General features: G+C 31.9%; 3 protein-coding genes and 1 pseudogene across 11 annotated transcripts; 3 read left to right on the plus strand and 1 right to left on the minus strand.

Annotated features, from left to right (window-relative positions):
• Nucleotides 1–1,490: 1,490 nt before the first annotated feature.
• Nucleotides 1,491–20,076, plus strand: LOC112016926 (ABC transporter G family member 29-like). Of its 9 annotated transcripts, none has more exons than XM_065781096.1 (22): nt 1,491–1,879; nt 2,171–2,380; nt 3,296–3,380; nt 3,562–3,721; nt 3,904–3,980; nt 4,111–4,164; nt 5,211–5,301; nt 6,493–6,794; nt 14,194–14,792; nt 16,032–16,192; nt 16,312–16,421; nt 16,542–16,695; nt 16,798–16,941; nt 17,048–17,086; nt 17,129–17,223; nt 17,375–17,709; nt 17,807–18,176; nt 18,261–18,394; nt 18,475–18,702; nt 18,827–18,998; nt 19,451–19,705; nt 19,804–20,076. In XM_065781096.1, exons 1-22 carry the CDS (start codon nt 1,491–1,493, stop codon nt 20,074–20,076), a joined length of 4,437 nt encoding a protein of 1,478 aa, XP_065637168.1. The 9 variants fall into 9 exon arrangements, with proteins under 9 accessions (XP_065637168.1, XP_065637171.1, XP_065637167.1 ...); XM_065781099.1 differs by lacking the exon at nt 17,048–17,086 and having other exon boundaries at nt 16,798–16,835; nt 16,893–16,945; nt 17,088–17,223; XM_065781095.1 differs by having other exon boundaries at nt 17,048–17,223; nt 17,375–17,707; nt 17,805–18,176.
• Nucleotides 20,077–21,281: 1,205 nt separating this feature from the next.
• Nucleotides 21,282–36,592, plus strand: LOC136070752 (ABC transporter G family member 36-like). Its single transcript, XM_065781138.1, is given in 15 exon segments — nt 21,282–21,343; nt 30,792–30,975; nt 32,037–32,191; nt 32,317–32,526; nt 32,747–32,831; nt 32,985–33,144; nt 33,227–33,270; nt 33,273–33,359; nt 33,592–33,682; nt 34,012–34,313; nt 34,709–35,304; nt 35,416–35,576; nt 35,805–35,914; nt 36,141–36,294; nt 36,411–36,592. Coding segments are annotated over 15 exon segments (2,583 nt in total).
• Nucleotides 36,593–36,606: 14 nt separating this feature from the next.
• On the plus strand, nt 36,607–38,955 carry LOC136070754 (ABC transporter G family member 42-like; annotated as a pseudogene).
• Nucleotides 38,541–45,902, minus strand: LOC112016919 (pentatricopeptide repeat-containing protein At1g28690, mitochondrial). Its single transcript, XM_065781118.1, has 3 exons — nt 45,666–45,902; nt 42,102–43,781; nt 38,541–39,236 (listed from the first exon to the last, which is right to left on the minus strand). Exons 2-3 carry the CDS (start codon nt 43,691–43,693, stop codon nt 39,020–39,022), a joined length of 1,809 nt encoding a protein of 602 aa, XP_065637190.1. The 5' UTR covers nt 43,694–43,781; nt 45,666–45,902; the 3' UTR covers nt 38,541–39,019.
• Between the last annotated feature and the right edge of the window lie 22,933 nt (nt 45,903–68,835).

A 68,835-nucleotide genomic window follows, 5' to 3' on the forward strand; every position in this document is an offset into this window, starting at 1 on the left:
TTCTAATTGATTATTTATGAAGTTAATTATTTTTTTTATTTTGTGTTATAACTCATAATTTGTAGGTTTCTTTGTAGAGTTTTTTTTTTTTTTTTTTTTTTTTTGTGTGGTATGAGCCATAGTAATAAAAATAAAAATTGATGATGATTTCAAAGTATTTTCCACTTTTTTTAAAGGATAGTCCAACTAAAAACAATTAAATTTTGATAAATTGATGTGTTTTTAGCCAATTTCTCTTTATTTAATTATGTTTTCTTTATGTTGATACTTAAAAATGATTTCCTTAATTTCATTGAGATAATGAATTGGGTGTTTGCGATTGAGGTCTCCATATTTGGTTGTAAGAATAGAGTGGTTGAGAAAGTGTTTGGTAGGTTGCTTAAATTTATGTAATTTTAGAATATATAAATATTTTATGCTTTAAACTCTTATTTATATATTTCAAAATCATTTAGTTAGTTTAAAAAATAAAATCTACTTAATTTTAACAGTAAATATTATAATATGTTTTAGTCTTATAGTGTTATACAAATTTTTTAATAAAATATGAATAAAGAAAATCAAGTTTCAAAGTATTCAATAATATTATAGGCAAACATAAATATTATATGACAAAATAAGTACTATATGTAGGTCTTAATATATATATATATATATAAATGATTTCAAAAAAAATTGTAAAATAACCCGTACAAAGCATGAACATGAACTGCTGAATATATCTTAGTAATCAAAAGTATAAAAAGTTAGTGAAGTAAATCTAATATAAAACATTAAAAAAAAAAAAAAAAATTATGCAAAACAGATCAAGGCTTGTGCACTACAATATCTTGCACAACTAACAAAACTTTGGTTCTTTGTCTCTTTTGATTTTATGCAACTCTGTGCACAAAATATATATATAAATATCACCACAAATTTCTCTTACAAATGGACATGCCTAGCTCTCTCTTTCTGCACAAGGAAGAAAAGAACCAAAAAGTGAGAGACACAGGAATTTCAAATCCCCACCATCCTGTTCTTTCCCCTCTCTGTCTCTGACAATAGAAAGCGTTCATATTTCTCTTGTAATTCAAGAAAACCCAACAAAGTAAGCATTTTCTTTCACTTCCTTACCCTCTTTTTTTTTGGTTACTTCAAGAAATCTATGAATGAACAAAAGCTTTTATGTTTTATGTAGCTTTGCTCTTGAAATGGTGTGAAAACTCAAAACTTCCCTCAACTTAATTAAGTAATTCTGTTAGGTTCAGTTGAGGTGTCATGGCCCCTTGACTTTTCTAACGCTTAACATTGAGCTCAAGCTACTGAATTTAACGGACATAAATTTCATTTCATTTCCTATTCTTTCTCATCTTTTCAGCAACCAAACATAATTTTATTTTTCTTCTTTTTACACTTTTCTATATGTCCTCTCCAACTTTTAGCTTCCATTCTATAATTTACAATCTGGGCATGTTCTTGTTTCTGTAAAATTTCATTAGATGGAGAAGATGGATGGAATAGACAGAGCAAGAGGCTTTGAAAGGCCAAGGCGTAGCTTTAGCAGAAGCATAAGCAGGAGCATGAACAAGAAAAGTTGGGGCATGGAAGATGTATTTTCAGGTGCTAGCCACTCTCCCCGAAACAGTCATGTTGATGAAGATGAAGAAGCTCTAAAATGGGCTGCCATAGAGAGATTACCCACCTATGATCGCCTCAGAGCAAGTATTATAAATTCTTTTATGGATAATGAGGTTCAAGCTGGCAAAATGAAGCACAAAAAAGTGGATGTAAGAAAGCTAGATTTGGATGACAGACAAAAATTCATCAACAGGATTTTTAAGGTTGCTGAGGAAGATAATGAGAAGTTCTTGAAGAAGTTTAGAAATAGAATTGATAGGTAAGTTCTTTGTTACTCTCTCTCTCTCTCTCTCTCTCATGGGCTTCCTTCAACCATTCTGTATGTAATTATTATCTCAAAGGTGACAAGGGACGTTCTTCATGTTCCCTTTCTATATAGTTGAAGCAACATTTGACAGGACAAGTAACATATTTCCTTCTCTAGACAAAGTTGAAGTTTGTTGGTGTGAACCTAACTAAGTCAACTCAGTTGAGTCAACACTCAACAATATCTAGGTTCAATTTTGTTCTAAATTGTAGTCTAATCTATTTGCTTTTGTTTTAATTTTAGGGTTGGTATCCAACTTCCTACTGTTGAAGTTAGGTTTAATTATTTAACGATTGAAGCCGATTGCTATGTTGGCACAAGAGCTCTTCCCACTCTTCCAAATGTTGTCCGTAATATTGCAGAATCGGCACTTGGTTTGCTTGGGATTAGACTGGCTAAGAGAAGAAAATTAACAATTGTCAAGGATGCCTCAGGAATTATTAAGCCATCCAGGTATATATAAATTAAGGTTCTAATTTAGGATGTGCTTATTATCAAATTCAAGGAAGAATGACATCATTTGAGTTAAAAATCAACTTCAAGTTGTATTAGATTTCTAAAATGAAAAATGGAATATACAATGACAATATATGTCATAATGTGCTATTTATATAATCTAGTAAATTGCGGACTTTCCATTGAATATGCATAATTTTCTACAAAATATACTGACTTTCTCCCAAATCATACTATCTCCCAAAATGTACAGACTTTACCACAAAATATACAAATTTTCCCCAAAAAATGAATAAACTATACCACAGAATATGTAGATTTTCTTCCTCAAAAAAAGAATATGTAGATTTTCCCACACAATTGACAACATTTCCCACAAAATGAACAAAATTTCCCACCGAATATATAGATTTTCCTACAAAATGTACAAATTTTCATGCAGAATATATAGAATTTCTTGTGAGATGTTTAAACTTTCTAGCAAAATATTTAAATTTTCCTTGGAATATACAGACTTTTCTATAGAATAAACAAACTTTCCCGCGAAATATGCAGGCTTTCTCATAGAATATTCAGACTGTCCCACGAAATGTATAAACTTTCCCTAAAGAATATATAAATTTTCCCACAAAATGTACAAACTTCCCAATTAAATAAATAGACTTTTTCACAAAATGTATAAACTTTCCTATAAAATATTAATACATTTTCGTGAAATGTAAAAAACTTTCCTACAAAATACATAGACTTTCCTATAGAATATACATTCATTCTTGGATGTAAACTCCCTGTAATATTTAAATGATCGTACCCCTCCCCAACTTTCAAATTAAAAAAATGGATTAAACATTCGTACTGTTTCTAATTTTACTAATAGATTTGAAGTAACCATTAGAATTTGTTTTGTTATAGGATGACCCTTTTGTTAGGGCCCCCATCTTCTGGGAAAACAACCCTTTTGCTGGCATTGGCCGGAAAGTTGGACTCAAGCCTGAAGGTTAGCTCCTGTCAACAATGACTAATTATTTTTTTTTAAACAAAAGATAAAGGGTTGCCTTTTTTTCTTTATAAAAAAATTTTTTTTTTTTTTTTTTTTTTTTTTTTTTTTTTAAAAAAAAAAGAGAGAGAGAGAGAGAGAGAGACAAGGGTATCTAGCTAACAATAATTTCATGGAACAGGTTAGAGGAAAAATCACTTACAATGGCCACAGGCTGAATGAATTTGAGCCTAAGAAGACATCTGCATACATTAGCCAAAAAGATGTCCATGTTGGAGAAATGACAGTGAAAGAAATTCTAGATTTCTCTGCAAGGTGCCAAGGGGTTGGAACCCGATATGGTAATTTGTAAAAATAAAAATTATATTACTTTTTTTACTTATTAATAATCATTCATTATATCAGTAATTTGTAAAAAATTTGAAAAATAATTTGTACCCTTAGTATTTTCCTATGTTAATTAATCCCTTTGTTTTTGTTCTAAAAAAATGATAACAATTTGATCAATTTTATTTTGGTATAGAACTCTTAACTGAACTTGCTAAAAGAGAAAAGGATGCGGGGATATTTCCGGAGGCAGAAGTTGATCTTTTTATGAAGGTACATACTACATATGCATCTAGGACATATATTTAAATTTAGTATATAATATTAATTTGTTCACACTTAATTTTTTATATTTTAGTTATCTTCCAAGTTAATAATTGTTGTTGGTATTTCTTCAATTTAGGCAACAGCAATGGAAGGAGTTGAGAGCAGTCTCATTACTGACTATACCCTCAGAGTAAGTTACAATACAACCACAAAATATGGTCTTCTATTTGAGGAACTTTGTTTCACTATCAAAATTTTATTTCTTAAATCCTTATTACTGATAGCTTCGTCCTTCATGTCATTTAAAATTTTTTTTATTGCTACCAAGTTCCAACCAAGCCACTTCTTTTATATATATATATATATATATTAATGGAAAAGTTAACATAGGCTCACATTGGTTTAGGAAATATTTTTAAAAACTTTTGTTTTGGGAAAAAAAGACTAAAATAAAAATTGTAGCATCTGGGTTTGATTGAAAATTTATTTTAATCCTCTAACTTTACTTTTATTCAATTGAATCCTCTAGGTTTCAAATTTATTCAATTTAAATCTTTCATCCAATTCTGTTAAAAAATTTCCATTAATTATGAAAATTCCTAATAAAAAAAAAGATTTTTTTGGAAAAAAAAAAACACAAAAAATCTATAAATTATTTTTATTAATTTTATAGATTTTAACATGTGAGAAAAATATTTTGTAATGGCATTTTTTTAACAAAGCTTGATAAAAGATTTGCATTGAATAAATTTGAAATTTAGATAACTCAATTGAACTAAGTAAAGTTAGTGAACTAAAATGAATTTCAGTCAAACTTAAAGATGGAAATTTGCATTTTAGCCAAAAAGTAACTATTTTTTTTATAGCTTTTAATATTTCATATGAAATTTGAATCAAAACTTTTTTAAAATGGTTTTATTAGTAAATACGATAAGTGCAAGTCTATAGCGGATACTTTTACTGCTTTCAGTTTCTCACATATTAGTAGACAAGGTAATTCTGCTATTCATAATATTGCTAGACTTGTTAGCAATTTTTCGATGTGAATGGAAAATGTTCCTCCACATCTCAATACTATAATCTTTGCCGATGTAGCTAATATTTCTTAATAAAGTTACAGACTTCTTCTTCTTCTTCTTCTTCTTCTTCTTCTCTCTCTCTCTCTCTCTCTCTCTCTCTCTAAAAATCCATTCATGACCTTTTAGCAACTCAAATTCCAACTTTTGAGTTGAACAGATTTTAGGGCTTGATATATGCAAAGACACCATTGTTGGAGATGAAATGCGACGAGGGATATCAGGTGGACAGAAAAAACGAGTAACAACAGGTTAATTAACTATTTAAGATTCTTATTTATCTTACAATTAGCTAACTACAAGAATTCAAATTCATTTTTTTCTACCTAATTGCATTCTTTATATGAAAAGTGGAGATAGGCTTAGAAGAAGAATTGTAATATTACATATAGTAACATATGTTTAAAAAATAATAATAATGCTAGTATCATATACTTTCACGCGCTTTTTGTCCAACTAACTTATATAACATACCGCAATTGACTATCCGTTACTATCATATGTACTTACTATTTTTTTTTCTTCGTAACCCATAATGTATCACGTAAGATAATTGTGGCAAAATGTATAATACCAGCATTATGGCATTATTGTTAAAAATATCATATTAACTCATCACCCCCACCCTCAGCATAAAAATAAATAAATTAATTAATTAAATAAATCATTTTAAAGTCAACCTTGACCCTTTCTTTGAGGAAATGTCAACCTTGACCTTGGATACAATACCACATTTTTTTAAGAATAAAAATGTCTCATGCGCATCCATTTTTTAAGAATAAAATTCCAAATTAGTGGTCCATGGAACCGGAGGAAATTACACTATTAAAATAACAAAGTCTACCTTAAGCAACATTCTTAAGTGGTAATGGGATTAGTTTATCTTAATAAGCCATATAACTATAACAACCTTGGATATGTATCTTAGATATGTATCATCAATTTATCACAAATTTTAATTAATTCAATTAATAAAATATTTTGTCATTCAAATAATGAATGTGACATTGAATCTTGCTTATACAAGAAAATAATCCTATAACCATAGTTATTACTACTTATTACTGTGCACTCTTAGTATGATAGTCACTTTATATATACAAAGTTCTTATAAAGTGGGAGATAAGGGCCAGAATTCAATTCTCTAGAAAAAAGCTACACACACATATACACTTAGATTATACTAAAGTAGAATTACTATATTGTATTAAAAAATATTACTACCCAAATTATGATTGCATGGATATGTAGGGATAGGTTTCAACTCGAGTGGATTCATTATGAAAATAATAAATAATAAACCCAAGTTTTGGAACAATGTCAGCTCAATTAAGTATCAACTGGGCCTAGTATATGTTACTAATAGTAGTATTTTAAAGAGTAGCTTATGTAGCTTATCTATAATTGGTTGTTTTCATGGCAAAAAATTGGTCAATACACAGGAGAGATGATTGTTGGGCCCACAAAAACACTATTCATGGATGAGATATCAACTGGTCTAGATAGCTCCACAACATACCAAATAGTGAAATGCTTGCAACAGATTGTACACCTCACTGAGGCCACCATATTGATGTCCCTACTCCAGCCTGCTCCTGAGACGTTCGATCTGTTTGATGATATCATTCTCCTATCAGAGGGTCAGATTGTCTACCAAGGCCCACGAGAATACATACTCCAATTCTTTGAAACATGTGGCTTCAAGTGTCCAGAGAGAAAGGGCGCCGCTGATTTCTTACAGGAGGTAAACTTATCAACAAATACATCCGTTTCATAATAATTTTCTTTATCAGGCCAAACTATTAGTTTATTTTTGGAGTAAGCAGGTTTAAATTTCAGATCTCTTATTCGAAAATAAAACACTTACTAATTAAGTTAACTAAAATCCACTGTGATAAACCTAGTTTCATATGGTAGCATGAAACATACCTTGTGAATAAAGATGGAGCTATGTTGAAGGGTGGGGGGCCCTCCCCCCGGGCCTGCACAAAAAAATTGAAAAAATTTTAATATATATAATTATTTTAATGTTTTCAAAATTTAATCTATAAAAATAAGAGTTTCCCCCTCCCAAAATATTTGAATTAGTCTAATGATGCTCTTAAAAAGAATAATTGGTCTAATAGTTATAGAAATATAACTTTATTTTTTGCAATTCTATTTTTTATTGTAAAATGTGCTCTTATATCTATTAAAAATTTGATAAAGTTTGACATCAAACATGTTTGAATCTATCTTTTTTAACCCGTTATATGACGATTGACAAGTCATTAACTCATTAAAAAAATCTTGTCACTAAAACTACACATGAAATGTGTCTTTAATTGCCACATAATATGTTAGAACAAAATAGCTTCAAATATGTTTGAAGCCTAACTTATTCCTCAAAGTTTTTAATCATTCATGTTTTTGAAAATTTCATTAGTTCAATTGAAAGATTTTTTACTTACTTTAGTATAAACTTTGATAATTTGTATTTAAAATGAAACTTTTTAAGAATTTCACTATGAAAATGGAAAAAATGAATTTTACCTTATGAAAGACTATAACATAATTTTAATTGAAAATACTAAGCTCTCTTTTATTTTTGTTAAGTGTGTGTGTGTGTGTGTGTGTGTGTGTGTGTGTGTGTGTGAATGTGGGGGTTGTCTTAGAGACCTTTTTGTGAGAGAAAACTATGCAAAGAATGGAAAAGAGTGACAAATTTATAATAAGAGAGAAGGATAAGAAGAGACAAATAAAAGAAGATGAAGGAAAATATGAATAGCAATATTAAAGTAGAGGTAGTGGAGAGATGAAAAGGTAAGGGAAGAAGAAAGTGTAAATATTTAAAAAGTAAGTGAATGTAAAAAATTATAGGAAAATTGAAATTAAAAAAGAAATATATATATATATATATATATATAAATGTTGAAACCAACAAAGATGAATATGTTAAGTAAATAAAGTATTTATATATATATTTTTTGGGTAAAAAAAGGAATAAATAATAAATAATAATTATATAGCGAATGATGTGATGATGAGGTGGTGGAACAGGAGCTTAGTAGCTTTTAGTAAATAATAAATAATAAATAATAAATGCTACGTTTTAACTTTTAGTAATATATAGATAGATTATGTAGATTAGCTAAATTTTGTATTACCCCCCTAGGACTATTCATTGTAGAGTCGCCCCTAGCACAGTTTATTACTAAAAGGAAAAACATTTCTCTCTAAATTAGTTTGAATTTTGGAGAGAAACCCTTCAAACTCCTCATATATATTTATTTTATATGAATTTTGAAAATCTAACTATTGGATTGCATTTTTTTATATTCTTAACACAGATGTCAAATTTTGTTCAAATTGGATGTTATTTACAATTCTATCAATAAACTTATTTTTTATGCATAATTTTATACCGTAAGAACTTGAAATTTAAACATTTTGCAAGCATATAGGATATAATAAAAACATGCAATCTAACGGTCAGATTTTCAAAATTTACATCTAACAAAAATATACAAGAGGAGTTTGAAGAGTTTTTCTCTGAATTAGTTTAGAGAGAAACATTTTCCTTACTAAAAATGGTGAGTTGCCAAAAGCCAATTAGAACTCACGCAAGTTTGTTCACAAATGGGAAAATTTTTATTTTCAAACTAGTTTAGACAGAAAACCATCAAACTCATCCTATATCTTTTATAGGATGTGGAATTCAAAAATCTAATCGTTGGATTGCATGTTTTTATTATATCTTCCATGCTTGCAAAATTTTAAAAAGATAAAAATTAATAGATATGTTACCAATTAAATGTTTAAATTATAAATTATTATGGTCTAAAATTATGCATAAAAGTAAGTTTATCGTTTGAATAATAAATAATATCCGATTTCAACGAAATTTGACATGCGTGTTAAGATATAAAGAACATGCAATCGAACGATTATATTTTCAAAACTTACATCTAATAAAAAGATATAGTAGGAATTTGAAGGGTTTCTCTCCAAACTAAATTGGAGAGAAACCTTGTCCTCACAAATGGGATCAAGCTAATAACTAAACTATTAGATTAATGGGCCCGAATTAGCCATGAGGCTTAAGGCTTATATTTGGTCCTCCACAAGTAGGGGTAGAGTTAGGAATTTTTGTTTAAGGGGCTAAGTTGCGGCATTAATATATTTATCAAGACAACCCCCACATTNGACGCTTCTTACCATTATCATATATTTACTAATTGATGATTTGCATAGCAAAGATGATAAATGAGAGACAGCATTGTTCATTATATTTTCGAAAGTAATAGTGTATGAAAATTATATATATATATATATAAGGTTAAATGAAATGTCAAAAAATGAATTTTTAAATTTTCTAACTTTATTTCTTATGTAATTTCTACTACTATCAGAGAACATCTATTTTTTAGTTATGATTAATATGGTTTCCATAGTTAGAGTTTGATTAGTTTTATATTTAAATTTAGTATTATGATTGTATTTAATTGTTGATTGTTGATTTAATTTTTTAAGTGAATTTAATGGTTTATGTTGCTATACTGTAAAGTTTTTAATGTTCTCCACACGGTAATCTCTATTTTTTTTTTTTTTTACTTCTCCTTACAACCTTTCGGTTTTCCAATAATTTTTTCCCTTTATCTACTATTTATTACTTTGTATTGGTTTTTTTCTATACCATCTCTCCCTCTCCATTGGCAACCTATCGTTTTCCAAAATTTGATGATGATTCAACGACATTAAATATGCATTATTAGTTTTTTTTTTAATTTTTTAATTTAGTGTTTCTAACTTGATTTGTTTTGTATTTCATTCTTCATTTGATGCATTGGGTGTGAGAATGAGTGTTTTCCTAGCATTACTCCACTTAATGTGGACAACTTTATTTATTTAATTTAGGCAAAATATTATATTTTAAAATTTTTAAAATAAAAAAAGGCGTGGAAATATAAATAATTTAATGATATATATGGGGGATGTGGCTGAATTGAAATGTTAAATAAAATAATATGAGGAAAAAAAACATAACAATAAACACTAACTTATCCAAATAATTCTATGTAATATAATAATAGTACATTCTTATATACTATTTTAATTATTTATAACGCAATATGATAATATTTAACAATCAAAGTCATAAAAAAATTAAAAAAAAAAAACCTTAAAACACAAAACTAAATCCCATCAACCAAAATAGAGTTCTAAAGAATACAAAACTTTATCAAGCTAAAATAGAGATGCAAGAAAAATAAAAATAAAAATCCAACAAAAAATTGAGGGAGAAGGAGTGGGAAATAACTACTTTTTTGTGAGAGAAAATTATATAAAGAATGGAAGAGTGAATGACAAATTTATACTAAGATGATGATGATAAAAAAGAAACAAAATAAAGGAAGATAAAAGGAAAGAGGAAGAATGATATCAAGGTAGAATGTTTGGGAGATGAAAAGGTAAAGAGATGGAGAAAGGTTGGAGAAAGTATAAGTGTTAAAAAAATGAGTACAATTTGATGAGCACAATTTTCTTTTATTTGAATTTAAGTAAAATATTAATTTTTTAAAAAAAAAATAAAAAGAGAGAGAAAATATAAATAATTTAATGATAAGGAGGATGTGGTTGAATTTCAATATTGAGTAAAATAGAAGAGAAGAAAAAAAAAAAATTTAAAAGATATAACAATAAACACTAAATTATCCAAATTATGCTATGTAATGAAATACTATTTTATTTTTATCTACTATTTTTAATTTTTAATAATGTAATCGGATAAAATTTAACAATCAAAGAGCAAAATAATAATAATAATAATAACTTAAAACACAAAACTAAATCGTACCAACCTAAATTAGAGTACTTAAAAACACAAAAATTTATCAACCTAAAGCGGAGTTGCAATAAAAAATAAATATCCACCAAAACATTAAAGAGAGAGAGAGAGAGAGAGAGAGAGAGAGAGAGAGAGAGAGAGAGAGAGAGAGAGAGAGAGAGAACCTTTTTGTGAGAGAAAACTATGCAAAGAATGGAAAAGAGTGACAAATTTATAATAAGAGAGAAGGATAAGAAGAGACAAATAAAAGAAGATGAAGGAAAATATGAATAGCAATATTAAAGTAGAGGTAGTGGAGAGATGAAAAGGTAAGGGAAGAAGAAAGTGTAAATATTTAAAAAGTAAGTGAATGTAAAAAATTATAGGAAAATTGAAATTAAAAAAGAAATATATATATATATATATATATATAAATGTTGAAACCAACAAAGATGAATATGTTAAGTAAATAAAGTATTTATATATATATTTTTTGGGTAAAAAAAGGAATAAATAATAAATAATAATTATATAGCGAATGATGTGATGATGAGGTGGTGGAACAGGAGCTTAGTAGCTTTTAGTAAATAATAAATAATAAATAATAAATGCTACGTTTTAACTTTTAGTAATATATAGATAGATTATGTAAGAAGCGTCACAAATGAGATCACTAAAAAAAAATATATATATATATATATAATTAATTAGTCACTATCATTATGGAGTAGTAGTCTATAATTTATTAATTTTACGCATCCAAAAAAAGTGGAATATATAGAGTTTTCTTAAAGGTAAGTATAAAGATTCACTCTGTGTGTGTGTGTGTGTGTGTGTGTGTGTGTGTGTGTGTGTGTGTGTGTGTAAAGGTAAAAAAAAGGTATATTTAAGGTTTTTATTAACTTAAAAACTAATGAAAAACCAATGATTAATAACTAAAATTATAGTATTAATAAAATATTTAATGAGACCATCCTAAAAAAATTATCACGTGCAACGCGCAAGTATGCGACCAGTAATATCTAAAAGTTGAACGGTATCATTTAATGTTATCTCACTCCTGTTAAGCCACATCATTAGCCACACCACCTATTTTTATTAATTTGTTTCTCTAATTTTTTATAATAATTAAATATATTAAATCATCTATGATATTATTATAAGAATAAATAAATAAATTGTCCCGGATGAAGTGTAAAGTTAATCAGTTAATATATTTAATATTATAAAAAAAATTAAAAGAATAAATCAATAAAAAATAAAAATAAAAGGTGATATGGCTGATGATTCGGTCCATTTTTGCCCATTTCAGCTCACTTATGTCCATTTTGGTCTACATTGGTACATTCAGTCTAGTTTTGGTCCACTAGATCTATTTCGATACACTTTAGTCCATTCAGTCAATTTTGGTTTATTTTGGTCCAGTTTGATCCTTTCAATCCACTTCGAGTCATCTCGGTCCATTTCAGTGCACTTACTTAAAAATAGGAAAAGACATATATGGGTTGAGATTACTTATTCTAAATCCAACTTTATTAAAAAATATAGATGACAAAAAGTAATATTATTTTTAATTATCAATATATATATATATATATATAAAAGTAGAGACCTCATGTGGCAAAGCATAAAGTTCTACCAAGTGGGGCATTCTATACAAAGAAAATTGAAATATTCTCAAGTGCCACATCAGAGATAAGAACAAATTAAATATTGACTTTTTGTTTCATTTTGTTCAATGTTTCAAGACTTTTCTAATTAAAAAATAAATATTCTTTGTATCATTTAGTTTAATATTTCTAGACTTTTCATCATTCACACATAAATACAAAACTCTTTGTATTTTAATTCACAATTTCACCTCTTGCACTTCTACCCCTTTATGTATACCTATCCATAGCCATTCATGTCATCTCATATCAAATACACATAGACCAAAAACGATGTCATTCACTTTCAATCTTTCGACAACACCTACCTAGCTCTAACATTGTTATTTCATCTAATCCTAACCCGTATGAGTTAGTTACAATGGAGGAATAAGGGCTTACATTTTATTTTTATTTTTATTTTTTTTTTGAGAAAGCTTACATTTTATATTGAGTAACAACAATAGTTACAATTTTGATGTTAAGGTGATTTATGGGTTTTGTAAATGATGTAATTGACTGTGGGTATTTGAGATGTGTATTTTATTTTAGAATTAAGGAAAAAGAGAAAGACACATTATATATCAACTTTTATTTTATAATATTCATTCAAAGTTATTTTTGTATATTATTTCTCATTACTTCAATTGAATAATTATAGTGGATATGTATGCATAATTTATAATTGTTATTTTTTATGATGAACTCATTACTAATGGAGTTTTATAACAATTATGTTATAATACATATACAACATTTTCCAAAATCATCTTACATAAAACATTATAACATTATCCGTGCATCGCAAGGGTAACTTACTAGTTTAATTTAATGATTCGTGGTTATTATCTTTTTTATACTCTTTTTTCCCCCTTAGGTAATATTTGTATTTTAGTTTTTTAGTGAATTACTCAATTCTAGTGTTTTTAGATGATATAATTTTAATTTGAAGACTAATTTCCAAATCAAATAGAAAATAGGAGATTGTTATAACTATGGTTCTCTAAAGCTTTTAAATGATTCACCATGACAAAAATTCGTTTACAAATTAATTAATTGTCCCTTTCATTCACTTACAAGAATGATGATATATATTTTCATACAAGTACTCAAAATAATTAATATGACAAAACAAGGTTGCACAAAGCAAGTTGCTTATGTTGATGAATTTATTGTGTTGTTCGAAGAAGCACTAAACTTTTTACTGAACAAAAATTAAAATAAAAAATATCGACACAAAAAATTGTAACAGTCCCTATGCATTATGTGGGCCTATGACTAGTTATATATTTTATGAGAGTAAGATTGGATAATATGTGTGATATATAACAATCATTTATCTTATTGACATTTTTTACTCTCACTTAGAAGAAGAATTTGGTTCCAAATTAACCTTCTTTCTTATTATTGTAACTATCAAATTATCAAGAATAAAAATAAAAAATCATCTCTAATTGACTATAAATAGCATTATTTGTGTAAATAATTGTAATGCCTATAACAATTTTGGTGCTTTTTTAAAAATCTTTTTTGAAAACAATGTTTGAAGAAATTATACCAAGGGGGCAGAGAGAGAGAGAGAGAGAGGGATTTTGAAAAGGCCAATTTTTTTAGGGAAAAAGTAATTACTTAATCAATTTATCAGTGCATAATAATTAATCACAAGTTATTCGATATAATTCTTATAGGTTACATCAAGGAAGGACCAAGAGCAATATTGGACAGATAGAAGAAGACCATACCACTACACATCAGTGTCTGAATTCGCTAGCCAGTTCAAGCGATTCCATGTGGGCATGCAGCTTGAAAATGAGTTGTCAATACCTTATAACAAGGCCAATTGCCATAGGGCAGCTCTAGTCTTCAAGAAATATTCAGTCCCAAAAATGGAACTCTTAAAGGCATGCTTTGACAAAGAATGGCTATTGATTAAGAGGAACTCTTTTATCTATGTGTTCAAGACAATACAAATTATTATAGTGGCAATCATACTGGCCACACTTTTTTTGAGGACAACAATGAACACTAGGAATGAAGAAGATGGGGCAGTATATATTGGAGCACTACTATTTTCCATGATGATTAACATGTTCAATGGCTTTGCTGAGGCATCACTGACCATTGCAAGGCTTCCAGTATTTTACAAGCAGAGAGACATCCTCTTTCACCCAGTTTGGACTTTCACACTACCAAACATGGTTCTCCGGATCCCCATATCTGTTCTCGAGTCCGTTGTTTGGACAGTCATTACATACTACTCCATAGGATTTGCCCCTGAAGCTAGCAGGTAATTAAACCAATATTTCAATATCTATCTCACATCAGCTAATATGGTTTGGTGCATAATAAAAGTGATGTTAATGGTGGATCTATGTGAAATGATATTGGTTCAATTACAACTGACCATGTTAACCATTGTGAAAAAATGTTAAGAAATGTGTCACTAGTTCACTTTAACATAATATCTTCTTAATAGACCAAGAATGTATTGACCTCTTTGGTAACTTAATCAAATTAATTAGCCAAGTGAAATTAATTAGATTCAATTATACGCAATAAATGTGGTAGTACAAACAAATCATCAACTAAATTAAATGCAACGGAAAATAAATTTGACACAGGTAATTTGTTTACGAATGGGAAAAACCACCAAGGCAAAAACTTCACTGGGTGAATTAGGTCACCACTCCCTAAAATCCATTATTATCAAAACAAACGGTTATAAGTAAAAGGAATCTCAGTACCTAGTATCAACCTATAGTTGAACCCTTACCTCAATACCCAATTGGACTTATGATGTAGCGGCAATCTCTTCGTTCAATGCACGAATCCCAGTATGTGACTAACCAATGATGCATAGATGCTAATACGTGACTAACACACCAACTTGAGGAAGATGTAGGTTGCAAAGTTCTTTAGTTCATCTAACAATGAAGATCAGAAAACTCCTTGGTCTCAAAACTCTTGGCACAAAGACGCAGTAGCTTCTAGAGAGAATATGATGAACTATGACAAATTCTGTATTTGGTCACAATTTGCATGCACAATGACTTTTCATCAAGTTGCATCACCTTGTATCCCTTTGACAGCCCTTAAAATAATACTTATATATGTCTAGGGTTGTGAGAAAAAAAAACCTCACACAAATATACATAGATATGCGTGAAATCAAATCTGAAAATCTAAATTTCGTAATTCTCGATAGATACAGCTTCTATCGAGCTGCTGTCGAGCATCAGCATTAAACCTCGATAGATATGATCTATCGAGCTGTAATGAATAGCACTTCTTCACTTATTTCTTAGATAGATTTGCATGGGTTCAATACTAAATTTGGACTCGTGCTCCTTGAAGTAGTAAAACCATCCTAGATCTATCCAATTATAAGTAAAGTACGTTTTGTCAAATGATTAGCTAATTTACATATCATATGTCTCTAACAAGTTCCACATATGTCCTAACACTTAATTTTGAGGCACTAAAAAATTCCAGACAATTGAACATTCTATCCCAACCCCATGGACAGGTTCTTCAAGCAACTACTATTGGTATTTCTGTTCCAACAAATGGCTGCTGGGCTCTTTAGGCTCATCTCTGCAGTTTGCAGGACTATGATCATTGCCAACACTTGTGGAACTCTCACTCTTCTATTTGTGTTCCTACTTGGAGGTTTCATCCTTCCTAGAGGTTAGTAAAAAATCAAAATTTTTAACATGGATTTCAAAGCAGCGAAAACCTTTCTTAAAAACAAAAAATTTACATTACAGTTTGTTGAACTAATTCAAAATTTGGTTTGAATATAACAGGTGAAATTCTAAAATGGTGGGTTTGGGGCTACTGGGTCTCACCTATGTCATACGGTTTCAATGCCATTGCTGTAAATGAAATGTTTGCTCCGAGGTGGATGAACAAATTGGTATATTTTTACATTATACAGCCTATGCATATTTTTAGTAATATATTGAAACAAACTTCAAAAGATAAGAACAAATTAAGAGAATTATGCTTTTGGTTCGCTAAAAGAATACCACTACAGGCTTCAGACAATGCAACCAGGTTGGGTGTCGCAGTCCTTGAGAGCTTCGATGTTTTCTCTGACAAAAACTGGTACTGGATTGGCGCAGGAGGACTGCTCGGGTTCACAATTCTATTTAACGTCCTATTCACCTTAGCACTTATGTACCTTAACCGTAAGGACAACATTTTTTTTAAGGGTGCATGTGAATTTGCGATTTCAATCTGTTTTCTTCAAAGTGACAATTTTTTATCTTTTCTCTTGTTCAATACACTAGCAATGGGAAAGCCACAAGCAATAATATCTGAAGAAGCTGTAGGAGAGATGGCAGCCAACTATAAAGAACCAAGTCTGAGAAGACCCGTGTCAAAGAGAGATTCTACTTCGCAATTATTGTCTTCTTCTGATGGAAACAATACAAGTATGCAACAAAACATTACTGGCAATTTTAGTCTTTTGCACAGTCAATCATCAATGTGAATATCATTATGTTATTTGTTACCTTACATGGACTCGGATTCACTCAGGAGAAATGGAAATCAGGACTATGAGCAGCCGATCTAATAGTAATGGAATAAGTAGAAATGCTGATTCGACTCTTGAGATAGCCAATGATGTCGCTCCCAAGAGAGGAATGGTTCTCCCATTCACTCCTTTGGCAATGTCTTTCGACAGTGTGAATTACTATGTGGACATGCCCGCTGTAATTGTCTACTGCCCATCTTCCATTCTCTTTCTACCAAAAAAAGATTATATGTAATCATATATTATTTAAACATAAAATGGCGTCTCTAAATTAAGAGTTATTAAGTCTAGCTAAAATACCTCTATCACTAACTTTGTGGTTTGACCAGGAAATGACGGACCAAGGAGTAACAGATGATAGGCTCCAATTACTTCGAGGAGTAATGGGGGCATTTAGGCCTGGGGTCTTAACAGCACTTATGGGAGTCAGTGGAGCCGGAAAGACAACATTGATGGATGTTTTAGCAGGAAGAAAAACAGGTGGTTACATCGAAGGTGATATTAGAATCTCTGGATTCCCTAAGATACAAGAAACATTTGCAAGAATTTCTGGTTACTGTGAACAAACTGACATTCACTCGCCTCAAGTCACTGTACAAGAATCCTTGATTTATTCAGCTTTCCTTCGTCTCCCTAAAGAAGTCAGGATTGAAGAAAAGATGGTGTGAACTTAATATAACTCTTATAAACTGTTCTAAACCTCGTATGTAGCAACCTATAGGGGTTAAAACAATTTCTTCTTGGGTTTATTCTTTTCAGAGTTTTGTTGATGAAGTAATGGAATTGGTGGAGCTAGACAATCTGAAGGATGCTATAGTGGGGCTTCCAGGAATTACAGGGTTGTCAACAGAACAGCGGAAGAGGCTGACAATTGCAGTTGAGCTTGTTGCCAATCCTTCAATCATTTTCATGGATGAACCAACTTCGGGTCTTGATGCAAGGGCAGCAGCCATTGTCATGAGGACTGTGAGAAATACTGTAGATACTGGAAGAACAGTCGTGTGCACCATTCACCAGCCTAGCATTGATATTTTTGAAGCCTTTGATGATCTACTATTGATGAATAGAGGACAAGTCATCTACTCTGGACCTTTGGGCGAAAATTCTCACAAAATCATAGAATATTTTGAGGTATTTTTTTTCTACTTGTTATTTTTCTTCATCCATAAGTTATACAAGCATAATGCACTATCTGATTCAATACTCATTTTACAGGCAATTCCTGGAGTCCCAAAAATCAAAGAGAAGTGCAACCCCGCAACATGGATGCTCGATGTGAGCTCAATGGCCGCAGAAGTTAGGCTTGAAATTGACTTTGTTGAACACTTCAAGTCATCATCCTTGCATCAGTAAGTTAAGATATTCGTCATAGAAATACAAAAGCAAGAGTGATTACCAGTCTTGATCAAACATATGCATTTATGTGCAGGAGAAATAAGGCCTTGGTAAAAGAGTTAAGCACTCCACCACCCAGAGCAAAGGACCTATATTTTGCCACACAGTTCTCTCAATCCACATGGGGGCAGTTCAAATCTTGCTTGTGGAAGACATGGTGGACATATTGGAGAAGTCCCGATTATAACCTTGTTAGATTCTCTTTCACCTTGGCTGCTGCCCTAATGGTTGGGACAATTTTCTGGAAAGTCGGAAATAAAAGGTCTTTTGTTTCCTTCAAATAATATAATTTGAATTATCTCATTGATTTTATGGGCAAAATAACTCAAACCTTCATCATTCTATTGACTAATTTTTTTCAATGTCTAAAATATTGTATGGTATAGGGAGGCTGCAAGTGATCTTACTGCGATACTTGGAGCAATGTATGCAGCTGTAGTGTTTTTAGGAATTAATAATTGCTCAACAGTACAACCGATAGTAGCCATTGAAAGAACAGTGTTTTATCGAGAAAGAGCTGCTGGGATGTACTCTGCGTTGCCTTATGCCCTTGCACAGGTTTGAATGCATTAATATTATCATTTTACTCTCAATGACTTCATGTCTTAAACAAGGAATATTAGGCATTCTAACATAATTTATAGAGACGACTTTTATCAGATTGTTGAAGAAACCTAACTATTTTGAGTTCATGAATTATGCTCATCTGTAAAACGTCCACTTGGCTGTTCACATAGTAGGCTACTTAAGCTCTCATTTTGTATGGTACTTCACTATCAAAAGAGTGTTAATTTCAATAGGATCATTGCAAATTACATTGGATTTTCTTTGATCTTTAAAGATCTACATTTTCTAGGATACCTCATTTGTTTTACAAGAGTACTCAAATTTTTACAACCATATATTGAATTTATAGGCCCGATTTTCACAAAGAGAACTTTCAAGTAGAATGTTACCACTCAGTTCAATCGTTTCTAAATAAGAAAATAACTTTAATGTTTGATATGCAGGTGATTACTGAAATACCATATGTGCTTGTTCAAACTTCATATTATACACTTATTGTGTATGCCATGGTGGGATTTCAATGGGTAGCCACAAAATTCTTCTGGTTCTTCTTTGTCTCCTTCTTCTCCTTCCTATACTTCACATATTATGGCATGATGACCGCTTCCATGACACCAAACCACCAAGTAGCATCCATTTTTGCAGCAGCATTCTATTCTATCTTCAATCTTTTCTCAGGCTTCTTTATCCCAGCACCTGTAAGCACTAAGTACTATTTCTCCTTTCAAAAATAACTTTTTAGGAATAAGCTAAATTATTCATTTTGACATTATTTCATTGATTTTTGAACTTTCAGAAAATTCCAAAGTGGTGGGTTTGGTATTATTGGATTTGCCCAGTAGCATGGACGTTGTATGGATTGATTGTGTCGCAATATGGTGATATGGAGGCCACCATTAAAGTGCCTGGGATGGTAACTGACCCCACTATCAGTTGGTATATTGAAAACCATTTTGGGTATGATCCCAATTTCATGGGGCCTATTGCTGGAGTTTTGGTTGGCTTCGCAGCCTTCTTTGCATTCATGTTTGCCTATTGCATAAAGACTCTAAACTTCCAGATCAGATAGAAGAAAATTATGAAAGAAATTCTTGTTATAGCAGTTTCTACTAATCAAAATGATTCCTATATATATTTGTTAAGGATTTGTATTTGGTGGTCTACAAATGTTGTTTGTGAGGCTTGATGGAATTCAAGCCAAGGTGGAGATTTGTAGAATATGGCTTGAATTAGGAGTTCTGACTCCTTGTTGGATTTGGATAAGAAAGGAATTTTATTCCTTTTGAGTTACTATTGTTTGAAGTTATTAAGCTCTATTAGAAGTCTTGTCTACTACTTGATTTGAAATTCCATTTGGAATAGGAGTGATTCTCCTTTTGTATGTGGAAAAGAAGTCTAGTCCTTCTCGGTTTTGAATATACTAGCCAACTCAAATCTCCTATATAAGCATAGTGCTGCTATGGAAAATTAGAGAGAAAGAGTAGAGAGTGTGTGTGAGAAAAAGGTTCTCTCTTCTTTTGGTTATTTGATATTTGTGGGTTGCAATTTGGAATAGTGAGAGAAGTTTGTTACCGCTTGGTTTTGGTTCTGCGGTATAGTGATTTGCTCTCTCTTGGTGCGTTGTAACTTTTGGATTTGCTTTGTGGCTCTCTCTTTGATTTGTGCACAATTGGTATTCGGTATTTAGTATTCATATTTAGTATTTGTGAACTTTTGGTTCTGAAAACTCACTTAGTGTGTAAAACAATTGTGAATGTTTAGACCCCCAAAAACAAATTTTCCAATACAAACTTATATTCAAACAATATATATGCAAAATATTAAATATACACAATAGCCAAATTAGCAAACTACTCTAAGCCATTAATTAACTACAACCAACAGAAATTAAAAACTAAGAGTAAGGGAAAAAGATATGCAAATACAAGATAACATCGGCACATGTTATCGAAAAGGAAACTAAAGAACTCGGCGAAAAACCTCACTATCGCCCTCCAAGCGACAAATAATCTACTAAAAAATCAGTTGGGATACATGAATAGCAATAGACCCTCTAAGCATAATCTACCCAATGCACCTAAGCCCTTTAAATTTCTTGCTCCAACAAGGTTACGCCAAACCATATCTTCTCTAACTTTCCAAATCCCGTAGTTAGCCCATTGCATCAACCAATATGTATTGGTTCTCTCTTGAACTGCTTCCCAAACATCAAGAACCTTCTCACTACTCTGAATTTGGTGAGGTAAGGATTTGATTTATAATCCTCTCATGGGTATGACAATAGAGAACTGCTTCCCAAACATCAAGAACCTTCTCACTACTCTGAATTTGGTGAGGTAAGGATTTGATTTATAATCCTCTCATAGGTATGACAATAGAGAGGGTGAGAGTAGAGGAATTTAGAGAATCAAGTGTGTAAGATTGGGAATAAATCGATCTTATTTTTCTCTAGGATTTCTCTCTCAAAATTCTCTCTAGAAGATCTCTCTCTCACTCATATATTTCGTGGGTATAAGGGTATTTATAGTAGGTTATGAGATGGAATGTGAAAAGTCATTTTTCAGCAAAATAGGGTGTACTGGCGAGTCACTTCGCGACTGGGATGAGTAACAAGTTTCAATCACTAGTTATCAGACCAAGCCAGACTGTACTTTTTGTCCTATAGTGATCCAGCTCTCCTGACTCTTCAACTTCTTGCATGCCTCCCATTTGTGCTTCATTTTGGCAAGGCACCACTTGCGAGTCACCTTCTTGTTGCACACTCTTTATCAAATCTTTACACTCTCTCATGCACAACTCTTACATTATTCCCACCTAAATATAGGGTTTCTAAATGCTAAATTACGAGCAAATTTGGTACGGAATAAACCCAACACATTGTTGAATAAATTCAACTTTGTAGGTTCTTTGGTTTGTATTTGGTTCTTTGGTTTTGTATTTGTGAGAGAGAGCTATATGGGTGTATTTGAGATTTGGATTTTTGAAAGTGTCTCTACACCAATTTGTATTATTCTAAATTTGATATAGTGAAATTTGTTCGTCATCGCCCTTGGATGTAGACAATTGCTGAACCACGTAAATTCTTGGTGTTTTGTGTTTATTTTCTTTTGGATTAATTTTCTTTGTTTCTATTGTTAGTTTGGAGATATTTCACAAGTGTAAAATATTTTCCCAATCAATCTTGGTAATTTGAGCTTTCGCTATTTTACAACAATATATATATGTAATAGAAGCCATCCTTGACTGAAAATTATGATAGTTGTATAAGGCTTCAATTTATTTTTGTAGGAAACTTGAGACGTCTTTTTTAATAATAAGTTCAGTTTAGTTAGAGAAATCTGAATGCAGGATGCCTTTTTTAGTAAGTTCATTACTATTCCTCTTCAAAAAAAAAAGTTCATTACTATTCAGTTAGTGTTATTTTATCAATTCTTACCCCACCCCCCCCCCCCACCCCACCCCAAAAAAAATTTTTTTTGTTCTGTTTCAACCTTGTATTAGTCAATAATTATGCTATAACAACTCTACATATTTCCAATAGACTTACACCTAAAGATCTCAAGAATTTAAGACTGAAAGTATTACCACAATATCACTAATATAAAATGGCAACAATGATTCAGTTCCATAATCCTCAATCCATTGGTGCCAGCTACACAGGTTTTTTACTTTTCCACATTTACTTACACAACTCAAAGTTCCTGAAAATGCCAAAAAAATAAATAAATAAAAACCCATTTTCACACTGTTGAGACTTCAAAAAATATCTCCTTCATTGTGCCAAAATTTTTGGCTTGGTAACTTCCATGTGCTGTAACAAATTTATACAATCAATATCTATTCTAATACTTCTAATACTAGCAGTAGGTGAGGGAAAATGAGGTCCTATAGTTAAGCCTATTTTGATACGTAGGAAACGTACCCACATAAACTTTTGCCACGAAGACAATTTTAAGTCACAAAAGCTCGATTGTTACACCATTTGAGAATTTTTTTTAAATCAAACATGTTAAAAAACCAACCTAAAACGTCACACTCCAAAGAAAATTATAAAATCATTCATTGTAACCATACAGTCAAAACAGAACAAAAACCTTAAAACTCTTTCTCATATATGCACTTAACTGTAATCTTCAGTTTCCAAATTTTCTTCAGTCTGTAACATTCCTTTGCTGCAACAACATATACCCAATCAATCTCAAAGGTTGTGATTTCCTTTCTTCTTCAAATCAAGGTATTTTTTGTATTTTTAATTCCTTTCATTCCTGTCCTTTTCTACAATAAACCTTCTCACAAAATGTTTGCCTCCTACAACAAACCTTCTCAATTTTATACATTTGCTTTTTTAAAATTTTTATCCATTATAGAAATAACAAAAAGATTGATTTTAGTCTTGGTTTTTCATGGTATAGAACCGGACTCTAAAGGAAATCTCTCTCAAATTTAATAAATAGATTGTTTCACTCCAATATTTATCGTTTGATTCAATGGGAGAACAACTCCAGGACTCTACCATTGACTGATTGGTTAATTATATTTATCGTTTGATGAATTTATAATTTGCTTTTGTTTGTTCTGGGGTTAGAAACAATTAAATAGGAAAGTTGATTGAAATCACTAGCAAATACTTACCTTGCGCACAATATGACTTAGTTTTGGTTGATTTGTAGTTTAGATTTGTTTTGATTAATGTGTTTGGAATCCATTAATATATAAGCTATTAACTATATATTAATGGTTACAACCTTACTCAATATCTTTTTATCGGAAGTAAATTTTGACAAATCTATCATTGGATTACATCTTCTTCTTATATCTTTCGTGCTTGCAAAAATTTTAGAAAATTAAAGATCAATAACTATGTCATCAATAAGTTGTTTAAATTGCAATTTTTTGTAATTTAAAATTATACATAAAATATAATATTAAAGATCATATAGTAAATAATATCCGTTGTCACAAAATTTGACATATGTATTAAAAGTGTAAAGAACATGCAATTCAATAGTTACATTTTTAAAATATGTAGTAATGTTAAAGATATTGAGTAAGGTTTTTTTTGAAAAAAAGATATTGAGTAAGGTTGTAAACTTAAATTACAACTAATTTCATAGTTAAACTTTGCCTTTTTTTTAATAGTTCATGGGTATATATATTAATATGGGCATGTTGTTCCTTTGGGAAAGGTTACCATGTAAATTTTTGAGGAATTCTCTTTTTTTTTAGCATTGATAAGTATGCATCAAGGAACAAAGTGATAAGCAAATTAGAGGCATGCACAAGCACTAACTACCTACGTGATTAGCTGTTTTCGGTTGTCAAAATCTCCATATGAAGAGCTGGAAGGAATTACATGAAGTTCTAGTGGGGTCACCGAGGAGAAAGGGACAGCAAGGCTTGTGTAGAAAATAATGTTAGAGATCAGGAATTTACAAGCTTTCGTTATGGAAATACTAGCATATAACTAATGCAAACGCATGCATGCATTTAAAATTAAACATAATTTTTATTATAAAAATATAAATAATTAGTCAGATTATTTTTAAAAAAAAAATAGCACACATACATATGTATAGATACATTTAAAAGTAAACACAATTTTTATCATAAAAATATAAATAATTAGTCAAATTATTTTTTTAAAAGTAGATGTAATTAATCACATATTAAATTTTTTACCTAAATTTAATACTATTTATAATCATTTTTTTTCTAATTTTTAATAAGATAGAACGTGTGATGATATTTGTTGTGTGGTGATTTTTATTGAGTATATGTGATTGGTTTTTTTTTTTTATTTATAGTTCATTAATATTAAATTCTTAGTATTTTGCATGCACTCATTAACTTACTTTGAACAAAGATTAAAAAACTTAAGTAGATAATTATAGTATGGTCCCACATAAATTTAGACACAACACAAAATTGGATTCTAATTTTACTTTTTAATTTCAAATTCTAATTGAACTTTTTCTAAGTTTTACCTATTAATATATATATATATATATATAGATGGGCAAAACAAGGTCGATGCATGCAGTGCGCCTATCTTAATTATAATATATACCTCGTCCATTGTCTCTAAGGTTTATAAAGCTAAATATTTCCCAAATTGTGAACTCTATTGTAAGTGAAGTTAGGATATATATATATAGCCCCTTATTATCTTATATAATATAGCTCAACAATTCCTAAGCAAAGACCAATGGAGTTCGATCATCACCTCGCACCAATATGGAGAAGGCTAGCTATGGCAACTTGAACATACCAAGAAATTCCAAATTTTCATGTACGTGAAAGGTGTGCAGAGATATATACTATCCCAACCATGAAAAACTTGCTTTGTAGCTGTAGGGGTCCATATGTGAAGGCCACGACAAGTACGAAGCAAATAACAATTAAACCATATATGATTAGTCTAACATATAGAGTTGGCAAGGGATATATATATATATATATATATTGAATTGAAATGAAGCATACAGAGTACTAGGTATATATATATATACAAGAGCAAAACCAACGTGATCTAATATAAATGATTATTTACGTCATTACGTGCATGATATAAAATGCATTAGTAGTGCATGCATGGAATAATGCAAGTTTATAAAGAAAAAAGTCGGAAGCTAAGCTACAGTCGTTTACCCTCACTAGGACTTAAGCTACCTGTCGTTCTTATATTTCTATCATTAACATTAGCTATAACACGTGTTGTGAACGTGATTAACTAATACACCTATCTTTCTGTGATTTGGAACTAATTCTAGAACCGTTAGTTAGTTTTTCTGTTTTGATTTCCCGCCAAATCGTATAACGGTATAGAACTGAAAAGGCCTATGTTCTCATTATATTAATAACTATTAATTAATTCAATGAATTAGAGAGTTTCAATCCCAATTTTCTCTCTATTTTGTTAGATGCTTAATGCCTTTAAGCCTCTATCGAATGACATGCATACTGGTAGCACGAGAGAACAAAGCCATATGGAAGCTAGCCACCCCTTCAAGACACATTTAAGATCAATGTTGTATGAGTAGTCTTTAGTCTTTACACGTGCAGAGTCGATAGAGGTTACTGCACACTCATTATTGCATATTTTGTATGCATTTCTTTTTGAAATCATGTTTTGAAAATACAATTTCAATTCATGCAGTATAGTATGCATACAATGAGTGTGTAATAATCATTACACATTTCAAAATGTGGTAGTATAGAGAGGCTAAAGCTATTATACAATGGAATTATGTATGCATTCTTTTTTAAAATCATGTTTTGAAAATACGATTCTAGTTCATGTGATAATATGTGTACAATGTGTGTAATAAAGAGTGTATAATAATTATTACACATTTCAAAATGTGATGGTATAAAGAGGCCAAAGCTGGCTTCAAAAAAAAAAAAAGGCCAAAGCTATTATACAATGGATTGGAGGGTGATGCCAAAGCTATATCATACAAGCGATAGCCTTTGACCATGAATAATTACAACACCATGTAATCTAAATTATACCATTTAATAGCAAATTCTTGCTATAAAAAATTCATCATATTTGTCATGATTATTGAGAAAGGATTTTGGTGCGATTACGTTGCATACTTTACAATAAATGAAAAGAAAGGTTCAATATTTCATTCACCATCAACTGTCACACCATTAATATCTGTAGATAAAATTTGTAATGGACTCTGTCCATTTAAAATTTGGAGTTTTTTTTTTAATAGGTAATTTGTCATGTCCATTTGATTTAGTAATGGATACATATGGTAATAAACACAAACTCTCAAGTTTGAAAATCAAACAATTGAATATGTTTTACAAGTGTAAATTTGTATTGATGAATTTGTAAGTACAATTCTCTATATTTAAATTCTAATACAATGGAATAATCTTCTGGTTCAATCTCCTTAGTCTTCATTCAAGTTTTGCATCGATGTAGTCTTGACTCGAACTCAACATGTCCTCCACTTAGATTGGGAAGTGGATTGAAAGGTCTTTGGAAAGAAATTGCAATGAATCTCTGGCTGTATGTTTGTTAGATATTTCTCATTCATCGTGTGTTCTTCAAATGTTCTTGATCTTCGAAGATTTGTGGTGGAAGTTCTTCGAGACTTCAAAGCTTGAATCCGTTAAAGTTTCGATGGATCAAAGTCTTTGAAGTTTTTGGAGACTTTGAAGCTTGATTCCAATAAAAATTTGAAACTTGGAAGAATGATTTGTATGAATGTTCTTCGAATGTTCTTTGTCTTTGAAGATTTGTAGTGGAAGTTCCTTGGGGTTTTAAAGGCTTGGATTCGTAGAGCTTCACTAATTTTAGTTTCTTGGCTTTTATGGAGGTTTTTGAGCTTGATTTTAACGAACTTTTAGATCTAGAAGGCTAATTTGAATGAATTTTCTTTGAATTTTATTCGTCTTCAAACGTGAAGTTCTTGAAGGTTTTGGAGCTTGATTCCGACAGAGTTTCAAGACCTCTGAATGTTTCTAAATACCCCTCTACAAGACTGAGAAGGGTCTGTATTTATAAGAGTCTTAAAGAGATTTGGAGGCACGTGATTGGCTCACATTAGTGACAAGTGTCATGATTTGAATGGAAGGACTTTATATCTTGTTCTCCAAGGGACACATGGCATTATATGATTAGTCATAGTATTCTAATTTAAAATAACACATGGCAGTATTTAATTTGACTGCTCATGTCATTTTAAATTAAATATCAACACATGTCGATGTGTGATTGGCCCTTGAGTATTCTTTACAATTTTTATTTAGAAACACTTTGAATATTTCTATTGGTCTCTAAATAATGTCAATAGGACCCACTAAACAGCATGTGGCGCTTTGTGATTGGTTGCAAAATTCCCGCTTTTATACGCATATATATATATAATAACTGAAATAACAAGGCATAAACAATTAACCATGCTATACCCATAACCATTTTTATTTAATTTTGAAATAATTTAATCCTAAAAAGTCAATTTTCACTAGCTTAAGGAAATATAGTCATTTGATAAAGAGCTTACCTTTTTGCAAAGAATGTTAAATTTTACACTTAACCTTCTACTACTAACTATGAGATAGTGGACATGGAAGGCCATGCATGAGTTCCTACTAACTTCTTTATATAGGATAGTTGTTACTTGTTACACACACCCTTGTACACAGCCATGTCGATGTGTGATTGGCCCTTGAGTATTCTTTACAATTTTTATTTAGAAACACTTTGAATATTTCTATTGGTCTCTAAATAATGTCAATAGGACCCACTAAACAGCATGTGGCGCTTTGTGATTGGTTGCAAAATTTCTGCTTTTATACGCATATATATATAATAACTGAAATAACAAGGCATAAACAATTAACCATGCTATACCCATAACCATTTTTATTTAATTTTGAAATAATTTAATCCTAAAAAGTCAATTTTCACTAGCTTAAGGAAATATAGTCATTTGATAAAGAGCTTACCTTTTTGCAAAGAATGTTAAATTTTACACTTAACCTTCTACTACTAACTATGAGATAGTGGACATGGAAGGCCATGCATGAGTTCCTACTAACTTCTTTATATAGGATAGTTGTTACTTGTTACACACACCCTTGTACACAGCCGTACACATACAAAATATGCATTAGAATTGTGACTTAGGCTGCATTTGTTTCACCTAAAAATGATTTTAAGAAATCATTTTACACCAGCCTGTATGTTTGGTAGCTACAAAAAATTGGGTCAAACAGAAATTGAATTCCCCATTGACTGTAAAATAAGCTCATCACCCGTAAAACCAATTCAGCTTTTATTTTACCTTTAAATGATTTCCAAACTTGGAAAATAGAAGAGAGAGAGAAAGAGCAAGAAGAGATCACGCCACCTAAAGCACCACCGCCCCCAACCCCAAATCGCACGGGTCTCGTCGCACCCCAACACCGACGAAATCGCACCACCTAAAGCATCGCCGAGATCGCACCCCAACACTTGCAAGATCGTGCCGCCTGAAGCACCACCGAGATCACGCCACCTGAAACACCACTGAGATCGCACCCCAGCACCAGCAAGATCGCACCCATGACCCACCCATGCCCGATCTCTCTCTTTCTCGATCTACCTCTCCCTTTCCCTCAATTGTCGATAACTCTCTCTTCCTCCCTCTCTCCGTTTGACTGAGTTTTTGAGTTTAACAAATGTTTTGTTTTGATTTTTGTTTGGTTTTGTTTTGATTTTTGTTTGTTTGTTTTAAGTTTATATATTGAAATTTTCTATTATGAAATTTGTTTCGAAACTGGGAAAATAGCTTAGAAAATGTGAAACATTTGTAGGAAAATAGCATTGTCAGAATGTTACCAAATACCAAAAAACGTTTTCTGGATTATTTTCCATTGTAGAACCAAACACCCAGATTTTATTTTTCTTATGGGAATTCATTTACCCCTGCATTCATTTTACACTCGGAATTCGATTTACATTGAACCAAACGTAGCCTTAAAGTCACAATTTTCAACTTGGAAATAGTGACTTAAAATCACAATTTCATTAATGCACATTTTACTTATGCATACAATTGTGTACAAATGTATGTAATAAACACCATTCTTTCTAAAATTTAGCATGTGATCGGTGGATGTGTTGTGAACAAATTTTCCTTCCCATTGTCAAATATTATAACAAACTTGATACATGTGGATTTAGTTACAATAATAATCATATGATGTGAAATTCAACCATTAGATTTGGGTGGCCTCTTGTAACATATAGCCAGTTAGGACAAAAGTACTCCACGCAAGAGCCACATGGCACTCGAGTCATGTCATCCCCCCGTACCATGTTATGTCATCATCATACATCTTATATATGCATCAAACTCCTACATCATACTAACCTGCAGTAACCCATCCAATTAAAAAAATGAAAGGGAAAAAAAATAGAATTATAGAGACTATGCATCAAATAGATGAGGGATGGCATGGCACAGTCATGAAAGCATTTTTTTTTTTTTTTTTTTTTTAACAATGAATTCATATCATACTAGCCCGAAGCCCATTCAATTAAAATTTTGAAAGCTAGAAAAAAAAATAGAATTGCAAAGATTATGCATAAAATAGATTATTCGACATTAGACCAGTCATGAAGAAATAAAAACCCTATGGACAGCCTAAAATGTGCCCATAACCACCCAAAAAAATAATAAAAAGGCCAATCAAATTTCACCATACGTTATTCTTCTAAAAAAAATTCACCAGTAATAAAATTATCTAATGGGTAGAATTTTAATGATAATGCTAGAGATATTATAATTTTACTACGTAATCTTCATAAATTACTGTGACAAATGACTGTGATTAGATTAGTAGAATTTTTTTTTTTTTTTTTTTTAGGAATTATTTGATTAGTAGATCCGAATACATCTTAATGAAGTATTATTCTAGAAGCAAAATTGCATTATAAATACATAATTTATGTATATATTATGTATATTATAATATACATAATATATGTTTTTGTGCGTATCACTATCTTTGCATGTCCCGCTGCCTCACTTTTACACGCTCATAATGCTCTCGGAACTCCTGCTTCAAATAAGTCTCACTTCCACTTCAATACACACACACACACACACACACACACACACATATATATATATATTCGTTTGCATTGCACAATAGTCACATCAAAAGTAGAATTTCCTCTCTCTCTCTCTCTCTCTCTCTCTCTGTGAAAGTTCAATAAGAGTGTTAGATATTTAAAGAAAGGTTTTTAGGGACTTGTGAGTTGTGAGGGCATTGAAGAGATATAGAACAAAATGAGCGAGATAGTGAACTGCAGAACCTTTTTGCAAGTCCTTCAAGATCATCAAGAAGAGAAGATGAGGAGGCTTTAGCATGGGCTACCGTCATACAAAACCTTCCCACCTACGATCGCTTGAGAACTAGTATATTGCAATATGCTGTGGAGGGTCATCAGAATGAAAATGTCATATAGATTGAATGAAAAAAAAAAAAAAAAAATGTTGACAACAATGACATGAACGTTAGCAATAATTAAAATAAATAAATAAGTAAGTAAACGTGAATGATGCTAATAAGGAATAGGATAGATTTTTTTTTAAGTTATAATCAGTTTAGAATTTTAAAGTTATCTAACGAAGAAGAAGTAAAACTCAATGTAACTTTTTTTTAAAGTTATCTAAAGATGATTTATTTACAATTTTTTTTAAAACAATCTCATGCACCTAATTTGAAATTTTTTAGATAAAAATGTGTCATCTATATCAATTAACGTAGGTCTAGGCCTCATGTGTATCAATTAGTTAGAACTTTACATAAACGTTAATCATAATTCTATATTAAATTTTAGTGTTTATCCAAAGAATAAAAAGTAAAGGAAGAGATTGGATAAAGAGTTTGAATTGTAATCAAATTAAAGTTTTTAATCAACTTAGAAATTATAGGATAAAAAGATAACAACAAAAAGAATTTATATTTATTAGCTAGATTGATATTAGATTTTTTTTTTTTACGTTAAAATTAATACCAAAAAAAAAAATACTTACGTGATCATGTATATATTATGTATATTATAAATTTATAATATACATAATAATATATGTTTTTGTGCGTATCACTATCTTTGCATGTCCCGCCGCCTCACTCTTACACGCTCATAATGCTCTCGGAACTCCTGCTTCAAATGAGTCTCACTTCCACTTCAACACACACACACACACACACACACACATACACACACACACATATATATATATATAATTCGTTTGCATGGCACATATTCACATCAAAAGTAGAATTTCCTCTCTCTCTCTCTCTCTCTCTCTCTCTCTCACTAGTGAGGGCATTGAAGAGATATAGAACAAAATGAGCGAGATAGTGAACGCGGATGTGCAGAACCCTTTTCCAAGTCCTTCAAGATCATCAAGAAGAGAAGATGAGGAGGCGGCTTTAGCATGGGCTACCATCATACAAAACCTTCCCACCTACGATCGCTTGAGAACTAGTATATTGCAATATGCTGTGGAGGGTGATCAGAACGATGAGGCCAAGATAGTGAACAAAGTGGTGGATGTTCGAAATCTTGATGCCAATGACAGAGAAGAGTTCATTCAGAGGAATTTCAAGGTTCCCGAGGAAGATAATGAGAAATTCTTAAAGAAACTAAGAGCTCGTATTGATGAGTAAGTTTGAGTCAACAATATTTTGCTTTTTTTTTCCTTGTATCTGCATGTTCTTGTTGCTGTCTTGTTCTTGCTGATTGTGAAATTTGTTGTCCATGAATTCATTATCAAATCTTCTGATGCAGAGTTGGGATCCGACTACCAACAGTAGAAGTTAGATTCAACCATCTACATATAGAAGCCGATTGCTATATCGGCACCAGGGCTCTTCCAACTCTCTTGAACACGGCAAGAAACATCGCAGAATCGGCTCTTGGGTTGTGTGGAATCAGATTGGCTGAGAAAAGAAAGCTCACAATACTTAAAGATGTGTATGGGATCATAAAACCATCAAGGTACGTAATATAATGTAACAAAATCTACATCAAGAATGGTTTCAAGATTGATTCTTTATAGTGGTATGGTGTAAAGATGTGAAAAAAAAAAATATATATATATATATATGTATATGTATGATGTATCAAGCTCCTGACACAATTCCAATGAACATTTTCATGCTGTTTTAAAAGCATTAACTTTTTTTGTAAAATTTCTTGATTTATTTTTTTGTTGCAGGATGACCCTCTTGTTAGGCCCTCCTTCATCTGGAAAGACTACCCTTTTGTTGGCACTAGCAGGAAAGTTAGACTCAAACTTGAAAGTAAGTTATCAGAACCTTAATTTGTTTTAGATCACTTCAATTTTATTATCCAGTTGGTCAAGCCCTTAATTTTATGCTACTGCTTTGATCAATCAATTAAACCTAGCTATTAACAATAGTGATGAATGTAAACATCATTTTTTTGTGGATTAGGTACAAGGACAAGTCACTTACAATGGTCATAGGCTTGATGAGTTTGTGCCAAGGAAGACATCTGCCTACATTAGCCAATATGATGTTCACTTGGGTGATCTTACTGTTAAAGAAACCTTAGATTATTCAGCAAGGTTCCAAGGAGTTGGGAACAGATACGGTAATCAAATTGACTTATATTGTAATTACCTTTAATAATAAAAAAATTTATTTCAAAACTAATCCATGTTATACTAATTTAGATCTACTAACTGAGCTTTCATGGAGGCAGAAGAATGAGGGAATTTAATTTCTGGGTTTATTTTATTTGTTGGTGTCCAGGCAGTTGCAATGGGGGGAGCTGAAAGCAGTCTAATTACTGATTACACTCTCAAGGTAAGTATGAGGGTTAATATTTGAGATTGTAGACTTCCTTCTATTATAATTGTCAAGTTTTGGTTTCACCAAAACAGTGAACTTTGAAAATTCTCAATAAATTATATATGCATTTGTATTCACTTTGAAAACTACCTTCTTAAATGAGCACGTCTATGGGTATTTATAGTTGATCATCTTTTGAGTTGTTGCATATCTTAACTAAAGCAATGTAAATTGTTGTATGGAACAGCTCTTGGGGCTTGAAATATGTAAGGACACACTAGTTGGAGATGAGATGAAAAGGGGAATTTCTGGTGGACAAAGGAAGCGAGTAACAACAGGTTAATTTTCCTTATCTGACATTGGACATGAAGTTATTTTCCACTTTCATTTTTTTTAATATTTCAAGAAAATGTTGATCTGAACAAATTTTAACCATGCATAATCAAATTTGATTCTAAATCATGTGATTTACAAAACCCATAACAAATCCTATATGATATTTTATTTATTTAGCACTGAACAGCATATATTGTTGTTAAACAAAAGCAAGATCTTCAAAATAATATATATGCTGTTGTGAAACCTGTTACTTACATGATTAAATGGTTAATATGTCCAAAAATTGAAATTGGAGTCCTTAATTGCCTTGATGTTGGTTAATGCCCAGGGGAGATAGTTGTTGGACCAACAAGAACACTTTTCATGGATGAGATATCAACTGGCCTAGACAGCTCCACTACATTTCAAATTGTGAAATGCATGCAGCAGATTGCGCACCTTACTGAGACCACCTTCTTGATGTCCCTCCTGCAACCTGATCCTGAGACATTCGATCTCTTTGACGACATTATTCTCCTATCAGAGGGTCAGATCATTTATCAGGGACCGAGAGAGCATGTACTGGAATTCTTTGAGAGCTGTGGGTTCGAGTGCCCTGAAAGAAAGGGCACTGCTGATTTTTTGCAAGAGGTAACTACACAGACGCAATATATGGCAACATGAAAAATTCACTTGGCTGCGTTAAACATTTAACTAGAAGTGATAATTATAACCAAATATCTCTGTACTATGAAGTGGAACTCACTGTTTGGTCAATAGGCTTATTTTGAATCATTTCTACCAATACCTACCATAATCATTTACTGTTTGCAACTTGGCTACATTGCTGCACCATGTAGTAGCTACAGAGTAATTAGGAAGGCAAACAATATAATTGTCTAAGCTTAATGATTCTCTTGGCATCGACTTGAAATCAGTGTCCCTATGATAATTGCTAATAGATAATGAATATGCCACATATTTGTGTAAAAAAGCTAAAATCCGTTCAATCTAATGCTTTAATATGCTGTGCATTTTTGTTGCAGGTTACATCAAAGAAGGATCAAGAGCAATACTGGGCAGATAGGAACAGCCCATACAATTACATATCTGTTACTGAATTTGCAAGCCAGTTTAAGGCTTTCCACGTTGGTGCACAGCTTCAGAATACACTTTTGATCTCGAATGACAAGTTAGAAAGCCATGGAGCAGCTCTTGCTTTCTCAAAATACTCGATCCCAAAAATGCAGCTCCTCAAAGCCTCTATTGATAGGGAGTGGCTCTTGATCAAGAGGACTGCACCTGTTTATGTCTTCAAGACTGTTCAAATTATAGTTGTCGCAGTCATTGCATCAACTGTGTTCTTGAGGACTACACTGGATAAAACATATGATGATGGGTCCCTATATGTTGCTGCAATTATATTTGCCATGATTGTCAACATGTTCAATGGTTTTGCTGAGCTCTCTTTAGCTATTATGAGGCTTCCAGTGTTTTACAAGCAAAGGGATCTCTTATTTTACCCTGCATGGGCTTTCACCATCCCAAATTTCTTGATTCATGTTCCCATGTCAGTTTTAGAGTCTATAGCTTGGACAGTCGTGACATATTATACAATTGGATACGCACCAGAAGCTAGCAGGTAAGCTGAACTACACCAGAATATCATGATATGTGCTTAAAATACTTTAGCATAAATGACAATTATGTCGGTGGGAAAATTGTTTGATATGTACCTTTTCTTTTTCTCCAGGTTCTTCAAGCAACTACTGGTAGTTTTTCTGATCCAACAAATGGCTGCTGGGCTATTTAGGCTCATGGCTGGGTTGTGTAGGACTATGATCATTGCTCATACAGGGGGAGCACTTTCTCTGCTACTCTTGTTCCTGCTTGGAGGTTTCATCCTTCCAAAAGGTTTGTCTTTTCTCAGCTATTTCATGATGATAAACTGTAGGTTGAGCCTTTTGACATAGATTGGAGCATTCATTTTTTTAATGTAATTATGCTTTACTAAAGATTGCATTTTTACAGTCTGGTTTAAAATACAAATTGTTGAGTGGAAAAGCAAATCTACTAGCTTAGCTGAAACAAGTGTACATGCTGGTTTAATGAATTAACATAATGCTGCAATGAATGCAACAGGGCGTATTCCTGTATGGTGGTCATGGGGCCACTGGGTTTCACCTCTATCGTATGGTTTCAATGCCTTAACTGTCAATGAGATGCTTTCTCCTAGGTGGATGGACAAACTGGTATGTCATTCAAACAATTATCACAAAATATTCCTTGTTAAATAAGTTGCATGGTAAAAGGGCACTAAAGTGCAATTGTGAAAATAACAAAGGAAAAATAGTATATGACCATACATATGGATTTTATTTCAAGATTCAGAAGACAAAATACAACTTCAGCACATCGCTTTTAAATCACAAAACTGAAAGAAAACTTACTGATTAAATTGTTGCCATTTCATTGCAGGCTTCAAACAATATTACAAAGTTGGGTGTGGCAGTGTTGAACAACTTTGATGTTCCCCACCACAATTACTGGTATTGGATTGGGGTAACAGCTCTCTTGGCTTTCACCATCCTTTTCAACATCTTATTTACCTTCTCACTCATGTACCTGAATCGTAAGTTTAAGAACCTTTTAAGACTTAACTTTATCCTCTTAATTTCATTCTAGGTAGAATATGTATGCCTCTTTGCTCATAGTTTAACTTAACATGTTCAAATTTCATGTTGATAGCTCTCGGAAAGCCACAACCAATTATTTCTGAAGAACTAGGAAGTGAGCAATCCAGCATGGGAGAAACAAAGGGAAAACCAAAACTGCAATCTAATAGGTCCATCAATGAAAACCAGATGAGTAAGAACTTTAACCTTGCTCCCAATTTCAATCAACGCCATGAGTTTCTGACATATAATTAAAATCTTCAGGAGAAATGCAATGCCTTGAAACAAGTGGTGAGTCCAATACCAAGGAACCTAGCAGTATGGCTGCAGATGAGGTTGCTTCAAAGAGAGGAATGATTCTTCCTTTTACACCTCTAACCATGTCCTTTGACAGTGTAAACTACTATGTGGACATGCCCTCAGTAAGAATATATTCTTCTTGTTCTATATCTCATTAGTATTCTCAAGTTTAACTTGTAAATTCTCTATAAGGTGTTATTTTTATTCTAGTATGTATTAGGACATCACTTACAGTATCTAATTTAAGTATTTAACTACCTGAATGACTCTTAATGTACAGGAAATGAGGGATCAAGGTGTGAAAGGGGATAGGCTACAGTTGCTTCAGGAAGTGACTGGAGCATTTAGACCTGGAGTCCTGACTGCTTTGATGGGAGTCAGTGGGGCTGGAAAGACAACATTGATGGATGTTCTTGCAGGGCGAAAAACAGGGGGCTACATTGAAGGTGATATAAGAATTTCTGGGTTTCCCAAGAAGCAGGAAACATTTGCAAGAATTTCTGGTTACTGTGAGCAGACAGACATTCACTCCCCTCAAGTCACAGTGAAAGAGTCCTTGATCTACTCAGCTTTCCTCCGACTCCCTAAAGAAGTCAACGATAAAGAAAAAATGGTAAGAATCAAGATTATGTCAATAGCACGTCAAATGTATAGTTTGAATTTAACTACTATAGCTAAAAATTTTCATTTGCGGGTTCTTTCCAGGCTTTTGTGGATGAAGTGATAGAACTAGTAGAACTCGATGGTCTCAAAAATAATATTGTAGGGCTTCCGGAAATCACTGGTTTATCCACAGAACAAAGGAAGAGGTTGACAATAGCAGTGGAGCTTGTTGCTAATCCTTCAATCATATTTATGGATGAACCAACTTCAGGGCTTGATGCAAGGGCAGCAGCCATTGTTATGAGGACTGTGAGGAATACAGTGGACACCGGAAGAACAGTAGTCTGCACAATTCATCAGCCTAGCATTGATATCTTTGAATCCTTTGATGAGCTGCTATTGATGAAGAGAGGAGGACAAGTCATCTACTCTGGAAAGTTGGGTCAGAATTCTTGCAAAGTTGTTGAATACTTTGAGGTATTTTATAAAATTCTTCTTCTTAATAGAAACATAAATTAAAATACATTCTAATTTCACCATTGATTTGTAATTGCAGGCAATTCCTGGAGTCAGTAAAATTAGAAATAAACAAAACCCAGCAACATGGATGCTAGAAGTGAGCTCAGTCGCATCTGAAGTCCGACTTGGAATTGATTTTGCTGAGCATTACAAATCATCATCCTTGTCTCAGTAAGTATTTTACATGTCACAAAAACAGTAACAATTTCTGGAATTGGTAAGTTTTGTGGGTTTTGGATCTAACATTATATGGCATGAACAGACAAACAAAGGCTCTAGTAAAAGAACTAAGTACTCCATTGGAGGGGTCATCAGATCTCCATTTTCCTACTCAGTACTCTCAGTCCACATGGGGCCAATTCAAATCCTGCCTTTGGAAGCACTGGTGGACTTATTGGAGAAGTCCTCATTATAACCTTGTTCGATACTTCTTCACATTAGCAGCTGCCCTTTTTCTTGGGACAATTTTCTGGCAGGCTGGCACCAAAAGGTTAGCATATACGCCCACTCGGATTCAGTGGAGATTCTGCTGAATAAAGCCCAGTAGTATCATATACTAGCTCACTATCTTATTTCTTGTGTTTTTTGTTTAGGGAGAACACAACTGATCTCACCATGATCATTGGAGCAATGTATGTTGCTGTCCTATTTGTTGGAATTAACAACTGTTCAACCGTGCAGCCAGTTGTAGCTGTTGAAAGAACAGTGTTTTATCGAGAAAGAGCTGCCGGAATGTACTCGGCTTTACCATATGCCATAGCACAGGTGACAAAAAAGCGTCTTCACTAAGAAATAAAGATCAATTGAAGTGTTACAAATTAAATATTATGAACTTGTCCCAGTCTATTAAACTCTGACATTGTTATGCAGGTGATTGTTGAAATACCGTACATATTTGTTCAGACTACATATTATTCTCTTGTAGTATACGCGATGGTGAGCTTTCAATGGACAGTAGCAAAGTTCTTCTGGTTCTTCTTCATCACCTTCTTCTCCTTCCTCTACTTTACATACTATGGAATGATGACGGTTTCAATCACACCAAATCATCAAACAGCTGCTATCTTTGCATCAGCATTCTATGCACTCTTCACTCTCTTCTCTGGCTTTTTCATCCCCAAACCGGTAATTTCATTTCCACTGCTTTGTATAACCTTTAAAATCAGCACTTCTCCTCACATACAATTACAATTTGAACTTTCAGAGAATCCCCAAGTGGTGGACATGGTATTACTATATCTGCCCAGTGGCATGGACAGTTTATGGACTAATTGTGACACAGTATGGTGACATAAATGCAACGATCAAAGTGCCAGGAATTGTGCCAGATCCAACCATCAAATGGTATGTGGAAAACCATTTTGGGTACGACCTGAACTTCATGGGGCCAACTGCTGCAATTTTAGTCACATTTGCTGCCTTTTTCGCCCTCATGTTTGCAGTCTGCATCAAGACAATGAACTTCCAAAACAGATAGCTGAAGAAGTGTATGAATTAGAATGTGACCACTTAGTAGCTATTTTTTGCCACTATAATTCTTGTAAATTTGTAAAGAATCTATGAGACCAGATGCAGGGGAAAGAACAAGCCAACAACGAATCATTTAAAAATTCTAACAAACTGGTTGCATCTTAGCTTTGTTTTTCTTTTAAGACGAACAAAGTTATGCTTGAATCCCTTGTTCCATACAGGCTTACTCTATACTACATTTATACTGCGCAGGTCCACACCGCTTATATATCACTGCAACACAGCCACCCACTTCATAGTTTTAAGAGATGATTTCTTTTTCTTTTTTCTTTTTTTCCTTTTCTTTTTTTGAAAACTACAAAAATATACAAATCAGTTTTATAACTTTTTTAGTCCTTATAATAATAGATTGACATAGTGGCTGTAGGTACTTAGAGAAAAGAGAAAGAATTGAAAAAAATTAGAAACAAATTCACCATCTCAACAGCAACAAGTAGCCATTGTGGCAAAGAATGTAATGCAAGAGCATAACCAAATGTTATTTCAATATTTCATTTTAGATTTTCAGTGGATAATTTCATATTGTAACGTAGTTATTTGTTTAGTCTGGATTGGTATCTGAGTTGGTTAGGATTAGTTGTTCATCATTATCCTTTGTTTAGGATTATCGGATTAGTATTTGAAATTATTTAAGATTATCAAATTAAGATTTGTTTAGGAGAGTTTGTCCTTATCTTTATGATTCCTGGAAGCTTGCATATAAAGATCCAGATGATTTCTTTTGTATTAACAGACTATGATTATTATTATTATTGAGATTATTTGCAAAGATTGCATTGTGTTTGTTTGGTGGTGAACCCAAATACCTTAGGTGGGAAGCCTAAGGTCTACGGTGGGAATAATCTAGGTGGGAAGCCTAGGTTGTCCTACATCAGAATGTCAACTTAGAAAGAGGAAGGGAGAATGTCATTCCTGCGTCTCATCAAAATTTAGACCACTTAAATTAATTCTCGCACATCATTACTAAACGAAGCCAATCTTAATTCACACTATAAATGTGAATTAAGAAAAGGGCAGTAATAATTAACTATTATCTTAGCTAGGTCCAGCCTTTGTAATTAAGAACATACTTGACATATGAGGTTCAAGACAAGGGCTGTCATATAACGGACCATAACATAAGGGCTGTCATGTGGAAGAGAAAGAAAAACAAAACAAACTGCATCAGCAGTTAAAGGCTTTACAACAAGATTGGAATTTGTGCTTGCAGTCTAACCCAAGAACCCAAAGCAGACATTCATCTTCAAAGGATATGACAAAAGCTCTTCAACTGCTTCACGTCTCACAAAAATATAAAGGGCAAGGCCATACAAGTCACAACCTAGACCCTCTAAATCACTTCATCAAACACCTTGTGTACAATACGTCAAAACAAATTCACAGTAGGTTGGTGTTACCCAGACATAAATGCCAACAATTACAGTCAAATTCACAACATAAAGATTAATATAATCCAAACTAGTCCATCCTCCATAAATAAAAAACAATTTTAAAAAAAAAAACAAAAAACAAAAACAAAAACAAAACAAAACAATCAAAATATCGGAGCACACAAAGAGTACTATGAAAATCTATTACCTTACCTGGATTCGAGAGTTGCAGACTAACACACTTACAAGAACATTTGGACAAGGAGTGGCTGAGATCATCACCAAAATAACCAAACCATAATGGATTAGAAGATTAAATCTATAAAAAAAATTTAAAAATAAAAATCTTTGGCAAAGTTAGCAAATCTCACCTTCAAACTGTCTTCGCAAAGTTAGAGAGAGAGGATTGAAGGGAGCAGTTCAGTGCAGTGGCGTTGCCGTATGCAAAGAAGCAGATCAAGAAGTTGAAAGTGGAGTAAAGGGACAAAATGGGTAGCAGGCAGAGGGTGCAACCAGTGGTGACAGTAGGAATGGGTTGCGACAGAGGGTGAGGGAGGGGGAGGATAATTGGTAAAGTGAGCAATCTTATGGATTTTTATGTCTAAATCTTGAGTTAATTCATGTTTTAATAACATAATTTTAACAATAAAAAGGCTATACCCTCCAAATATTTTCAAAACTGTGTCAATTTAACTCGTTAATTTTTAAAATATATTACTTAGCACTTATCAAAAAATATATATTACTTAGCAAACTTTTCCCTCTATTATGGGAAACATCTTGCATAACTGTAAAGGAAAAGACTCATGAAGCTGTTTTTTTTTCAAAGGTTTTTACAATAAACTGAGGTGAGAAACCTCATTTTACCAAGACAAATGGTTTAAGAACTACCAGGAAAAGGTACACAAAGAAAATTAAGAGAACAAAAATTAATAGCTCTAAAAACAAAACATAGCATTAACAAACAAAAGTCACTACAAATAATTAATTTACAAAGAAATGACAATAATCAAAGCAAATAGCCACTACAAAAAAAAAATTGCTTTTTTACTACCCTATCCAAATTATACAAGTTTACGGCAAATTTCCAAGCATGCACAAAAGCTAAGGCAAAGATAACACAGCTAAATATGGGGGAAGAAAAAGAGGAGGGGGGGGGGGGGGGAGAGAGAGAGAGAGAGAGAGAGAGAGAGAGAGATAGCTTCTTAAAAGATTACATTGAAAGATTTTCCAATTAAGTTGATCTGAATGAAAAGGATGCTAAGAAATTTAACACAGAAAAACACCAAGCAAGGCCATGTCAAAATACTTTTTACCATTAGAATCCTTGGATACTTAGCATCTGCATTTGAAATATTGCTCAAACCAATTAAAAGAGACTGTCTCCCTAATTAAAAATGTCAGTTTCAGTTTATATCTTTTACTCAAATATAAAAACTTACAAAGCAATGTCGGTTCCAACCCAACTGTATCCAGTATTTTTGGATATTCCTTTTACCTTCATTACATCCCTAAGCTCGCTTACATTGTCCCATTTCCCAGCAGCTGCCAAAGTATTGGATAGTGCAACATATGCCCCAGGCCGACCATCAGCATTCAACTTAAAAAGTTCATTTGCAGCTATGCTTGCCATCTCAACATCGCCATGCAGCCTAGATGAACTAAGCAGAGCTGCCCAAACATCAGAATTGGGCTTTTCATGCATCCCTCTTACAAAATCCCACGCTTGCTTTAAACTTCCTGCACGTCCTAAGAGATCAACCATGCAAGCATAATGCTCCATCTTTGGTTTCATCAAGTAATCTCTCTCCATGCTCTCAAAAATTTTCTTCCCTTTATCAACTAGCCCAGCATGTCCACATGCTGATAGAGCACTTAGGAATGTAACATAATTGGGTTCAAGGTGGTAGTCGTTTTGCATCTTGCTAAAAAGCTCAAGTGCTTCGTCTGGAAATCCATTCTTCCCATATCCATCAATCATGGAAGTCCATGAAAACACATTTTTATCAGGCATGTGGTCAAAAACTCTCCGTGCATCATCAATTTGTCCACATTTAGAGTACATGTCTACAAGAGCACTTCCCAATTTAATGTCAGTGAAAAGTTCAGTCTTCATAAGTTGACTTTGGACTTGTTGACCAATTTCAAATGCTGCCAACACAGAGCAGGCCCCAATAACACTAGCAAATGTAGATATATTAGGCCAAAAGTTCAACCGTTGCATGTCAACATAAACCTCAACTGATCTCCTAGCATATTCAATTGATTTACTGTAACCTTCAATCATTGCATTATATACAACTAGATCTTTTTCCATTGTCTTCCTGAATATATCTTCAGCGTCTTTCACAGAGCCTTGATTCATGTAACCAGAAATCATAGATGTTGAACATATCACATTCTTTTCCAACATCATATCAAACACAGTCCTCGCATATCCAACCTTCCCGTGCTTAATATACGAGTCAACAAGTGCTGTATAAAGAACATCATCAGGTTCAACCTCAAATTTCAGTATCTGTGCATGCACCAGCCTTCCCAAACTACACAGCAAAGGAACTTTACAAGCACAAGTAGACGCCTTTAAAATCATAGAAAATGTAAACCCATCAGGCTTTTCACCAGAATAAACCAACCTACGAACCAAACTAAGTGATTCTTCGACTAACCCATGTTTGAGATACCCACCAATCATATAATTATAAGCAGAAAGAGTTGTCTGAGGTAATTCATCAAAAACTTTGCGTGCATATTTAATATAGCCACATTTCAAATGCAATATGAGGAGTTTGATGGAGATATTGGTGTTGGGTCTGAACCCAGTTTTGAGAATATGGGAATGTATCTTTTGGCCATAGGAAGGGTTATCTGAGTTGATGTATTGCTGTAGAGCAGAGGATAAAGAGGTAGCAGTTGGATGAGAGAAAGAGTCTTGTGTTGGCGGGAAAGTTTGGTTTGGTGGGACCAGGAGGTTGTGTTTCCGTGATGATGAGAAACAGGAGGATCTAATTATGGGTATTCTAGCATTTTTCATCTTCCTATTTGATCTGATACAAGCTGCTTATGAGTCGCTTGAGAAAGCATAGTCCCCAAACCTCACACCATGGGGCATTTCTAACAAACTGAAAAATTAAAATACAAATTTAGCTAGGTTCATATCAAAATCACAGTTGTTGAAAGGAAAAACAACAACAACAACAACAAAAACAACAATAATAATAAAGAACCTAAAACCTAATATAGATCAACGTATTTTGAAGAAAACAATGGCGAAAGATACGAAAACAAAAATGAGAAAGAGAGAAGAAGAACTATGTAGGGGTGTTGGGCAGCAGCTGAAGAAGAGGGAATTGGTGTTCTAAGAGACATAATAGGGACCCAAGAAAGAAATTTTATTTAAATAAAAATATAAATCTAGAGAAACAAAACAGCATAGTAAAAATAAAAATAAACAATAATTCCATAGTTGGGGGAGGGAATTCAAATCCTAGACAACTCCATCGGAAACACCAAGAAGTGCAAGTTGACTATGGTTCTTGGCAAAGGAAAGTTAAAAAATGAAGGAGTTTAGCCTTTAGATGGATTTCAAAATTCGAACCTACAACAGCAACTTGAAAATAAAATGCTTTCTCCACTGAGCCACAACTTTCATTTTTGCATTATTTTAAAACTAAATCTTATATATCAATTTAATTCAGTCACTTCTAGTGTAAAACATACAAACAAAGAGTTGAAACAAAACCAGCGGACGGCAGTGAACGCACCCCATATTACATCATAAAAATGGGTATTAAAGAATGTCAATATGCATGAAATGCAGCCCAAATTACATCATCTAGAAACAACTTGGACACAATTGGGAACAAATGATATTAGCTATCCTAATACTACGATCATCGGGAGAACCACTTTTCCAACCTTACCTAGAAGAATCAAATGTTTACAACACACTGGTATTACAATACATAGCATAAAATGCTTATAATACAGTGCCATCAGACTTTTTGAGTTAAACAGATGTGTTATAGTTATAAATACTCATTCTTTGCTAGAGCCACCAATTGTTCTTTTATGCTTGTATTGTACAGTGGTATTAGACTCTCAGGAATTTTCTTCTTACAACCAAATAACACAACCATTGCCGAACAATCTTAGAAATGAATACCCCAATCAACTTCTTGTACACCACAGCAACTCTGAATTTCAAAAGCATTTAGAATTCTTTAGTTCTTTAATCCCTTCATTACAAACAGTGGTTGAGGCTACATATTAGAAGGCACAATAATTCCAAAAACTTCATTATAAAAAAAAATTGTCTGAATTAAGTATGTAAATGCTGCAATTATATACATTCCTATTAGAACTATAGTTAAATGATTAAATCCATAAGTTCCTAAATGGAATCAGAGCGAGAGGTCCTAAATTCACGGAGAGTGTTAGAATTATTGTTATATGATTAAATTCATCATTTCTTTACCGTTTAAGCTGTTGGGACAATCGGCATTTTAGCTCTCTTTCTACTTGCCTGCCTACCATACTATAGTTCTCTTGTCATATATATACATTGTCTCGCTGTCTTCGGCAGAATGGGCTCTTAACAAATCCCATTTCCTTCTTTTTCTCTGGACTTTTGATTAATATGATATAAGTTAAGTAACCTAGCTTGTTGAAATCCAAATCCACCAATAAAACTTTTTTTTAACTTAACTAGAGTTCATAGCTCGATCAAGATACAGAAATCATTGTTAGCCAGAACTCCTCTCCTATACATTTATCATCATTATTGAAAGGCACAAACAATTGATACGTTTTTTTTATCCTTTTTCCAAAGCTGTATTCAAGGTGTATAATATCAATTATGTTACATTCAGTTTTAATAATTGTAACAAACAGAACATTAACAACCGAAACTTTAACAACTTCAGCCAAATGATTAAATTTTCAACCAAAAAAACAAAAACCCAATTCGAATCTAAACTCAAAAAAACAAATGCTCAGTCACATACCTCAAACAAATCGAAACCAAAACGCAGAATCACGTGCCATTTTATCCGGGTCGGTATGTATTTACGGGCTCAGTGATTCTCCTCTGCTGCTGGTACTAGTAGTGTGCTGGCTTTTTCTATTACAAACAATTTTATTTATGTTTGTCCAAGACCAGAAATTCTGAAGAGGCTTGGGCTAAAGAATTCAAAATTGAATTGAATTTAGGCTAGTTTTCAAAGAGGAGTGGAGAGGCTTGGGTCCCAGTTTAAGAGGAATTTGGATCTTTTCGAAATTGGGCCTAATTATTGGTGGGTTTTGATTGAATAACCCAAATTCCTTGTATGAAACTTGAGAGTGAAATGGGTCTCGCTCCCCTTCCATTTAAAATGAAAAATTCTTGTATCACACTAATAAATACATTTTTACTAACCACAACTCACCACATGGGCGAGTTGTGGCCAATTTTGTGCCTTTTGGTGTGGCACAAGAATTACTTATTTAAAATACTCTTATTCTCTCTCATTTTTATTAGATGTGAAAAATGAAAATACTAGGCAAGTGAAATATCTAAAACGGTTAAAAAAAAAGCCCACCACATATCAATGTTATTGTCATTCTTTCTCTCTAGTCCCACCCTACCATTCTCTCAGGCTGGCAACTCCGACAATTGAAATCTAATGTTTTCTTTGAAATCTCTCTCTCTCTCTCTCTCTCCATACCATGTTGTACCATACAACTTATATGGGGCACGTCACGATATGGGATACAAAACAATGCAATGTAAACGATACAATATTTATTCAAAAACTAAGATACGACACGTCAAAAATATAGGAATTAATTTTAATTCTAGGTATTTTAGACAATTGGTGTTTATTTTAGATTTAAAAAATTCATTAATGCAAATATCAATTCTTAAACAATAACTAACAATAACGTGTATCAATTCTTTATACTATTCTATAAGAGGATTCTTCTATTTGGGGTAAATTTTTTAGTTACTCCAAAATACACAACTTTTAAAAACTTTATAAGAAATACAAGAAAAATCTGAGAATGTTCTTACATTTTTTAAATGAACAATGACTTAAAAGGTAATTGCGAATTGAATCAAATTTATCTATATGAGAGACATTTGCAATGAAAAAGCGGGGATTAAAAATGGTAAGAATTGAAAAGTGGGTATAGAAAAGTTTTAAGTTTTCCTTCATATTTGTTTGGTTGAACGTGGAAAATTCTTTTGTTTAGTTTTTTTTTTTTTTTTGGTTGAGAAACAATTCTTTTGTTTAGTTAAAGAAGAAAAATGAAGTGATATAAAATGGTATTTATAGAAATTGAGTAAATTCTATTTTTCATACCCTAAGGGTTGGGCTAATGCCAACATCCAAGACTTTTCAAAACTAATCAATTTGCTCTATAAAGTCAACTTAGTCCCTAAAAATAAAAAAAGAAGCTGAAAATAAAAATAAAAATTGAGAGTCTGGATTTTAATTTCCTTTTCTAGAAAGAAATATTAAAATAAGAAGAAATTGTGTGGATTTTTCCTAACATGTAAATCAAATTTATGAAAGAATGCAATTTAATGCAATTTACAAGCATGGTAATCAGATTTATTTCCAAGTTTAATCAATAACTCAACAGGTTTTGTTGTTTCTATTTTCCATACAAGATTTAAAATTTCACTTGAAATTTTTAAATTTTGGAGTTAGAAGGTGACAAAAGGCAGAAAGCATTATCTGATTTCAAACTCGATATGTAGAAAATTCCTAGAGTCCCTAATAACATGGATGCTTAAAGTGAGCTAAGTGGCAGTGAAGTCATGCTTGGAATTGATCACTTGGATAACAGTATCGTGTATCGTAAGATACACAAACACTTAATAAAATTTATAAAAAATTATAAATATACATATATAAATGATATATTCATTATAAATTTTAAATATGTTCAACTAATGACTAATTTATTCATCACTTATGTAATAATATTTAACAAACTAACTAAATAAATCAAACTAGCATGTGTTCATAACATACACATTAAAATTACTTAAATTCAAAAGTGATAATATATTACAAATGACTCAAAAATAAAAATTTATTTTCATCATATTCATCAAATTGCCTTATCAACCCCATCTAAGTCAACGCTATCATCATATTTATAATTTTGCAAATTTATTTCTTCATTAAAATTTTCTTCATCGTTATTCGTCATTAACATTTACTATCTCTTCTTGTTCTTTCCATTTCTATAAATTTTTTTGGCATTCTAGTCTCTTGGACTTATAACAATAACAATTAAAACAAAAATAAAAAATTTTAAAAAAATTTTAAATATTAAAGTGAAAGGTAAGTGTGTACTGTGTAGTCAATTGTAGGAGCGAGAGGAAAAAAACTTATGAATATGTTATTTTAGTAAGCTAAATTAAGAAAACTAATAATTTTGTGTTAAGAACAAATCTAACAGCTTGTTAGATTCAAATAAAAGTACAAATGTTAACAAAAAATCTCATTTTAAAGCATTTTTCTATGTATCGTATGATACATACAATTTTATGATACGATACGATTCATATGATACACACACTGTATCGTACGATTCATGAGCACTTACGATACACCGATACGATACGGAATTTTTTACACACGATTCGATATGTATCGTACGATACGTATCGCGTATTGTACGATACTGACAACTATGTTTATAAGAAATACAAGAAAAATCTGAGAATGTTCTTACATTTTTTAAATGAACAATGACTTAAAAGGTAATTGCGAATTGAATCGAATTTATCTATATGAGAGACATTTGCAATGAAAAAGCGGGGATTAAAAATGGTAAGAATTGAAAAGTGGGTATAGAAAAGTTTTAAGTTTTCCTTCATGTTTGTTTGGTTGAATGTGGAAAATTCTTTTGTTTAGTTTTTTTTTTTTTTTTGATTGAGAAACAATTCTTTTGTTTTGTTAAAGAAGAAAAATGAAGTGATATAAAATGGTATTTATAAAAATTGAGTAAATTCTATTTTTCATACCCTGAGGGTTGGGCTAATGCCAGCATCCAAGACTTTTCAAAACTAATCAATTTGCTCTATAAAGCCAACTTAGTCCCTAAAAATAAAAAGAGAAGCTGAAAATAAAAATAAAAATTGAGAGTCTGGATTTTAATTTCCTTTTTTAGAAAGAAATATTAAAATAAGAAGAAATTGTGTGGATTTTTCCTAACATGTAAATCAAATTTATGAAAGAATGCAATTTAATGCAATTTACAAGCATGGTAATCAGATTTATTTCCAAGTTTAATCAATAACTCAACAGGTTTTGTTGTTTCTATTTTCCATACAAGATTTAAAATTTCACTTGAAATTTTTAAATTTTGGATTTAGAAGGTGACAAAAGGCGCATTATCTGATTTCAAACTCGATATGTAGAAAATTCCTAGAGTCCCTAATAACATGGATGCTTAAAGTGAGCTAAGTGGCAGTGAAGTCATGCTTGGAATTGATCACTTGGATAACATTGTTTTTTTTTTTTTTTTTTTTTTTTTTTTAAAGAATACTAAGTATTTTAACACACACAAGGAGAGGAGAGAAGATCTTTAAAAAACTAACAGTGGTGTATATTCAAAAGGGTCATAACATTGTCTTCAATGGTTTAAAGATAAAGCAAATAATCTTGCCATAATCAGTTGATTATTGAATATTGTTGCCATATTGTTTCTGTATGTAGGATTAGGAATGGATTAGTAATTGCCTTTAAGCCATTGTGTAGTTGGGAGGGCGTCTATTTATTGTCTTTGTATTCTTCAATGACTTTATGTTGTTAAGTATTAATGCACTCTTAAAATAGGGAATCTAAGAGCATCTAATAGACTAGTCAAAGTCATTTTTTGGAGAGCAAACCCAAAAAATAAGCCCCAACAACCTCCCTAAAAGGTAAACTTTTTCAAAAAATAAAAAAATAGAGTTGCTACAATAGCTCTCTTGAAGAAGATAGCACTGTAGCAACTTCAAACTATTTTTCTAACTTAAAATAATCCACACTTGAATAAATCCAAATAAAAAATTTAGCACAATAAATTAAAATTTCAGCATTTATCTCAACCTCAATGGCTACAAAGACACTAAAAAAAATACAAAACACAATCTAAACACAAAACACAGTCTTTCTCATAAAACTAATGAAATTAGAAAAGAAAAAAAATTTATTAAAAAAAAAAAAAAAATCTTATTCACAATATCTAGAGATAGAAGACAAAGGACGAAGACTATTTCTCTCTCCCTTGGTGGAGCACAGTGGTGATTTCCCCTCTATGCGATGAGAAGATGAATGGCATGTTTTAGTGTTTTTAGTCCAAGTGAAAGAGAGAGATATCTAAAGATAAAGGTAGACCAATAGGTAGAAAATGAAAAGTAAAAATGAAGATAAAGAGAAGTTAGGATATGTGTGAAGGAGAAAAAACAAGAGAAAAAAGAAAAGAAAAAGAGGAAATGTATGAATGGTAAAAAATGAAGAGAGAAGGAAAAATAAAATTATATTTTATTTTTTCTATTCTATTTAAATATTATTTATTCATTCTTTCTTTAATATTTTTTCATTCTTTTTTAATATTTAAATTTTTTGGTGATATTTTTTTAATAAGCCTTGTGGAGCACTTGCGACAACGATATAGTGAGTAGTAGGATCATTTAATTTTAATGAGAATTATTATGTTTATAATATTTTCACAATAATTTTTCAACAAATTTTATGTGGTAAATTGTTATTGGTTCTAATTTGAACCCACCACTAAATTTTTTTTCTCAACAATAATAGCTAGTAACAACTTGTTGCTTAAGATTTATTGTGAAAGAATTGTGAAAATATTGTGTTAGCATTTCTCAATTTTAATTTTTAATTTTATTTTTCCTTCTCTCTTCATTTTTTACCATTCATACATTTCCTCTTTTTCTTTTCTTTTTTCTCTTGTTTTTTCTCCTTCACACATATCCTAACTTCTCTTTATCTTCATTTTTACTTTTCATTTTCTACCTATTGGTCTACCTTTATCTTTAGATATCTCTCTCTTTCACTTGGACTAAAAACACTAAAACATGCCATTCATCTTCTCATCGCATAGAGGGGAAATCACCACTGTGCTCCACCAAGGGAGAGAGAAATAGTCTTCGTCCTNATTGATATAGCAAAAAAAAGAATCGCATTTTCTTATCAAAAAAAAAAAAAAAAAAGAATCGCATTTTAATCCATGCACTCAACTAAATATTTAGCATTCTACGTGAATCTCAAAGTTAAAAAAAAAAAAATAATAATAATAATAATAATAATAAATCATTCGACCTTTAACCACCGACTCTTTTTTCCATCAAATTTGCAAGTTCTTTGACCTTTTGTATGATATAATCATATTTTTTAATTATTACGTCCCTATTTGGACATGCCTCTTTTATTTTAAAACTCTGTGGTGGTTAAGTGTAATTTGAAAAAAGCTATTAATACTTAATAGAATTGAATCATTTCTTGCACCCTAACTTTTCTTGTTCCAAAAGTAAAAAATAAGTAAATAAATAAAAGGAAATAGAAAATTTTGGTTGACTTAGTTTGTAACGAAAATGTCTAGACAAATACAACGAATTGAAGAAAGACAAAATAGAAATTTACAAAAAATAGAAAAAAAGGAGAGAATTTTTTTTGTTTGAAAAAGTCTATAGAGTATAGATTATAGAAATAAAAAATTTGACCAAGAATTTCACATATACTGATGTAACGTATTATTAGTTATAATTTTTTTTTTAAAAAGTAATATTATTGGTTAGTAAACCGTTTACATATTGCTTTTTTTTTTTAGTATAAGCTTTCTTATGTTGCCCTTGGGCATGAATTGGTTGGACTTAGGGAGCGAACCAAAGCTTTCTTATGTTGCCCTTGGGCATGAGTTGGTCGGACTTAGGGAGTATTTGGTTTGCTATGATGTTATATTATGCCGTAATATTACATTATTGTAATATTACTTTAATATAATTTCAATACAAGAATAAACATTACATTGTTTAAAAATATAATGAGATTAAGGTGATGTGATATATTTTGTAATTTTATATTATGATAATGTTAAAAATAAAATAAATAAAAAATTTTAATATTATATCATCGTAATACGTATCACATTAAAAGACATTACAACGAACCAAATGTACTTTTAGAAGTTTCGGTGTGATTTAACTCGCGTCTTCAAAGGCTATTTAGTTCAAATCGTACGCTTCACAAAAAAATTATTGTGTCACAACGTGTATAATCCCAACGCAACTAAAGATGCTCATGAGTCGGATCAATGATCACACGCGAAGAATTTTTTTTGTTCATTAAAAAAAACGCTTTATTATTTTTATTTTTTATGTTTGTTTTGGAGTTTAATGAGATTAGACACTTCAACGGTGGGAGAAAAGCCGCGTCAACTCGGTGCCTCCAAATGGGTCAATGTCAAAAAAGGTCGTAAATAGGACCAGTGGACGCCACACGCTTTTTTGTTTTTCAACGCAACACTTTCTCATTACTGTACCATAGCCATACCCATAGCACTATTAATCATACCCAACGGCAATATCTTCATTGATTTGTTTTCCCAAATCGTAAAGTAGATACATAGTCACGTGCAGGTGGCCGAAATTGATAACCCAAATTGGAATTGTCTTTGGACTTGGACTTGGGTTGAAGTTTCAAAGAAGAATATGATTATTTAATTTTAGTGAGGTTGGAATTTCTCAAACGGCAAGCAAAAGCAGATAAGCCTCCACCAAATATAAATTTGCATTACATTGTTTAAGGTTTCAGCACAACAGCGGTACATTGTGATATTTCCAATGTTACTTTGTGTTATCTTCTTCTTCTTCTTCTTTTCTTCTTTTTTTTTCCTTTTTCTGTTAAATAATTATAAAACTGATTGGTGTCAACTAATTAGTGTTTTAATCTAATAATAGAAAACTATTATTAGTAGTAGGAATGGCAATAGGGTGAGGCGGGGCCAAAGGATAGAGTCTTCGCCCCCCGCCCTGCATTATTTTTTTTTTGCCCCATCCCGGGAAAATTTTCTAACTCCATCTCCGCCCCTTGAGGCCCCACGAAACCACACCTCACCCCATAAAAATCTACTTCTTGTTAATTTGCCCATAACTTTTACAATTTATTTTTAATAAAACACGTTTCATTAATAAAAATATACTTGAAATTACAAATAAATTTATCTCATCAAATCAAACTAATTTTTAGCAAAAACTAAATAATATTATCCAAGTGTTTTACAAGACAATATCACAATAGAAACAAAAATCTCTTAGTACAAAATCAATGATTTAATAGTATATAAATTTTTTTCTAATAAAGATAAAAGAAAATGTTAAAATTGATATTTTATTTCCAACCTTACTTGAGAGAAAAAAGAGGCAGAGAACTACGTTATGTAGAATAAATAAATTGATAATATGTTTGTTTAAATAGTAGGGTTTTAAGGTATGAAAAATTTATAATTTAACTCTTATCAACGCAGGGCGGGGCAGGTGAGTCTAAAATGTCTAAACCCATCCCCGCCCTGCCCTATGGTGCAGGCTAAAATCTCGCCTAATACCCACCCAACCACCTTTGTAGAGCGGAGAAATTCACACGAGGCGAAGCGGAGAAAGACAGGTCAAATGGGACAGGGCAAAATTGCCATCCCCAATTATTTGATTCAAAAGCAGCTACCATTCCTCCAATCAACCTTGAAATCCACTCCTAAGAGCATTTGCAGGGATGGCAAAATTTTAGCTATTAGCTATACAAAAAGTCACTTTATCTATTTTACCTCCACACATGCTACAGCAGTGGATCTATTTTAGCTTTCAACACAATAAAATAATATACACATCAAATAAAATAATATAACACTACAATAAAATAATATATCTTACTATAAAAAAAATCCACTCTACATAGTCACAGCCAAAGCCACACCCACCACACACACACATGCCCCACTACAACCACCTTTACTTTGGCAACCACAGCACAACATAAAAAAAAAAAAAAAAAAAAACAAAACCAAGGATCAAGCTACTGACAAAGCCAAAAATCCACTGTCAAAGCCNTTTGGCAACCACAGCACAACATAAAAAAAAAAAAAAAAAAAAACAAAACCAAGGATCAAGCTACTGCCAAAGCCAAAAATCACTGTCAAAGCCAAATCATCCTCCACCACCAAACCAAAATCCACAAACCCACTGACAAAATCATCCACCGCCACTACCATAGCCAAAATCAACCACCACCACCACAGCCACCAAACCCATATTAAATTATAAAAAAAAAAAAAAAAAAAAAAACTAATCACAGCAAAGAGAAAAGAGAGATGGCGGGCAGCGGTGGCTTGCGGGAGCTGGGTCGGCGAGCTGGGTTGGTCGAGAGAGGTGAGAGTGACTGAGATAGTGGGTCGGCGAGCTTAGTTGGGCGATAGGGCACGGATTGGGCGTTGGGGCTTGGGGTGGGTCGGCGAGCTTGGTTGGAGGAACAGATCGGCGATGAGGAGTGGCCAGCGAGCTGAGGGATGAGGGAGATGAGGGAATGGCCGGCTTGCTAGAGAGAACAAAATTGAGGAAGAAAGAAGAAAGAGAGAAGCCAGAGAGAGAGAGAATAGGAAAAGATTATTTAATGAGAGATGAGAGAGAAATGTAATAAAAATATATATATATATATATTTTTTTTACCTGTGAGCTACAGTACACATCTAAATATAGATGTGTACTGTAGCTGTGGAGCTAAATCTTTTAGATTTAGCTCCACTGCTACGTGATGTTTTTGTGATTTTGAGCTAAAAATATAGCATTATACCTATATAGCACCACTGCTGTGAGTGCTCTAAGGAGGATAGCTCCTTCAGTGACCGATGTTGGTGCCATTTCTTCTCAACTCCCTATAAAAAGAAATACAAAAAAAATTTTGGGGGCAAATTACTGTTAGTATGCACTCTTGTCCCTTGCTAAGTCTAAATCATGATGCTCCTTGGTATTAGTTTTGTGACACGCTCATCTCTGTACGTTGGGGGCCAAATAATTAATTTGATAATAGGACGCATGGACAGAATAAGGAAAAGCCATGTGGTAAGGTGTGACGGTGACACTCCCTTGTGATTTTACCATTAAGAATTTTTGTTTGAAACTTTTTAAAGGCTCAAGTTGTTTATTTTTGGTAAAATAGATTAATTGAGCTTAATTTTTTTTAACTTTATTATTGGTAATTTTTGTTGTTAGAGTAATTTTTTGGGCTTGTATATTTTTTTTTTTAGATTTAATCTATTAATTTTTTATACCTTTAAAAGGTTGAAAATACTAAAACTAGAAATTTTTTATAAATTGCTAATTAATGTGATAAATGATTATTGGTAAGTAAAAAATGATGCAAGTCTGCAAACCAATAAGAATTTGCTATCTCAATAGTTTGTAAAAAAGTTTGTGAATATAATATTACTCTTAAAAAAAATTGATGGCATTTTTATGGGGGGACAATGTATAATTTTATTGAACAAAATTGCCGAAATTAGTACTTATTAATATATTTATATTTTTTTAAAAAAAAACTTAGGGGGCCAATTGCCCCCTAGTCAATATATAGCTCCATCCATGTTTGCTATAACATTACTCTTAAAAAAATTGATAGCATTTTTATGGGGGGATAATGTATAATTTTATTGAACAAAATTATTGAAATTAGTATCTATTAGTATACTTTTTTTTTTTTAACACTTAGGGGGCCGATTGCCCCCTAGTCAATATATAGCTCCGTCCATGTTTATTCCGTTAGATGTTTCTGTTAATTTTAATGGAATTTTTCGAATTTCATAATGTGGTAAAAATGCCAACTTCCACTACTAGAAAAGAAATTGAGGGGAAAAAAAAACATTCCACCTCTAATTTACTTTGAAGCCTATGTAATTCTTTCGCCTCAAAAAATTCATAAATTTAAAAAAAAAAAAAAATCACTCTTATAGATCAGTCATGTAAGTCAATCAATTTAAACTTTAAGAAAAGAGAATAGCACACTTATGTTGTTGTCATTATCTCTACTTTTCTTTCTAACAAAAAAAAAAAAAATTATCTCTACTTTTAACAATTTATCAGAGAAAGGAGAATGGCCTGTGAAGTTTTTCAACCTTTTTCTAACTTTATATAATTTGTGTTTCACTAAAGATATAACATTGTTTAGTTTATACTGTTAACGTCTTACTATGTTAAATCCTTTCAGTAATTTCTCCATGTTTTAAAGACCACCTATGGTATATATAATTTCTTCTTTTTATTTTTGAGATGAAGAGGAGAAATACATCGAACAAACTAAAGGATAAGAATAGTTGTCAATTAAGTTACAAACCTATTCGGTCATAAGAATATAATTTTATTGAATTTTATTGAAAAGAGAAGGGTGTACTACTTTAATTCTAGCCACTTCCTTTGGGTCCAGAGTGTCCCAAAAATAGGAAAAGAAGAGATGGTACAAAACATAGCCCTACAAGTCGGATTGTGGGTTATAAAATAAGCTGTTCTTATAACCAAAATGAAATCTAACAAGCTTTGAGCCAAAAAAAACAAAAAAAAACAAAACAAAAAATTGTAAGAAAACTTTTGATATTAATTACAATTAATTGGTTGGATAGACCAATCAATGATGTGGTACCTTCAAATAAAGAATACGGTGATTTACCCTATATAAGTTTGTATGACTTTCTTTAATCTTTATATCTTGCTTCCCTTATTATATCCTCTTTGCCTTCTAGTGATAGCCTTTGAGTTTTGAGTCCTCTAACTTGATGTTCATTATATCTTTTATGTTTTAGTAGCAAAACCAAAGGATAGACAACATGCAAATTAACCTGTGGGTTAAGGGGTTACACTTAAAAAATGCTAGCAGTGTTTGCCTGTTTGGTTTTTCCTGACCAGCAGAACAGAAGGCTCGAGTATGCTAAACGTTTCTAAATAATTCATGGGAGAGCTTATTTTTATTTTATCGAACTTATATTTGGTTTATGTACAATTTTTTAAATATTCACTTTTTCTTAGATACAGTTGTATTTTATCCAACTTATTTTTCAAAAACATCAATATTTAAAAGATTCACTTTTTCTTAAGTACAGTTGTACTCTACCCAACTTATTTTTTTAAACCTAATAAACTGATGAAAATAAATTATTCAAAATGAGCATTAATCCTTAGAGCATTCTCATTAAGCCTCCTAAGTGCTATTTTTTATGTGGGTTTTGGCTGGGGTTGAGAATGAGGTGGGTGGTGGTGGTTTTGGTTGGGGTTGAGATCGGGGTGGTTGGGTGGTTGGTTTTGTGGTGGGGCGATGGAGGTTTGTGGTGGGTTTTCTGCTGTGGTTTGTGGTAGTGGTTTTGGTTCGGCGTGGTGCATGGGTCACCGATCCTAGGTTTGTGTGTGTGATGGGTTTTGGTTGCTACAATGTGGTGCTGTGCTTGTCAGATGGTGTTGTGACTTGTGGTGGTGGTGGCTGTGGTGGGTTGTGGTTGCTACAATGGTGGTTATGGCAAGTGGAGCGGTGGTAGGGGTGGTGGAGGAAGGGGTTGGCTGTTGCTATAGTTTTGTGGAGTTGTTTTATTATTATTTTAATGAGTAGTTTATATTATTTAAATGAAATGGTAAAAAATATAGAATCTTTGATATTGGGTGTATTGTAAAATAAGTTATTAAAAGCTAAAATTTTAAGTTTTGAGGTGGTATATGCTAAAAATTTTACTCACCTTGATAAGAATGCTCTTATAATTCTTCTATCTAAGCAATGCTACTTAATTCCCTAGTACCATTGAAAAATTATCCTTACCTTGAATTAAACTCACAAGAGGTGTGTAGATTGAAAGATGCGTCTTTTTCAATTTTTTTTATTAGTCAATTTTTTGGCTTGAGCTGGATTAGGTGGAACATTGGAGCCTTGTTAAGGCATTTTACTTATCTTGTAGAGTCCAAATCCTCTATACCACTTTTTGTGTAGAGAAATGATATGTCTACAAATTTTTACAACAAATCCTAAGTGATAGTTGTTACTGTTGTTATTGTTAGGGCAAAAAAGTAATCTTTGTGTTAGGTTCAAATTTGAACCAATAAAACTAACCACTTGTGATTTGTTGTAAAATGTTGTAGACGTAGCATCTCCCTTTTGTATAGCACTCTATGTTCCACCAATCATTACTTACCATATGTATAATTACTTTCCATTTTAAACTTCAGTTATTCTATAAGAAAGTAAAATGAAAAATGGCAAATAGTGATTGGTGGAACATAAACTGGTATACAAAAAGTGTACAGAAGATTTGAACTCATCTTGCAATTGTAGGTTAAGCAAAGGTTTGTGGTAATTCATTACAAAAGCCTTGAGATTTTACAATTTACATGGTTGTGACAACGTACATTTTTGGCACGTGGGATGTGGCTATTCACAATTTTGCATAAAGATTAATAACTTCTTTTTTAAAAAATAAAAAACTACTTTGGCAACTCACCATATTCAATTGTGAATCAAAAGTTATTATCAAAATAGTGAGCAAATTTATTTTTCAGATCGTTTTCAAAGTGATTTGAGCACTTTTGAATTGTGTTTATTTTCAAACTATTGTGAACTCTTTAATTTGACATATGTCAAGCTTATCATTAGAGCGGGACCAAAGTTATTAACGAATACAAAATGAGGTGTCATGAGAGTGTCGCTATATTTGGTTGAGATCTCGTCGAATCTTAACGGATTTGAGACTGAGAGAATGAGGGAGGATAGGGTTGAGGGGGATGGAAATTTCCAGTGAGCTTGGATTCGATCGATTTGTTTTCGTCAAGTTTCAAAGCCCAAAATCGCCACGCAACTCGCACCCCTTAGTTGCTGATGCCGGAGATCTGCTGCAAACTACCTATCTACCAGGATTAAGTCGATTTTGATTTGAATGGATGGGGTTGGGCGGTTTCGTCATGTTGCCAATTGGTTTGTACAACCCTAGTTTTTACAATTGTTGATAAAAAAAATTATGATTGAAACAACACCACTTTCACATTAATCTTACCATTTTCACATTAATCTTACACTGATATAATTTTTATTAACATCAATCATAATATATTATTTCAATAAATTTTTTTAAAAGAATAAAATTTATTATATATCTAGATTTATTGTATTTTCAAAAGGAAACCAAATAAAAAAAGAGGAAATAAAGAATAGTATGCCTAAAATAGGACAAAAAAGGGTTTTTGTGAAATGTCTGTATATGATTCTTGCCAACGTGACCTCCATCACCGTCAGATAACATCAATTGAAAGAACATCAACTCTCTTGAAAACACCCGAAAAAAGTCGTTGATGTTTACATTCTTACCGCTCTTGTAATTCATCACATATTTATGAACTCAACTAGCATTTTGTAAAAGGGATTCAACTTACCATTAAGCATTTTGTAGTTTTTAGACTAATAAAATATGTAAAACTATTGATCTTTAAATTAATTTAGGAAATGAAATAGATTTCAGTTATTCATCAAAATCAAAATTTAAAATAAAAATCTTTATTTTTAAAAGCATGGATATTTCTTGCCATCTCCAAAATTTAAAAAATAAAAAAATAAAATTCTCACCCCAACATATTGTGCGCATGGTTTCTTTTTTTCTTATAATAAATGAGTTAGAAAAATTTGAATCCAAGTCTTCAATATAAAAAAATTGGATAATACAAAAATAAGAAATAAAGATTGCACTCAACCTTGTGCCAATATTGTAGGTTTAGCTTCACCCACGTTTCTTGGAAGTGCTAAAGTGCCTCTATAGAGAGCAGTTGTTACCGCCTATATTCTATACATTAATTTATGAGTCAGTTAATAGATGCTTTAAGGCAATTATTAAATACCATAATAGGAAATTTTGACACTACTTTGATGAGATATATAAAAAGCTATCAATAACATTTATTGTTTTATTATTCTCTCAATAAAATATTTTTAAAAATAGTTCCTAAACCAATACCCTTAGGGCAATAGTTAACATTTCTCTTCATTTATATGTAAGACACATTGGCTGATTGGCATTCCATACTTTCATTGAGAGGCTTTATTTATGTAGGTGTTGTATTTGCTTTTGCACGGTTCTCAGAACCGTGAGGTTCGACCGCGGTTCACACAGGTCCCTGCTTTTTTACCATATAAAGGTTCTTGAGTCTAAAAGAACCGCAAAGATGAGCGGTTCGAGGTTTTTCCGGTCGGACCGTACGGTCCGGTTCGGGTTTCAAATCTATGTGTTTTTGTTTTGTTAAAATAGACACCATAAAAATAATATGATGTAGAGAGAAAAAACTAGAGACTAGAGAGAGTGATAATGGAGAAGCCACGTGTAGACCAAGGGAACCAAGCCACTAAGGCTCGCTAGACATTTTGAAAATATTTTATTTACCCATATAGAATAATTATATTTACAATTGACCCTTAAGAAAAAAATCTCTCCAACCGCGATTACTTTCTTATTATATCTTTTAGTTTTCAATTTTTTTGATCACACGTCTGTGATTTATAATTGATTTAATCACAATTTTGTCCCACTATATTGTCAAAATTTGTTTTATTTTTTAATTTAAAATATTTCGTATAAAATTCATGTTGCTTATAAATCATAGAGCAAATGACATGTGAATTGAGATCTATCTCCTTAAAAAGAGCGAGCATTGAACCTCAGTTCAAATAATATTTTGTATTTCTTTTGAAGAAATAATATTATTCAACATTTTATTCAATTACTTATTGTATTATTTTCATTATTATTGTGTTTGCACTAACGTTTCACAAGCTTTAAGTTAAAGATCATTATGCTCAAAGGAAAAAAAAAAAAAAAAAAAAGAGAGGTAAAAGATCANGCATCTGAACCCCCAAAAGCCAATTCCATCAAAACTCTTATATGCTATAAAATTTACAATCTTGTTACAGTGCACTCTCATTTTTGAGAGCGCACTGTAGCAATATTGTATAATATTTTATTGATTCTAATTCTCTCTCTTCTCAGACTCTCATACTCTCCCTCAAACTCTTAGACTCTCCCTCTTGTTCTCTGGTTCTCCCTCACAACCCAAGCATCATCTCCCTTCACTTTTCATCGCATTGTCTCCGTTCTAATGAGCATCTGATCTCTATTAAGCTTCAATGGTTTGTGGTCGGCGATTATGGTCATGATTTGGTGGGTTTCATGGGTTTGATTTGGTGGGTATCGGTGGTGCTCAGGACGATTTTGATGGGGTTGAGCTCGGGGTGGTGGGTTTTGGCTGGGGTTGAGAATGAGGTGGGTGGCTGGTGGTGGGTTTTGGTTGGGGTTGAGATCGGGTGGGTGGGTGGTTGGTTTTGTGGTGGTGGCGATGGAGGTTTGTGGTGGGTTTTCTGCTGTGGTTTGTGGTAGTGGTTTTGGTTCGGCGTGGTGCATGGGTCACCGATCCTAGGTTTGTGTGTGTGATGGGTTTTGGTTGCTACAATAGTGGTGCTGTGGCTTGTCACGATGGTGTTGTGACTTGTGGTGGTGGTGGCTGTGGTGGGTTGTGGTTGCTACAATGGTGGTTATGGCAAGTGAAGCGGTGGTAGGGGTGGTGGAGGAAGGGGTTGGCTAGTTGCTATAGTTTTGTGGAGTTGTTTTATTATTATTTTAATGAGTAGTTTATATTATATAAATGAAATGGTAAAAAATATAGAATCTTTGATATTGGGTGTATTGTAAAATAAGTTATTAAAAGCTAAAATTTTAAGTTTTGAGGTGGTATATGCTAAAAATTTTACTCACCTTGATAAGAATGCTCTTATAATTCTTCTATCTAAGCAATGCTACTTAATTCCCTAGTACCATTGAAAAATTATCCTTACCTTGAATTAAACTCACAAGAGGTGTGTAGATTGAAAGATGCGTCTTTTTCAATTTTTTTTATTAGTCAATTTTTTGGCTTGAGCTGGATTAGGTGGAACATTGGAGCCTTGTTAAGGCATTTTACTTATCTTGTAGGAGTCCAAATCCTCTATACCACTTTTTGTGTAGAGAAATGATATGTCTACAATATTTTTACAACAAATCCTAAGTGATAGGTTGTTACTGTTGTTATTGTTAGGGCAAATAAGTAATCTTTGTGTTAGGTTCAAATTTGAACCAATAACAACTAACCACTTGTGATTTGTTGTAAAATGTTGTAGACGTAGCATCTCCCTTTTGTATAGCACTCTATGTTCCACCAATCATTACTTACCATATGTATAATTACTTTCCATTTTAAACTTCAGTTATTCTATAAGAAAGTAAAATGAAAATATGGCAAATAGTGACTGGTGGAACATAAACTGGTATACAAAAAGTAGTACAGAAGATTTGAACTCATCTTGCAGTTGTAGGTTAAGCAAAGGTTTGTGGTAATTCATTACAAAAGCCTTGAGATTTTACAATTTACATGGTTGTGACAACGTACATTTTTGGCACGTGGGATGTGGCTATTCACAATTTTGCATAAAGATTAATAACTTCTTTTAAAAAATAAAAAAATAAAAAACTATTTGGCAACTCACCATATTCAATTGTGAATCAAAAGTTATCATCAAAATAGTGAGCAAAATTTATTTTTCAGCATCGTTTTCAAAGTGATTTGAGCACTTTTGAATTGTGTTTATTATCAAACTATTGTGAACTCTTTAATTTGACATATGTCAAGCTTATCATTAGAGTCGGGACCAAAAGTTATTAACGAATACAAAATGAGGTGTCATGAGAGTGTCGCTATATTTGGTTGAGATCTCGTCGAATCTTAACGGATTTGAGACTGAGAGAATGAGGGAGGATAAGGGTTGAGGGGGATGAAATTTCTAGTGAGCTTGGATTCGATCGATTTGTTTTCGTCAAGTTTCAAAGCCCAAAATCGCCACGCAACTCGCACCCCTTAGTTGCTGATGCCGGAGATCTGCTGCAAACTACCTATCTACTAGGATTAAGTCGATTTTGATTTGAATGGTATGGGGTTGGGCGGTTTCGTCATGTTGCCAATTGGTTTGTACAACCCTAGTTTTTACAATTGTTGATAAAAAAAATTATGATTGAAACAACACCACTTTCACATTAATCTTACCATTTTCACATTAATCTTACACTGATATAATTTTTATTAACATCAATCATAATATATTATTTCAATAAATTTTTTTAAAAGAATAAAATTATTATATATCTAGATTTATTGTATTTTCAAAAGGAAACCAAATAAAAAGAGAGAAATAAAGAATAGTATGCCTAAAATAGGACAAAAAAGGGTTTTTGTGAAATGTCTGTATATGATTCTTGCCAACGTGACCTCCATCAGCCGTCAGATAACATCAATTGAAAGAACATCAACTCTCTTGAAAACACCCCCGAAAAAAGTCGTTGATGTTTACATTCTTACCGCTCTTGTAATTCATCACATATTTATGAACTCAATAGCATTTTGTAAAAGGGATTCAACTTACCATTACGCATTTTGTAGTTTTTAGACTAATAAAATATGTAAAACTATTGATCTTTAAATTAATTTAGGAAATGAAAATAGATTTCAGTTATTCATCAAAATCAAAATTTAAAATAAAAATCTTTATTTTTAAAAGCATGGATATTTCTTGCCATCTCCAAAATTTAAAAAATAAAAAAATAAAATTCTCACCCCAACATATTGTGCGCATGGTTTCTTTTTTTTCTTATAATAAATGAGTTAGGAAAAATTTGAATCCAAGTCTTCAATATAAAAAATTGGATAATACAAAAATAAGAAATAAAGATTGCACTCAACCTTGTGCCAATATTGTAGGTTTAGCTTCACCCACGTTTCTTGGAAGTGCTAAAGTGCCTCTATATGAGAGCAGTCGTTACCGCCTATATTCTATACATTAATTTATGAGTCAAGTTAATAGATGCTTTTAAGGCAATTATTAAATACCATAATAGGAAATTTTGACACTACTTTGATAATACAAAATAAGAAATAAAGATTGCACTCAACTTGTGCATATTGTATTAGCTAACTTTGATGAGATATTAAAAAGCTATCAATAACATTTATTGTTTTATTATTCTCTCAATAAAATATTTTTAAAAATAGTTCCTAAACCAATACCCTTAGGGCAATAGTTAACATTTCTCTTCATTTATATGTAAGACACATTGGCTGATTGGCATTCCATACTTTCATTGAGAGGCTTTATTTATGTAGGTGTTGTATTTGCTTTTGCAGGTTCTCAGAAACGTGAGGTTCGACCGCGGTTCACACAGGTCCCTGCTTTTTTACCATATAAAGGTTCTTGAGTCTAAAAGAACCGCAAAATGAGGCGGTTCGAGGTTTTTCCGGTCGACCGTACGGTTCGTCGGGTTTCAAATCTATGTGTTTTTGTTTTGTTAAAATAGACACCATAAAAATAATTATGATGTAGAGAGAAAAAACTAGAGACTAGAGAGAGTGATAATGGAGAAGCCACGTGTAGACCAAGGGAACCAAGCCACTAAGGCTCGCTAGACATTTTGAAAATATTTTATTTACCCATATAGAATAATTATATTTACAATTGACCCTTAAGAAAAATATCTCTCCAACCGGATTACTTTCTTATTATATCTTTTAGTTTTCAATTTTTTTGATCACACGTCTGTGATTTATAATTGATTTAATCACAATTTTGTCCCACTATATTGTCAAAATTTGTTTTATTTTTAATTTAAAAAAAAAAAAGAGAGGTAAAAGATCATTGAGAACCCAAGTTCCATGGGTCCGGTTATTTTTGGGTTCAAAAATTGGCTTTATTGAACATGGATTTCTTAACTTTCATGGACAAAAGATAGAGTATATACAATGAGTAATTCTTAGATACTCTCAAAGTATAATGAATGATATTCATTCCTTTCACATTTATGATGAGGTCCATTTATTAAATCCATAATGTGGTATATCATAAAATTAAAAAATAAAGTATCATTTCACTATACTCTAAGAGTATCTAAAAATTTTTCATATATTATATAAGAATTTATGGTAGATAGCTTGAAAAATGGAATATATATGTGAGCCTCAACAACGTGACCAACTCTCAACTACCAGTGTTATTAGCCACAGGCCAACTATACATATGGCTTCCCACCTACCCAATCCAATCGGGCAAGCTCTTTGTTATATTATCACACGTCTATATTTCATGGTCTTAAATAATCCCCATGGAAAAAGACTTGCACCAGCAAAAATAATATTAAAAAAAAAAACCTTCATGGGAAATGGATATTGTGATTTGTGAGATATCTTTGACAATGTTCTCAAGCGCTTTCGCTTTTATTGGAGGCTTCTGACCATGAAAATGCAAGGACACTTGTTTTTTTCTTATGAACAAAAAAAGGTGCATCTCTCATATTTAGAAAAAAGGATCTTGGGTTTTTTTTTTGGTACAGTAAAGTTAGGGATAAAAAAAATTCACAATATTTTTCAAATTAGTCTATCACCTCACATATGAACCCACCACAATCTATAATTTGATTTTTGTAACAACTCATGTGAAGTGGTAGGCTAATATTAAAATATTGTGCAATTTATTCATATGTGATTGTGAAGTAGTAGGCTAATATGATAATATTGTGAAATTGTTATGAATTTTTGTTGTGTCCTTAGAAGGAATCAGATTCAAATAATGATTAATGAGCAATCTTCACCTCAAAGCAAATTATTTGAAAATTTAAATTTAGAGATTCATCGATGGAGTGTGGATACTTATTCCAAAATTCCCATAATTTTTAATTTTCTAAAATAATTCCCTCTAACTTAATAATGTGATTGTTTGGGAATGTTGTGAAATATTTTATGAATTTTCGTTGTGTCCCACACTTTTTGGTTTGAATTTATGCTTAGCATTTTTGTTTGTCTTATTAGGTAAAGTATATTGATAGAATCTCATAAGTTGCATTAACAAAAAAAAAAAAAATGAAAATACGGTCATTTGCTGCTATAAAAGTTATAAAATATTGGATTACCAAAAAAAAAAACTCATAAAAATGATAGATTGATCATCAAACACATATAACTATATAAGAATGAAGGTCCAATGTTTAGTACCATATCTCATTCAATTAAAAGTTTTGAATGATGTTTCTACTTAAAAATTCCACAATTTATTTTTAGTCATTCATATCTTAAGGGTGTCTAACTAAACAAAAAAAAAAACACATCTAAGTATGCAAAAATGTCATAACTTTTTCATAATGAATGAGAGCGTATATTGTAATTACTATTAATAAAAGTTAGGTTAATAATGAGCCTAAAAAAAATGGTAAAAACTTTGTACACTTGACTTTTACTCAAACAAAATAGTGGTGAATTTATGAAAGAGTAATGATTATCACACAATTATTGTTGCACACACTCCATATACACTCATTTGAAAATCATGTTTTCAAAACATAATTTTACGATTTTACTATTATAACAAAATAATGTTTTCAAAACACGATATTAATTGTATGAATGTGTGTCTCATACATACAATGTGTAACTATTAACCTCAAGCTCTTTTCGTAAGCTTCCAAACCACCAAAAAGTAGTGTGCACATCACATGATCATATCATAGTATATATTTTTACATTTATGAAAGACTAATGATTATTACAGACTCATTGTTGCTCACACTCCATATACACTAATTTGAAAATCAAGTTTTCAAAACATGGTATTACAATTTCACAACTATAACTGAAATAATGTTTTGGAAACACAATTTTAATTGTACAAATGTATATCATACAATGTGTAACTATTAATCTCAAACTCTTGAGGGAAAGCTCCCAAATCACACCCAAAAAAGAAAGAAAAAAAAAGAAAAGTAGTGTCCTGGCCACATGATCCTATCATAGTATCCTTTTCTACAACTTAAGACTCACTCCTTTGTGACAGAAAACTAGACAAGGGTAGTGCCACTCGTTAACACCAAGGAAAAGATGTCAAGTCATTGTACAAACTAGGGTATTCTCCCATCATTAAATAACATGACTATTTCAAAGTAGCCCTGCCTAAAACGACAGCCACGTTTACATGGTTCCTTTGTGGGTTGTCAACTTGTCATGTTACTGTTTCAAACAGTTGGCTGGTTATGTGTGTGAATCGCTGCCAACAGAAAGGGTGGAGTTTACAAGGTTCATTTCATTGAATTTGAGGCCACATTTCCATCACCTCTCTTATTATTAGTCCAAATGTCCAATTGCCACAATTATTATATCACAATGGAAGAGATTGATTGTCTGCCATAATTTGCATTTTTCCTTTGCATCCCAGATCAGTTTTGTTAAGAGTGCTATAGTCAGCTCAATTAATAAATAATATTTGTAATAAAAAACTCTATATTTTAACTGCTTCTTTTTTAATTATAAAACTTCAATTTATGATATTCACTAATGATTGTGTTTTTATTATTAGAATAAATACATCAATCAATTTTAATGTTTATAGAAATTGAATTTTAAATCTTTTATTTAACTATTAGAAACTTTACTAGTTAAGTTAATTGAAACTCACATTCTGTATTTTATCTTGATAATAAAGATGGATTATCATATAATAATAATAGATACAAGGAACTTGAAAATCTACCATATTTATAAAAAATTAACAAAATAAAAAGTATTAGTATAATTTATTGACAAAAACTACACTTTACAATCGGTAGAATTGTTAAGGTTACTAAACGGAGTTACACAGCGGCTATACTTTGGCAACAGAAGCAAACAACCAAGGGACATCTATTGCCTTGTTGGAGAAACCTCCTCCTTGTATTGCCCATCACAACCTTTCAAATGTACAGTTATTAAATTAATAAAAGCCATCGTCTCATATGAAAAATAAAAAGTGTGCAATTTTAACTACGTTCTAGTCTTAATCTAACTTCATGTATTGGTTTATCACCTGTTAAGGTCTAAGAATGGAAATTAATAAATGATTAATAGATGTTAATGACTCAGCATTGATTTATATATATTTTTTAATTTTTAGAAAAGTTAAGTAGGATCAACATGGATTCAAGTTCGTTGCTAAAGCGTGGGTTCCAGTTAACTCAACTGGTAAAATCTTTGATGATTGACACCAAAAACTGATTAGTGTTTTGATCTGATTATAAAGACTAAAGAGTTATCATTAAAGGTGAACGCCATATATTGAAACTCTCTCAAAAAAATTGTTGCTAAAGTTTTATAACTTGGAGCAGGTGACATGTTTTTTGTGTGAATAATTTGATAATTACAATAGGGGAGATGGGATTTAAACCATAGATTTTTGAAAATACCAAAATATGCTAACCAGGTGACATTTTTAAATGTGAAAAAGGTTATATGAAATGTTTATTCATTATACATATCTTTTAAGAAAAAAACAATAATCATATTTATAGTAAGGACATTAGTTTCATTTTGATTCTAAACATTATTTTGAAAACAAAGATTATGTAACCTTTAAAAAATTATACAAATATGTTGGAGTTGGCTCATATTTGTTACTAGTTCCGTAAGTTCAGATATTTTAGGAAATTTGTTTAGGGAAGAATTTCTTTTTTGATAGAATGTACATGATAGAATTATTATATAAAAATAATGTTATAACCTTATTTCTAGTGGATTATTAGTTGCTTGCTCTCTAAGACATAGGCACTAGCGAATCATGTAAAAATATTTTCGTTAATAGATGATTTCAAACAAAATATTAAGAAATTGAAATTTAACAAAAGATGTACTTGACATTTAAAACTTCATACAAAAATATGTATGAAATTGTGGGAGCAAATCATCAAAATCTTTAAAAAGGATAAATAATCTTGTTTTTACTCTAATAAGATTAAAGGAATTGAGGTAAATGAAACTCAAGCATTTATCCTCTCTAATTGTTTAATAAGTTGAAAACAATTGCAACTATTACATCATGTAGATAAGTTTTTAACCATTTATGGAAATAGTAGGAATTTACCTCTCTCTCTCTCTCTCTCTCTCTCTCTAAAGTTTACTTCAATTTCTAGAGAGTGAGGCAATTAACAACTTATTACTACCATCATACACCCTTGGTTGATGGTCACTTCTCAAGTATAAATGCTTATGGGGTGTGGAGGCAATGGCAAGTTCAAGTCTCTAGGAGT

The sequence above is a fragment of the Quercus suber genome, unplaced genomic scaffold (genome assembly GCF_002906115.3).
Source record: "Quercus suber isolate HL8 unplaced genomic scaffold, Cork oak 2.0 scaffold_257, whole genome shotgun sequence".
NCBI lineage: Eukaryota > Viridiplantae > Streptophyta > Magnoliopsida > Fagales > Fagaceae > Quercus > Quercus suber.

Coding starts and splice junctions, on each gene's coding strand:
- LOC112016926 (XM_065781095.1), top strand. CDS start 1,491: ATGGATGGAATAGACAGAGCAAGAGGCTTTGAAAGGCCAAGGCGTAGC. Junction 17,224..17,374: donor ACTATGTGGACATGCCCGCT/GTAATTGTCTAC, acceptor TGGTTTGACCAG/GAAATGACGGACCAAGGAGT. Junction 18,177..18,260: donor AAATCATAGAATATTTTGAG/GTATTTTTTTTC, acceptor CTCATTTTACAG/GCAATTCCTGGAGTCCCAAA.
- LOC112016919 (XM_065781118.1), bottom strand. CDS start 43,693: ATGAAAAATGCTAGAATACCCATAATTAGATCCTCCTGTTTCTCATCA. Junction 39,237..42,101: donor GTTGGAACCGACATTGCTTT/GTAAGTTTTTAT, acceptor ACACTTCTTCAG/CTATCTGTTTTGGAAGTTCA.